We start from the raw sequence: 72,089 nt of genomic DNA, 5'->3' as shown, positions 1-72,089 counted from the left end.
CAGTTTACTATCATAGAGTTCAAATAGTAACTATTCACCACAACCGGTGCTTCTGACCCTTCTGGCATAAACTGTACTGACTTCTCAGAACAATCAAGCAAAACATGATTCTTGGATAACCAATCCAATCCCAAAATGAGATCAAGACCAGTCATAGGCAAACAAATCAAATCATGCACAAATTCACGCTGTTGCACTCGAAAAGGAACTTGTGGACATTCTATCCTAGTCACCATAGCTTCATGAGTAGCATTATATACTTTCAAATCATAACCTAGAACCACCATTCTCAATCCTAATTCATGGGCCTTTTCAAATGCAATAAATGAATGACTTGCTCCTGAATCAAATAAAGCATTTAAGATTTTACCAGCCATTTCACAATTACCTCTAATCAGTGTCTCAGATCTCTCAGCACCAATGGTAGAAGTGGTGTATACTCTCCCCGGCTGTTGCACCCTACCAGTCTCATACTTCTTCTTCTCAGGGCAATTACTGGCTATATGCCCGGGCTGTCCACAGGAATAGCACACTCCAAGTCCTAGTCTACACGGAACTCCAGGATGATACTTTCCGCACTTCTGACAATTCAGATCTTGCTGTGGCTGCTTCCCAAACCTTTTTCCTTGACTAGCATTGGTATTCGGCCTTCTGTAATTACCTTGACCCTGAGTCTGCTGTGAAACAAAACCTCCATGTTTGAAATTCCTACCTCTCGGAGCAAAGTTCCTCCCTGAAGGCCTCTGAAAAGGAATCCTCAAACTCCCTTTCTCTGCTGCCGCCTTCTTCACACAATCCTCAGCCACCCTACTCTTATTCACCAATTCAGAAAATACCCTGATCTCCATTGGGGCAACGAAGCTCAGAATATCGCTCCGAAGACCTCCCTCATATTTAATACACTTCCATTCAGCAAAATCTTCAGGCGCACCTTGACAGATACGAGAAAAGCGACATAACTCCTCAAATTTGCTGGTATACTCAGCAACAGTCATTTGTCCCTGCTTTAACTGCATTAATTCAAGTTCCTTGGCATTTCTAGCTGAATTAGGAAAGTATTTCTTATAGAACTCTGTCCGGAAAACCTCCCAAGGAATCGCAGCACCATCAGGCTGCAGGATACGTCGTGTTCCCTGCCACCAATACTGAGCTTCACCTTGCAACTGATAAGTCCCAAATTCAATCCATTGCTCTTCAGGAACCTGTTGTGCCTGTAACGCCCTTTCCATAGCCTGAATCCAATTATCTGCATCAGTTGGATTTGAGGTTCCCCTAAAAGTCGGAGGGCGAACTTTCAGAAATGTAGCAAGTGTCATAGGACCGTCTCCATCATTATTGTTCCCATGATTACCCTGATTTATCTGATTACCCAGTGCCTCAGCTGTTGCCTGCATAGTTGCAGCCATATTTCCCAAGGCAGCCATAAAGTCTACTGGATCAGTCCCTGTGGGTACAGGAGTAACGGTGCCTGTCCTACCTCTACCTCGCCCGCGACCGCGTCCGCGAGTCGACATCTGGTCCCTATACACACCAAACAAGTGATATTAAGTTGATCAGTCTCAATATCGCAGGTCTAATGCTTTAAGTTCCAAATGCATGCTCATAAACGTTTATGCCATATATATCAATCAGATATCCTAATAGCACATAAACACATATACAGAGAATGCACAGAAGCACAATCAGTCCGTCTTTCAGGCTCTATAGGAACGAACTGCTCTGATACCATTAATGTAACACCCTACCACACAAAGCTTTACGCTTAAGTCGTAAAACAAAGGTGATGTGGTATTACGACCTCTAAAATAAAATAAGTACATATAATAGCAGAAGAGTTATAATATGCTAGGAGCCTTGAAGGATAGGGAAAATAAAAATCGCGAGATAAAAGCGCAACGCTCAAGGAACGAGTTAACTTGCATGCTAAGAAAACTGTAACTGTCAAACATAAGATAACAGAAGTAGGAATAGAGTGCCAAAGATACAAAATATCAAGCTCCTAACTCAGCCTGCGAAGTCAAGACTGGCCGGAGAATATTTACACATATATATACATACATATCCAAAACCCAAAAGTACATATACACAATCCTGCCTCTCCATAAACCTCTAAGAGGATCAAAAAGAATAAGTCATGCGGAGAGAAAACTAAGTACATATATATACATCATAGCATAACAAAATATCCCAGTAACCACTCCGCTTCAAGAGTCCAGACGCCTAACGAGATGCCTCTCGACCTGCATCTGAAAATTAACAACATAGTATGGAATGAGAACCGGAGGTTCTCAGTATGGTAAAGGTGCCACACACATAATATATAAGGTCCTGGGAATGCCAGAGGCAATCCTAGAACGCCGACACTCAGATTGTAGAGCTTAAAGTATTAAACAGAAGCCATAAAAGGTGGTTTCCTAGAAATATTTAATCCTAACTTAACTTAACCTTAAATCTAAGTCCTATACTGCCATTCCTCCATACCTCCAATTCCATCATGCATTTTCACAGACAAATAAACAGATAAAGGCAAACACAAGAAAGTTACAACTACTGCAGGTAACAAATACACATTTAGCATGGCAAATACAGATAGGCACACCCAATTAGAGCACAAGCAAGTAATTCAAGTAATATGCATATGATGCATGCCTGTCCTATGGCTGATGAGGCTCATCTGTCGGTTATCCAGCCAACCCGACAAGTCTGAATTGTCCTTAGACTGTCCCCCGACGTGCATCCCCAAGAGTCTATGCATAGATTTTTCTCAAATAATCAATATTGCTCAATGGGGGTAACATTCCCAAGAATTTATGTAGTGCCCGGTCACACTTACGTCGTAGGGTCAACAGAGTATCGAGTTTTCAACCTGGTACACGTGGTGGCAAGCCACGGCACTTAATCCAGGGAATCTCGTATCTCAGATTATTCAAATTCATAAGCCATATAAATAATTCAATTATAATTCATCAACATCCACATCATTCCCAATTGCATCTCATTCATCATCATACATTAAACATATTCAATCCTTATCCTTCATTATATCACCTCCCATTCCATCCATCAATAGTTTCAATTCAAAACATAATTCATTCTTTTCTAAGAATCAAACTTCAAACTTAAAACATACTCACTATCTTAATAACTCAAAATCAAACCATATAACCTTTAAATCTAAATCTCTTTTAAATAATCATCTAAATAAAATCTCTAATTTTTTATAAAATTTCGGCAGCATCTCCTCTAAAACTCAGACTTTGCCACCCTTTTCGGGTCCAAACCTGCTTTCTTTTCAATTCAACATACCCTTCCTCATCATCATAACAATCACCACAATAAATCTACTTCAAATCAACAATTAAACTCATACAATATTCAAATCCAACAACCAAAATTCAACTAAGGATCATAGTTCACAAATCCTAGGCTTTTAACACAAAATACCTCATTATCACAACAACCTCCACAATAGTTATACCTCAAATCAATAATTCACCAAATCATTAGTTAATCAACAATAACATTCAACCATAATTCTCTCCAAATTAACATAACAACATTCACCATCCAAAATTAAAAACTAATTATCCAATAAACTTCAACCAAATATATTCATCGATAAATTACTAAACATTAAACATACACCTGCATTCCAACTTATCCAATGGTCATCTAGCCTAAGTTTTCACAGAACATTATATATTAAATGCAAGAAACCTAAACCATACCTTAGCCGATTTCCACGTAACGACCAAAGCTATTTATTCAAAACCAAAACAGCCCCTCAAAACTCAACTAATCCGCTTCCTCCAAGTTCCAGTATTCACAATTTCAAGCTCCAATTATTTATTTTCAACCTAATACACATTCATAATACTTATATACCCAATTTAATACTCAAAGCTCAAATTTAATGAAATTAAAATAGAATTATCGTATCCTCACCTTACCCAAGCTTCACATAAGCAAGAGTGAACGTTTCTCTCAAGCTAATTGGATCCTAAAACATCAGAAATCAAAGAAATTCAATATTCCCACTTAAAATTCGAAAATTGGGGGAAGATGAAGCTGAGAGTGAAATAGCAAGTTACCTATGAAATTGTTCCGGTAGAAATGTAGAGCTCGACGCGGTGAACGCGTGGTCGCAAACGGTGCGGCGATCGGAGCTCGAACGGAGGAATTACGGGATTTGGAACTTTGCCGTAAAGGTTCGGCGTTCCTTTCCTCTCCCTGGAGCTCAGCTGCGTCCTTGAGGAAATGAGGGAAAAAGAGCCCGTGGCTCTTTTTAATGGGCTGGTCCGGTTGGACTGATAGCCCGGTTCGGGTCCGGTTCAACCGGTTCGGTCCTTTCGGTCCATTCTTGGACCGTTTTCTTCAAAATTAGTGTCAAAATTCTCGTTTCGATGAGCTCTACCCTATTTTGATATAATATTCGCAGTTCTAATCCTCCTTATTAAAAAATAATTTATTAACTAATTATCTACTAATTTAACCGGGGTTTACAATGGAGCTAGGATTGAGGAATATATAAGAATATAAAAAATAAAAAATTATTGCATGATTGTTGAATAAAAAATAAACATATATATAAAACGAAATAATTATAACAAAAAAATAATCAATATATATGATTTAAATATTTTTAAGAACCGGTAACATGGAGTTTAACAAAATATAATTCATATATATATATATATATATAATTATTTATGTATATGTATATATATTAAGAAAAATTATCGTAATATATATATATAATTATTTAATAAAATTAATATATACGTATACATAATAAAAAAATTATTATAATTTTTAAAAATTACACATGAACTCTTTTTTTTTTTCAAATAAATTTATTCTAATTATATTACAATTAGCTCATGAATAATGCATGATTATATTAATTTAAAAAAATATCTTCATTATAATTATATCAAATAAATATTTAATGTATTATTAAACTGTTTATCAATCATCAATATTTTTAATCATTTTAATTATATTAATTGATATAATTCTAATTCTCATTCAAGTGCAATACTTTTATTAGGAGATAGTTAATGTACACATTAATAATGACCCATTTAATTTGATAATAATAATAATAATAATAATAATAATAATAATAATAATAATAATAAAGTCTACACGGTACATGCATTATATTTTAAAAAGGTAAAATATATTTTTAAAAAAATTAGGTATCAATAATCAATTGTAATTAATATCAATGTCAATAATTAATTTTTATAATTATTTTTGTACTACTAAAGGCTACATATAGTATTTTTTTTGTAGAATAAAAAAGGTTGTGATTCATAACATTTTCGTAAAGTTATATCGTACGGACACAAGATTAATTAGATAATAAATTGAATTTTAATTAATATGTTTTATTTTTTACTCATATTTTTTTATTAATTATTTTATTTTTTATATTTACAGTAAATATTGAAAGTAAAAAGAAAAAAATAATATTGAATGTTATCTATTTTATTTATTTAAAATCATAATTAAATTTGATATATATAATTATAGTAAGTATCTAGAATTAATAATAATATGATACTATAATTTTAAGTTGTATAATATAATAAAAAAATGTAGCAATTTATGTATGCTTCTTATATAGCAATAATATTATATATATTTATATATCTCATCTTTTAGCTCTTTCCTAAAATATTGGCATATAATTAATGTCGATAACATATATATTGAGTAAGTATCTCTATTGAATTAATTATAAAGGTTAATAAAATAAAATGGCACAAATTTTATCTAATTGTAACAAGTATCTCCATTGAAAATATTTGCTAATTCACTACTAGAAAACTAGTTATTACAGACGGATATTTCCGACAGATTTTATCCCACTGAAATATAGAGGGAATTTCAGAGGGATTTTTTGTCGAAAAACAAAAAAAATGGATTAGCATAAATTACAGACAAAAAAGAGAATCCGTCGATAATTCTGTTGGAAAAACACTCCCTTATTCTCAATATAAATCACTATCTTATTATGGCCAACAGGAGCTACCAAAAATGAAGTAAAAGCAACTAGGCAACCTATATAGATATAGAACTGAACTGAACCAATTCATTTGCCTTACCTAAGATTAGTAAAATATATACATTTGTGACTGCCTCTTCTTATAGAGGACAAGGAGTTTTCTTGTGATTCTGAATTATAAATACACGTGTGATGTTTTGTTCTTTCTTTGGATCCATGTTAACTTTGTTTAAGCAACTAACTTCAGGTGAAAATAAGAGAACAAAAAGCTAATGTATTACTTCTACTTTTACTACTAGTTACAATTGGGCCTCAAATTGATCTGCTAAGGACTTTACTATCAGTTGCAATAAATATACTCAAATAGCAATATAGTGAGTTTCTCATCCTCTTAGTTAGTTTGGTTCATTAAAGGTTATTCTTTGCATTTCACTTGTGTTTTCAGCTGCCTGAATGTTAAATATATTGGTTAGAATTTGAAGTTTTAGATCCGTTTGGTTTTTCTTTTATATTGATAAAATTGTTTAATTAAGTTAAAAATAATACATAAATAAAAAAGTTTTAGATCCATTTGGTTTCTCTTTAATTTTTTTTTATATATAGTTAGTAAAAGATATTTTAGTCAAATATATATTACTTTAATCTTGAAATATTATTTTATAAATATTCATAAAAATAATACTCTAACACACACACACACACACACTCACTCTCTCTCTCTCTCTCTCTCTCTCTCTCTCTCTCATTGCACAGTAGTTGATTATTAGAAGACTAATTTGTGTATTCGCTCAGAGATTTTTGGTCCAATCCCTTCAACTTTTTGCTTGGAGTTAAGGTTAGTGCAATTCTTGTGTTGTAAACTTCATTGATTTCTAGGGTATTGTATGATAAATGAAATATTACTTGTGTTGTGTTGTTGCTTGTATTGCATTGAAAATATTGATATGGTTAAATATTGATAGGATGTTGTATGATAGATGAAATGTTGCTTGTGTTGGATGATTTATAGGTACTAAAAATATCGAATTCGTAAGAAATGTCTTAGCACCATCGAGTGTGGATGTATAAAAGGTTGAACCCAACAAGAGGGGGTATTAAACCTGAGTTTTATGACAAGGTTGAGGAGTTTATAGAAACAATTAGTAAGTTAGATGTTGTGAAGTCGGAAGGAAAGTGTAGATGCCCATGCGTTAAGTGTAGATGCACAAACTATAAAGAGCTGAACATTATTAAGATGCATTTGTGGGAAAAGGGGTTTATGCCAAATTATTGTATTTGGACAGAACATGGAGAGATTGACGACATAGGGATTAATCAGACGGGATTCAATAATTATGGGGAATGTGGTTCAAGAAATGGTGCAAATGTGGAAGAATGTGATATGTATGACATTGCTGGGAAGACAACTCCAGAAGGTATCATGAAATGGTTTTCGATTCTGTTGGTCCAGAGGATCCTCATGTAGAGGCTAAAAACTTTTTTAATCTTCTTGAGGTAGCTCAAAAGCCTTTGTGGGAAGGTTGTGTGCACTCTCAACTATCGATAGCTGTTAGAATGCTATGCATTAAGGCCGAGAGAAACCAATCACAGGAGTCATTTAAGCAGTGGGCCACCTTAATTAGGGAAATTGCTCCTGAGGGTAGTGCCATACCTAGGAATTACTATGAGGCTAAGAAGTTAGTGCAAAAGCTTGGATTGAAGGCAATAAAAATAGATTGTTGCTCAAACAATTGCATGTTGTATCGAAAAGACGATGCTGCTCTAACTAGTTACAAGTTTTGTGAAGCACCTATATTCAAGCCTATTTCTGATGGTGGTTGTAAGTCTAAGAGAGTTCCTGTCAGACGGATGCACTACTTACCCTTAATCCCTAGACTTCGAAGGCTTTATGCGTTAATGAGTTCAGCTCCGCACATGACGTGGCATATAAAAAACCAACGTGATGATGGCGTGATGACCCATCCATCACATGGGGAGGCATGGAAAAGCTTTGACCGTATCCACTCTGATTTTGCTTTGGAGCCTAGAAACATTAGGTTAGGTCTTTGCTCTGATGGATTTATCCCAAATATCCAATTTAGCAAGCCTTGTTCTTGTTGGCCCGTAATTGTAATTCCATATAATCTACCTCCTGGAATGTGTATGAAAGATCCTTATTTGTTCTTGACTTGCTTAATACCTGGTCCTAATAACCCTAAAGCCAACATTGATGTATTTTTGGGACCCTTGATTGATGAATTAAATGAGTTGTAGAATCCTGGTGTTTTGACGTATGATATTGTAGAAAAGAAGAATTTCGTCTTAAAGGCAACATTAATGTGGACTATCAATGATTTTCCGGCTTATGGGATGTTGTCTGGGTGGATGACACAAGGAAGATTGTCATGTCTTATTTGCATGGAGGATACCAATCCTTTTACACTATCACATGGAAACAAGGCATTATGGTTTGATTGTCATCGGAGGTTTTTGCCGACAAACCACCCTTATAGGCGCAATAAGAATGACTTCAGGAAGAATAAAATAGAAAGTGAAGAGGCTCCTACCAGATTAAGTGGTTTGGAGATTTGGCAAAGGGTTAAAGGACTTGGAAAGATATCAAATAATGAAAAGTGGATCAAATTACGAGAGTATGGTATTACTCACAATTGGACTAAGCAAAGTGTGTTTTGGGAGTTACCTTATTGGAAGGATAACCTAGTTTGTCACTGTCTTGATGTAATGCACATAGAGAAGAATGTGCTTGATAACATAATGAATACTGTTATGGACACTGATAGAACTAAAGACAATAAAAAGGCTAGGTTAGATCTGGCTGAACTGTGCAAGCATCCAGATTTACATTTGCGGCATGTCGGTGATAATTGTTGGTCCAAACCTAAGGCAGCTTATACTTTAACTTCTGAACAACAACAAGACGTGTATAGGTAGGTGCAACAACTTAGATTTCCAGATGGTTATACATCTAACCTTGCTAGATGTGTATGTCTTTTCCAGGGGAGGTTTATTGGTATGAAGAGCCATGATTGTCACATTTTTATGCAGTGCTTGCTTCCAACTGCATTCAGAGAACTACCTACAAATATATGGAAGCCTCTTACCGAGTTAAGCCAGTTTTTCAAGGACTTGTGTTCAACCACTCTCAAGGTTCATGATTTAGAGGTTATGGAGCAGAATATTCCCATTATCCTTTGCAAGTTAGAAAGGATATTTCTCCCGGGATTCTTTAAAGTGATGGAGCATTTGCCAATTCATCTAGCATATGAGGCACGTGTGTGTGGACCTGTCCAATATAGGTGGATGTATTCGTTTGAACGGGTGATAGGAGCATTTAAGCGAACAGTGAAAAATAGAGCAAGGGTTGAAGGTTCAATTTGTGAGGCTTTCTTGGCAAAGGAGACTTCAAGTTTTGTTTCTTTCTACTTTGAACCACATATCTTATCGAGGCGAACCCGTGTGGGAAGAAATGATGACGGCGGAGACACACTTAAAGCCTCTTTATCAATATTTAATAGACCTGGTCGCAAGGTTGGTAAAGCTAAAAGATCATTGGTTAGATGAATGAGACAAGGCCGCAGCTCATTTGCATATTCTACTCAATGAAAGCAAAGTTAGCCCTTTCTATATGTAAGTGCCCAAATCTTTTATTAAATAGTTAATTACACTTGTTCTACTAACGAATCCCATAGCTTATAAACTCTAGTCCTACTTTCATAAAGGTTTTGGAAAGAAACTTGTCCTGGAGAAAGCGATGACCGATTTCTCCCTTGGTTTGCATCGTATGTAAGTGCATAAATTCATATCATTTATTGTAAAGGTTTTTAACTAAAGATTTGCACCACATATCACTTCTATTAAACAATTTGTTGCATGTTTCTAACTAGGTTCAAAATCAATGCAATGAAATTGTTGATCCTGGTTTGCAATCACTTTCTTGGGGTCCTTCAAACAAAGCAACAAGTTATCCAATTTATAAAGTAAATGGATATACATTTCATACCCTTGCAAGGTCAAAAGGAAAAAAACTGATAACACCGGTGTGTTTGTTAAAGGTGATATAGGCAACGGGGAAAGTGATTGGTTTGGAGTATTAGAAGATATACTCGAGCTTGAATACACTGGTAGTGACTCTAATCGAGTTGTTTTGCTCAAATGTCAATGGTATGATCCAAGTCGTCCAAATGGAACACGTATTCATAATGACTACAAAATAACTGAAGTCAACCATAGTAAAAGATATCGCCACTATGATCCTTTCATTGTCGCCCAAAAAAGCTAAACAAGTTTACTTCTTACCTTATCCTGGAAATTGCAAGTCTATGTGGCGTGTTGTTGTAAACACTAAACCAAGAGGTCGAATTGAAATCAATCATGTACATGTAGAGGAGGATGAGGAAGAGAATGATGTAGCTTATCAAGCGGATGAGAGCAATCCTTCTAGGATTTCTGACACTGAGCCTCCTATCAGTCTTAAGTCTCCATTTAGAGAGGACCGCATTGTCGAATTGTCCATCGGCTCTAGTTCTGGGGTTAATAAAAATGAAGATGATGATGTTGCAGACTTTGATGATGATATTGATTTTTAATAGGGTAATCATTTTTAGCTTGTATTGTTTTAGCTTATATTGTTCTTTACATATATTGTTCTTAATTTGTATGTCTTAGTTGTCATGTAACTTAATCGTTAACTTAGATATTATTGTTGAGAAGAAGATTAAGATATTTTAAAGAATGTGATGAAAAAAAGAAATGGCATACGTAAAAGCATAACTCTGTCCCACACTCATTAAGCTGACATCTCTAAAGCATCACTGGAATTTTTTTCTTGTCCCTTTTCTGAAATTTAGGAAGCTTCATATTCTTTCTTATTATTTTTAATCTCTTTCTTACAGTTTGGTTTGAAGATTGAATCTCTCTCTTTGTTGCAGTGGCAGTAGTGAAGGAAATTCATTGGGAAGGTAAAAGGGTAGCAGTGCACGAATGAGGTGAGCCCCTTCTCTCACTCTCTCACTTTCTCACTCTCTGTGTGCCCCGCGTGCTCTCTGCTGTTTCAACTCGAAATCTGCATCCTTTCTAGTACTACTCCTCCATGCAAACTGACCATTACTCAACTGTTCTGGATTTTCTTTTGTAAAAACAACCCTGAAACTTTCTTTCTTTTCTACCATAAATTCCGGGAGAGACTGAAACACACGCATCATCTTCATCCTCATCCTCATCCTATATGTTTTCACTAGTTATATGCTTCCTGATTATGATTAAAGTGCTAATAGACTAAAGATATGTGTTTACTACTATATTTTAATTTCAAATTAAAGTGCTAATGACTTAAAACTATTTTTTTAGTTTCCTAAATTGTCAATTCTTTATGAAATTATTAGTTGGTTACCTTTTCCTCCTGGTTCTCAGAAGATTACAGAGATCATCAAGAAACGATATGATAAACCGTACAAAGAGTTTGGAGATGTCCTTCTTCCGACAAAGAAGCTTTGGTTTAAGGAGTGGAAGGTAAAAGTGTTGGATTGAATAAAATTATTTTGGATTGAAATATAGTAGGTGATTAGTTGATAGTTGATTGTTATTTGGATTTATAGAACAAGTGAGAAACTATTTTAAATTTGGCTTAACATAGGCCCTAGTTTTCAATAGCAGCACCAATTTCTATTTGTAGCAATTTATAATGTTGTTCCTATTTTTGTTCTGTGTGTAATATAGTCAAAGTGAGAGAGTTATGTGCTCTTTGTTTTCTTTGTTCTTTCTTTTTTTAATCATAACTTGTCTTTAATCATAACTTGATTGAATATTGTTCATGTGATTTGAATCTTATAAGTAGCAACTTGATGAGTATGTGCAGAGCCACTTTCTTATTGATGATGATGATGATGAGTTTTTCTGGAGGGCTTTCAAGTATAGGACAAGTAAGCGATTTAGCCAAATGATGTCAGATATCCGTGAGGGTGTGGATACAACCCACGAATGGCTAATTCTTTCTTACAAAAAGGTGTTGGAAAGGTACTGGGAAACATATGAGAAATGGAAAAATATAAGAAAAAAAGCAAGAGAGAATCGAGCGTCACTCTTAGGTGGTTCTGTCCATTGCGGTGGTTCTATTCCATTGAGCTCAACTATAGAGAGGATGGTAACATAATTTAAGTGGCTTTAGATCTTATTTAATAGACATCTATTTATGTAAAATTTTTCTTATTTTGTGTTTTATGTGGAACAGAAGAAGCAGTTGGGCCGTACACCAACCCACGAGGAGGTCTTCAAAGAAACCCACACACTTAAAAGTGACAAGTCTAAATGGGTGGACAAGCGCTCTCAAGACACTCATGTGAGATATAGCACAAATACTCCTCCTATGTCAAAATTATTAACTAATTTCTAGCTGTCTGGTATTAACATTACTGTATTTAGTGGTCCTAACTATGTTCAACATTATTGTTATTATTCAGCTTTGTGCTTTGTGATTTTATAGTTGGTTTCTTTTCTTCCAAGTTTATGCAGCTTACATGCCTGGTAAACCAATTCATTATTAATTTATTACTCGATGAGGAATGCTACAACTCATTTATTATCAGGGAGGAATAAAATAGACCATAACCATAAGAGATGTCAGCCATGTGCTAATTAGAGGAGAAGCCTTTTTCTTTTCTTTTTTCCGTTATATGTAAATTAAGTTTTTTATAATCTGCATTTGCTGCACTGTGATATGCATGGCTATTTGTTTTAATAATAATAATATAATTGATATAATCATTGTACAACAGGAGAAGTTTATAAAAAAGTTGGCAGAAGTTCAGGCTCAACATGCCGAGGCTCAAGCACAGGGAATGGAGCTACAACCAATTGATGAAGACTTGATTTGGGAGGAAGTGTGTGGTGGGCAAAAGAAGAATCGAGTTTATGGAAAAGGGTCATTCTTTTCTAGCTTTATCAAGTCTGGAACCACTTCTGCCAATTTTGTATCTGAAAGAGCACCAAGAAATCAAAATTCTGTTCCTGATTTGCGAGAACAGATTCATAATCTCAATGAAGAGCTTTTTCAGTGTGTTACTCAACAAACAGATGAGCGTATTAGTAAGTTGTTAGATACACGCTTGGCTCCTTTGGAAAAGACTCAAAAGAAATTAGAAAAGTTGGAACGGGCAATTGGAAAGGCCAACAAGGAAAAGCTGAAACAGAAGAGATGGAATGAGGCTTATGTTAGCTATTATGAGAAGGTTAGAGCGTCAAGTAGTTCTAGTGCAGTTCCACTACCACCGCCACCGCCGCCGCCCTCAATGTCTTTGGATGAGGGCTATGATGATGATGAGGATGAAGATGATACTGAAGACTATAGCTGATAGTTTTAGTATGGTTGAACAATATACTAGGAATTATAGTTGATGATCAATACATTTTGTTTATGTTTTGAATTATATTGACTTGCTTGTTTATAGTACTTTTCTTTTAGTTTGATAATACGATGAATTTGTTTATTTTTTGAAATATTATAAATATTCGAATACAAATTAGATAAAAATTTGTATTAAATTTATATTTATTTTGTATGAAAATAAGTTTATTTCGTAATTAGAAAAATAAAAAAAAAAATTCTATTTTACCTTACTGACGAATTTACAGACGGGTTTTCTGTCTGTAATTAGAGTGTAAGATAATTTTCCAAAGTTCAAATTACAGATAGAAAATCTGTCAGAAAATTTGTCTGTAATTACAGACAAAAAATCTATCTAAAAATCTGTCTGTAATTACAGATGGAAAATCCGTCTGAAAGTGCGTCGCCTTTGGGAAATGGATAGAAAATTTACAAAGGGAAAATTCGTCGGTAACTGGTAAAAATCCGTCTGTAATTTTTCGACAAAAAAAATCCGTCGGTAACCAAAAATCCGTCTGTAATAAAGACTAAATCCGTCTGTATTAATCCATTTTCTAGTTGTGATTATTACCATGTATAATTATTGTATGTATGTGAATATATATATATATATATATATATATATATATATATATATATATATATAATTGTTACAATTATTTATCATATAAAAAATTCGTACCTCGGACATAGATCTTGTTCTGTTTATTATTTTTCATACCTAAGGGCTACTAATTACGATTCTATCAACAGTATTACTTATGGTAGATTATGTAATGAAAAAATTTGAAAAATAAAGGCAAGAATTATAAGGTTATGGAAAGTCCCATCCAAATTTGACAAGAACAAGACGACTTACATAGAAATGATTCTCATGGATGATAAGGTAAGTTGATTATTTTCTATGATTCTTTCAAGTGATGCTAGGTCCATTTTATAAATATTTTTTGTTCATATTTTAAGTTTATTTGATAAATACACCTTTGCACGAATCAAAGACAGTCCAATTTTATAGATTTATAAGTGCTAATAGCCTTTATATTTAATTTGTTTTTTTTTTTTAAAGGAAAAGAGCTCAACACGCTAAGGTGGAGCAATAGTATCAAACCAACTAGAAAATAGACTTCTCCCGAAGAATCCTACCCCAATTATCCAACATCCCCACGTCATCTCCGGCATAGCCATCAACAACCCTAAGGATGCGTACCTCTCCACTCGTCAACGCCTTTACCTATATTCTGAAAGATCCTCCTATTTCGCTCCATCCAAATGTGCCAGACAATCGCACAGAAGAATCTCAAGCGCTGCTTTTGGTCTTCCTTTCTTCTCGGCTCATCTGTCCAACTCAGAAAATGGTCCTTCACTCGCTCCGGGAATACCCAGGGTCGGCCAGACACAGATATCCATGCACTCCACACCTGCCAAGCAAAATCACAACCAAGAAACAGGTGATGGACGTACTCATCATCTTTATTACACAAGACACACCGCTTATCATCCTGGCTAATAATCCCCAGGCGGCTTAGCCGTTCCTTTGTATTCACCCTGACTATCAGGACAAACCAGACAAACAGCTCTACTCTTGGTGGGGCCAACCCTTTCCAGATGGTCTTCGTGAAATTGTAACTGGTAACATCCTCTGATAGCATTCCTTCTTGTAGCACCTGCACAAAGGAGTTAGTCGAAAAAATTCCAAGTCTATCATATCTCCACACGACTTTATCCTCCCTATCATTCGCTAACCTCACAGGTCTCAACACCTCATGTAGCTGACTCAGTAATTCTACCTCCCACTGAAAAAGCTCACGCCTCCACTGGAAGCTCTAAACCCACTCTAGCCCATCCCAAAACCCACAATCCCCAATAACCGACCCACATTGGTTTGAAACAGAGAAGAGCCTGGGAAATCGATCTTTCAAGGAACCACAATGCAACCAAACATCCTCCCAAAATCGAGTCCTTCGTCCGTCACCAACCTCCATAGCCAGACCTGTAATCATCTTATCCCTCATATTCTGTTCCTTGAATTCTATTTGGCAGTTATCCTTCCAAGGGCCTCCTCTAGTAGGGAGCACTTGCGTGGATAGTAACTCATTCGGCCTCAAGTTGTTACATGAACAGACCACCTTCTTCCACAAAGGGCACTCTTCCTTCGCAAAACGCCACCACCACTTAAACAATAGTGCGGTGTTCCGAATCATAGCATCTCCAACTCCCAGCCCACCGAATCTTTTAGGAGCTTGCACCAACTCCCATTTTACCAACGCCATTCCCTGTCCCCCGTCCTCCTTACTCCACAGAAATCTTCTTTGTAAGGAAATCAGCTTCTCTGCAACCGCCTTCGGCATCTTGTATAGGCTCAGATAATACACTGGTAAGCTATTCAAGACAGATTTTATAAGTACCAGCTTCCCCGCTTTGTTTAGCACCTTAGCTTTCCATAGGCTTAGTTTCTCCTCCACCTTATCAATGATAGGCTTCCAGGTCTTGACCAACTTCGAATTAGCTCCTAAGGAAACTCCAAGGTATTTAACAGGTAGAGTACCTTCCTTACAACCCCATAGTCCACACATACGCTGTACCCACTGCTCTTCACAATTGAGTGGAATCAAGCTGGACTTGTCGAAGTTGATATTGAGCCCTGACATTAGCTCAAACCAGCACAGCAGCCGCTTGTAATTCTGCATGGTCTCCTCATGTGGTGGGCAGAATAGGATAGTGTCGTCAGCAAATTGAAGGTGTGAGAGCTCCACTCTATCTCGACCAACCACCAAAGGGGAGATACGGCCATTTCTGACTGCCTCGCCAATCATTCTATGTAGTACATCCACCACCAGCACAAATAAGAACGGAGAAAGTGGGTCCCCTTGTCTCAAGCCCCTTTCCATCTTAAACGGTTTAGTTGGTGATCCATTAATCAACACTGACATTGAAGCTGTAGTCACACACTCCATGACCCAAGCCCTCCACCTGCGACCAAACCCCATCTTCTCCAGCACAATATCCACAAAGCTCCACTTGACTCTGTCATAAGCCTTCTGGAAATCAAGTTTGATTATGGCTGCCTTTCCCTTTCTCCTTCTAAGCCAGTGCACCGTTTCACATGCTATGAGGGCCCCATCATGAATTTTTCTACCTTGCACAAAAGCACTTTGAGTCTCCCCCACTAGCCCAGGCATTACTGCTCTCATCCTCCTAACCAGTACCTTTGAAATGACCTTATACACACACCCAACCATACTAATAGGCCTGAGGTCTTTCATCTCTTTCGCACCAGTGAACTTAGGGGCCAGCGCCACCCACGTAATATTGGAATCTGCGGGTAACCTGGCTGTCTGAAAAAACCCCATAACCGCTCCCGTGAATTCCGCTCCAATCTCCTCCCAGCACCGCTTAATGAAATTCATATTGAACCCATCACATCCTGGCGCCTTCGAGGACTCACAATCCCACACCGCCTGCCTAATTTCCTCAGGTGAAGGCAACACCTCCAAGGACCCCGATTCTTCCGCTTCTATCCTTTCCACCAGCCCATCTCTGAACCCCAGTAACGGAGAGCTCTCCTGATGATACAGATCTTTATAAAACTATCTGATAGCTACTTTAATTCTAGCTTGACTCCTTATCAGTCTGCCATTGACTACCAAATTATCAATCTGATTATTCCTCCTTCTAGACGACGCTATATTATGGAAATACCTTGTGTTTCTGTCCATCTCCTTGGCTTGCTGAGATTGAGACATTTGCTTCCAGTGAATTTCTTTCCTCACATACCATCGCTCACAGCAAGTAACTAGCACCTTTCTTCTAGCCTCCATAGTAGCATCATACACTCCAGCACTCACCATGTCATCAGCCTTTTTGATCTCTTCCTCAAACTTCAAGATCATATTGTTCATCTCACCAAAGTTGTTCTTATGCCAACTTCTCAACGGACCCGTGAGCGCCTTCAATTTATCCGTAAATTGTAACTCCCCTAAACCCCTCCATTCCTCCTTAACCATTCGAAGGAAGCCGTCATGTGTGAACCACGCGTCAAGACTCCGAAAAGGACTAGGACCTCCCTTCATCCTCCGCTCCTCCACAATGATAGGGCAGTGGTCTGACAAGCCTCTTGGTCCTCCTCGTATCCGAGTCTTAGGGAACTCTTCTAACCATTCCACACTGACCAATACTCTATCAAGTCAACTGCACGAACGACCTCGAAACCAAGTGAACTTACGATCTGTAAGTGGCAGGTCCACCAAGTGCATGTCCTGAATCCAATTCTTGAACTCTTCTGCGGATACAGGCAAACTAACAATACCTTTTCGTTCCTCTGCATGCACTATCTCATTAAAATCCCCCATAAAGCAGCAGGGAATCTGGCACAACCCAGCAATGTAGCTCAGCTCCTCCCACACCTGGCGCTTCTCTTCTCTACTATGTGCACCATAGATCAAGAAAAAAGCACAGTTGAAGCTATTCTTCAGCACAACACCTTCAACACATAACCATCTTTCCCCTTTATAGCAGTTATTCATCTTAAAAAATGTGCCATCCCAAATCATCAACAGTCCCCCTGATGCACCGTCCGATCCTACATATTCCCACCCTGTCCCAGCACATCCCCAAATCCTATTGACGTCGAATCCTAACATGCTCAGGTTAAATTTATTTTTCAAATCCCTCACCATTCTCATCTTCCCATCACCCCGCAACCCCTAACATTCCAAGAACAGAAAGTCATTTTGAACTATTTTTACACACCTGATTTTTAGTTTTTGGTCTGCAACACCGAAACTTCGCCTTTTGCTTTGCCAACTTTCTCTTTTGTGATATTTCTTCATTTTGAGCCTGAAGAATTGACATTATGTCATCTTCCTCATTGTATAGTAATGCCCCTGATTCCAAAGCCAGCTCTAGTGTTTTTTTATTTTTCAAAAGTTGCTCCTCCAAGCGCTGGTCATTCATCTGCATCCCATCCACATGATTACTGTTCAAGTCCATCATATCACCGGTTATCCTTCACTCCGTACCCCCCTGTGCAGCCCGATTCCTATGTGCGCCCCCTAGTCCAGCATCCCCATCAGCCATGCTTACCTCTCCTTCTTCCATAGCACCATGAATGTCTCCACCATCTTCACCGCTCCCCGTTCCCGATTTTGCTGCCGCGCTCTCCATATTTTTCGCCACAACGCCTGGAGGATTGCCTTCCTCCTCGCCAATACCTGCCCCCCAGCATGACTCGCGCTAGCTCTTCTGCCAGTGCGGGATCGGACTACTTCGTCGCAGACCAGCCGGCTTCTCCGATCTGGGCTTACCCGGTTCCTTTCGTTCCCCGCCCCACAGTTGGTGTCGCACTCCCCATCGAGACAGCGCACCTCGTTCTCGAGGGAACCTTGCTGCGCATTCAGGATTGGCTTGGCGGGTTGCAGATCTCTCTTCTCTCCTGCCTCCTGTCCTTGTTTCTAGCCCACACCTTAATACAACCTCCCTTTTTTCATTTTTGTTTTGCATGCTTTTTTGTCCGTTTCAGCCCATTGAGAAAGGAGGGAAATTCACAAGTAACTGTACGCTCAGACTCTCCATCATAACTGGAAGCATTTTCGCACTCATAATCCGGGATTTCTTGATTGGCACCGTCAATGATTTGATTTGTTGCTATTTTTGTGCAATTTTGATTTGCACTGCCATTAATCCATTCATTTAAAAAATCAACCAAAATTACCATCCTACCCTCATCATCTTCCCCTCCGTGGCTCACCACCATCAGCGAAGCTTCATCTTGCTCGGCTCCCTTTGATGAAAACAGTCGCTTTTCCTGTCCATTAACTCCCTCATTACTCCTACTTGCTATGTTCTGATGCAATATTTCATCAGTTATGACTCCACTGTCCATAAACCAATCCCTAGCCTTTTCGCCACCCATTCCATGCCCAACCTCCTTGACTAGAACGTCGTATCTCCCGGATCCAACAGCGACACAGATCCGCTCCTGGATCACTTCCATAGCGCACGTATCAACTAAGACACGGCCTGCAGTGAAAGCACTGCACAATTCTGTCTCTTTCGCACACCCGACTACTGTTCCCCAAAGACCTCCTATCAAATTAAAATTGTCAACTGACCATGCATGCAGCGGGAGGCCGTAGCATTCGAGCCACACCCTTCTGGAATCACTGCGCTCCGATTCATTCCACCTTCTTACCTTGTGAAAAATTTGCAAAAGATTATTCAACTTAAACCTATAAGTTTCGTCTGTATTCAGGGCAATATCAAAGGTCAAAATAGCTTTATGATCTCCCAGTTCCCGGACTTGAACAACAGAAGGTAGCTTCCTAGCTATTATACCCCTCAAGGAATTAAAATCAATTGGCTTCGTTGTAATCCCTACAAGGCTTCGCTATAGCCATTCAATATTATCTTGTACCACTGCAGCTTCCAGTATCTTAGTCTCGCCAATCTCATGCCCAGTCTTTATAGTTTCCTTCGTCCTTCCCTCTATCCCAGTGAGCAAGGATTCGTCATCGTATCTAGTCCCGTGTGATCGCTTTACCGATGGGCCTGGTGCATGATCTTCCCGTCTTTCCTTCTCCACTTTCGTTGGTTCCGAGGTTCTTCTGTACCTAGCCTCTCCTACAAAGAGGACATTGCTTCTCAGCCTCAGGCGATTCATTTCCGCTATAGCTTTCGATGCCCCTCCTTTCGTCGTGTATCGGATGAAGGCAAACATGTAGATCTCTCCGTTTTTCCATTTCCTGGACAGATATATATCGTTGATGCGCCCAGTCCAGTTGAATAACTGAAACAATTCTCTTTTTGATATGTCTTCCGGGAGATTATCCACAAAAATGGAGAAAGACTCCGATTCCAGCCGCCGATACTCTTCTCTGTTCCAAACCCTGGGGTCCTTACCCTGTTCCTTATTTAATTTGTTTTATAGTGTGATAATAGCCAATATATTTGTTGATGGATTTGACTATTACTATATTATTTATGATCACATTCAGTATATATGTCTGATTTATTGAAAAAAATAGATTATTAAAACCGATTAATAACTATTTTAGAGTTAATCTAATTAACACTAGATTAAAAAAAATCAAACAATGCATAATATATTACTTTTTTATTAATCAAATTATTATAATTTAAATTAATTCTAAAAAAATAATTTAAAATTATAATTTCAATCTTATCACGTGCCATGCACGGGTAATTATACTTCTTGTAATTAAAATCAAATTTTTACTTCCAAAATTAAAGAGTTCTCCAATCCCCTCCTCCCTCTTTCTTTGTCTATTTCTCTCATTCCTTCAACTACTCTATCTATTTTATATATCATTATCAATATCAATGACTAATTACTAATTTAACAATCAAAATGTGCAACATGACATTCTTTAATTGCATTAAAACTAAAATTGAAATATTGAAATTGAAATTGAAATATATCTATATTATGTATCATATATTACTATCTAATTTAATAATCAAATGTGTTATATGACACTCTCTTATTAAAATTGAGAGAAAATATTTTTTTTTAAAATTAATAAACTCCCTTCCTAAATTCTCTCATCTATCTCTTCATTTTTCTATTTTTCTCTACTATTTTTACTCTATAATAATTTATCTTTTATATTAGTAATTTGACAAATTAAAGATCCGATATTTTTTACAATTAAAATAAAATTTTTCCTGAAAGTTACTAAAACGCTTAATTTCTAAAAAGAAGAAATATATAGACTTCGTAATTAATACGTAATCAAGACAGCATGAGCTTGCAGTTGTGGCGATGATGTGTGCTTATAGTATTATTTTGAATCATTTGCGCTCAAGCTGGTTTTCCTGCTTAATTATAGATTATATGCTTGTGATGAAGGCATTAAGGTTGGCGTGATTGTTTATTGTTTCGGCAGCAACATAGATTGCTCAAGATGATACATGCTATGATATTATGCTCGTTTATCCTTTTTAATTAAATGCGTGATTTCATTTATTTCTAAATATGAAGTTGTTTGGGTCATTCTTATTTTTTAAATTTATAATTAATGTTGATTATTATTATATTATTTTTTTAAAATATTAATTATTAATTATTGTTGTTATAATTTGGCAGATTATGAGTTGGTCTCCAGTATTTTTTCTTGTTATAATATTGTTGTTATAATTTGTATTCTAATATCTATTTGATTTTTTGTGAATAAAATAACATATATAATTCATATAAAAAATATTATATACACACAAAAATGTAACTATTTTATATTATGTATAAATATATGTATTATTTAAATCATTTTTAATATTATTTTATGTTCTAACATATTTTATACGGGTGACTAATTTAGTGGCTAAATTTTTTTTTTACAGTAAAATCTGCCACTATATTTATATATATAATTTAATTTATTTTTAGTATGTATTTTATACTAGCAACTGAGTTTAATATATATGTAAATATGTAATATTTTTTTTTTATGTCTAAACAAAAAAAGAGCATAAAAGATATCCCCAAGTAGGAGAGCAAAACCTTTCTAAAATATATTTTTATTTTGGAATACTCTTGTAATTCTCACCAAGGTGAATCCATCCTGAGTAAGAAATATTACTAAGAGCTCCTTTTTTAGCGATGGCATCCACAGTTGCATTTGTTTCTCTATAGACTAAGCTCATTTGTACCTCCCATGGTCTAGTGATGAGCTCTTGAATTTACCTACCAAATCATCATCTTCTTCATTAAATGAAACTAATAGGCGCTGAACAGCAAGAAAGGCTTCTTTGGAATCAGTAGTCTCGCAAATCACATTCTTCACACCACACTCCCAAACCAACATAAGGCCTCTCCAAATTGTAAATATTTTACATCGGTGAACTTCCCAAATCGATAGAGATCCTGTAGAGCCACTGACCCAAATTCCTAAATAGTTCTTGATAACAACCAAATCTAGCTAATAACTGTCGCTCAAGAAAGACATTGGCATCACAGTTCACCTTGACCCAACCATCTGGCGGCTTCTGTAACATCCTACCCCCCACACACACAAGCGCTAAAACCACACATGCACACTCGAAAAGCGCTAAGACAGAAGGTTTATATAGAAAAACTAAAGAGACAAATATAAACTAGAGTTCCAAAAGATAGCTGCATAATCAAGCTCTAGACTCGACCTACGAAGTCAAGGCGAGCTAGAATATACATATACAAATACAACCTAACAAAATATATACAAATAGTAAGGTCTTGTTTCTCCAAAATAATTTTTTAAGAGAGATATATAACATAAGGTACAAAAGTGGAGAACTAACTACATAAACTAAAACAGAAAATAAGTCCCAAAAGATAAGTCTTCGCTTTCAAGAAAGCAAATCCAGCACACTCAGCGAGGCGCGTCACTTCCTGCATCTGAAAAGCAACAACATGTATGGAATGAGAACCAAAGGTTCTCGGTATGGTAAAGGTGCCCACATAGATAATATATAAGGTCTCGGAAATGTCAGAGACATTCTTAGAACTTCAACACTCAGATTTAAACTTAAAGAAGTATACTAAACCAGAAACTTGGGAATCTATTTGTGAATTCTAGTTCAAATCTAACTCTTCACCTCCTATCAACCCAAACCTCCTAATCACCGGTGGAACTACCCTCAGCGTTACCTCTGTCAGCATGAGGGATCTCTTAGTTGCAAAGACATACAAAGCATACAAATAATACACAATTAAAACAACAGGTACAACAGCTAAGTCATGTAGCATATAGACATATATAAACAATTAGGCAAACCAAAATATGCATACTCAAACAAAACATACAAATGCACATGATGCATATTTACTCTATGACCAATGATATCATCTGTCGGTTATCCAGCCAAACCTGAGATGTCCGATAGCGAACCCTGGACAATCCCAGCGACATGAAGCTCAAAGCATATGCATGTATATAAATAATCAACCATCCATCACCAAGCTGGGTCAAAAGAATCGTAAATCTCAACCTGGAACCAATGGAAACGAGTCACTATGTTTGTCTAGAGAGACTAAGATCAATTATAAATACCAACCTGAAGCAAGTGGGGATGACCACTGCATCTACCCAAGAAGCTCAAAATCATCCCAACCTGGAGTAAGTGGAGCGAACCACACCCTTGTATTTACTCGGAGAGCCTCAACTAACCAACTCGGAGCAAGTGGGGGCAAACCACAACCCTTACATCTACCCAGGACAAAGGAGGTGATCTTAATCTCTCACCATCTCGTTGGAGGCAATTTTATAATACCAGGAGGAACAAAGAAGGCGACCCTCACCTTCCACCATCTCACTGGGGTCACACTTTCGAGAAAGAATGCTCGAGATAAAACAATCATATTTATAATAAAATTATACCCAATATTATATTTATAATTAACATATACTTCCTCAAGCTTAACTTCACTAATACTCCAATATCTTCTCTTTAGTAAATTTCAAACACTACGCTAAACCACTCTAGTTAACCTACCCACAACACTCTGTGATCCCTAAGTCTCCGGCTCTAAATACAAAACAGAAGCTACCTCTTTTGTTTTACTAATGCACTCTTACTCATCCCAAAAGCCTAAACACTAGGTAATGAATCTCAAATGGTAATTTCAAAGGTTTGAAAAACTAGAAGAATGGTTTAAAACTTGAAAACAATATTTTCAGAAAATAGGGATTCTGCGTACACATACCATGTTCGCGTACGCGCCCCTTGTCCGTGTACGCGAGCCCTTGGGCAGGGAAACATTCCCGGGTCACGTAGCATTGCTTGCGTATGCGAGCCTGTCATTTGGCCCATTCTGCATACGCATGCCATGTCCGCATACATGGGACGTCTGGGAAGAGACCAGGGTCCACGTCACATGCATGTTCGTGTACGCATCTGCATCAGAAACTTCAAAAAAAGCTGTTAAGTCATAAAAATAAAATTTTCACACCCAACTTTGAACGCGCATAGCTTTTTCGTAAAAAAATTATTTTTAGTCCATTCTTTGAACGGTACAAACTATATGGACCCAATTTTCATTCAAAACAAGTTTTACAAAATTTGAAGATCCGGAAGCCAAGTTATGCTCCGCTGAAGTTGGTCAAAAATCAACTTTTACCAAATTTTTTCAAAACACTAGTTTCCAAAATCCTCAATCAAAATTAATTCAACTATAACCAGAATCAATGCCAGTTACCTCTCCAACCTTCTTCAATCACTTCACACCTAATTACTCAATTCAATTCACAATTCACCATTCATAATTATCACCAATTCTCCATCAACATCAACAACTATCATCATTTTATATTCATCAATCATACTCTAATACATACGACTCATTCTATCATCATACACCATTCACTCACCACAACATATCATTATACAAATTCAGTCAACAGTTTCCATCAACGATCACTAATCATTAATAATTCACATAGTTCAACTTATCCTAAAGTCAATTAGCTTAAGTTTTCACCTGACATTATACATTAACTATGAGAAACCAAAACCATACCTTGGTTGATTTCTCCCTAAGCTTAAAATGCCACAATTCAAACTTCCAAGACTCCAAATCAGTTCCAACGAGCTCTAGCCACCAAAGCTTGAACCCAATCACTCCAGCCACAAATATTGAATACAATTGTACTAATATAATACATCTAGAGTCATAACGATTTTAAAATAAGTTTGAGGTAATATTTCATTAGGAGTATATTATAATACATCTATAGCTTAAATTCAGTTATGTCTAAATGGATCACATGCCTACTTGCTATTTATTTTACTTGCTGTATATGTATATTATTTGTGTTTTACTTGTTTGCATTACTTGTGTGTTCTGTTGGGCTTGAGGAGGCTCGGTAGTCGGTGGCAATGGGATCGCATGGAGGGTAGGTTGGTGAAGGCTGTGGGACAGTGGTGACTAATATTAGTTAGAAATCTCCTAAGTTAGACTACCCTGTTTATGGTTTAATTTCTATAATTATGTTAGCTTGAATCTTATGCATGCAAAATTCTATGATTGCCTTTGGCTTCACGGAACCTTATATCTTATCTATTGGGTATTGTTACCATACTAAGAATCCCCAATTCTCATACATGTTGTTATTGTTTTTCAGATGCAGGTCGCAACCCGTCTCGATGAGTTTGCGGACGTGGTGACAGAGCGAAGGATGATTCAACTTTGTTTTGTACTTTATTTTATTATTAGTTCTCTCATTTTTGTTATTGTATTTTTTTGCCTTAGAGGTTTAAACTTTGAGAGACATGATGTATCTGTTTTAGCTTTAAAAAATGTATCTGTTTTAGCTTTAAAAATTCTGTTGTATCTTTTGTTAACTAGTCGGTCTAAACTCCACAGGCTTTTACTAGTTCTCTTTTGTATACCATATATATATATACACCTTGTTTATCTATCTAGCTACTACCTTGTGTCTTGGAGCTTTATGCAAGGTTATATATATTATGTTCTATTCTTGTCGTGCCAACGCGTTTTAGTTATTGTGTGTGAACACTTCATGTTTTGTATTTTCATTTTATGCATCTTTGAACTTTTATTTCTTCATCGGGCTTCTAGGCTGCGTTTATTTTTGTAGACAGGATAGGACATGACACTGAGACAGAGACACTAAAAATTACTTTTTATGTATTGTGTTTGGATACAATAGACAAGACACTAATGTAATGTCTAGTATTATATTTGGATAAATATAAACAAGACTAAAATATAATGTAAAATTTCTAAAATAGATCTATCTAATAAAATGGATAGGATTTTCACAAGATAATAAAAAGGGATAATAGGAGAATAATGAAAGATACTATAGACAAAAAAAAAATTTCATTAAAAATCCTAAGTCCACCTTTCTATTCCCGTGTCCATCAGTGTCCTTCGTTTAGAAGTGGACACAAAAATAAAAAAAAAAGTGTCCCAAAGATATTGTGTCCTGTCTATGTCTCTCTATCCAAATACGTTTTACAAATGTATTGTTCATGTCTCTTTATTCTGTCCACAGAAACAAATGCAGTCCTAGTTATATTAATTTTTGGATATATATATAAGTTTTAGAACTGTCGTGACGCTTTATCACCCTTTATTTTACGGTTAGAGGTAACGGTTAGTGTGATAGGATGTTACACTTTTTAACATGTCTAAAATTTCATTGCTAAAATTTGTCAAAAAAACCTGATGAGCTTAAAAATTGACAAGTGGACACTGAAATGTTATGATACAGTATTGAAAATAAAAATATAAATTTTAGAGAGATTAAAAAAACAAACGACGTTAACTTTCCTTGCATGTTCTTTTTTTTATGCTTTCTAATTCTAATACTAACATCGTATTAAAAGAATATGTATGAAATATTCAATATTATTTTCATATTATTAAATTTTCTTAATTTCGTATATTAGAAAACATTTTAAATTATTCATTTATTTATGAGTAATATTTCAACTGGTGTTTAATAAATTTTTGTTCTAAAAAAAGTAGTTTTTAACCAAAATTTTTTTTGACAAAATTGGTTTTTATTTTTTATAATATTAGACAAATTTTGGCTTTTTATTTAAATAAAAATTCTTTAGTTTATAATTCTGTTAAAAAAATTATTTTTATGCATATTATTTGTTAATTTTGTAGATAATCCTATTTTGCTAACATATTACAAAATTAAGGGGAAAAAAGTATTATGCCATATGGAAAACAAGATTTTTTAGCATTTTAAATTAATAATAGTTGAGTGGAATATGAGTGTCTTATTTTAATGTTTAATAATTATTTAAAACATTAATTTAATATGACCAATAGTTAAGTGATTGCATCTTATTTTTAATTTTTAAGGTGACAAATCGTTTATTTGATTTATGATGTAATTAGTAGTAATTTAACCTTTTGGTAAGAGCTAATTAGTTTTATTGTTGATTTATACATTATTTACAAATAATATCATCACAAAACTATTGATTTTTTTATCATTAAATCTGTAATAAATTAATCAACATAGAAAATTAATCAACATATTACAAAATCTCTTGTATTCTAGTAGAAAAATTGAATATTCTATTAATATTAACTTAATTAAATATTCAAATTTTTTTACCAAAATTAATTAGTTGAAACAAAAATGCATAAAAATAAAAATATCATATGTTATCAGTTTCATAACAAATTATCTGTTCTGAAAAGGGTGGGATGAGCTAGTCCGTTAAAGACAAATAAATAGCTGTTCTATGCTATTTTCTTTGAAAAAATCAGAGAAAGTGAGAAAAACAAATGGACAACAAGGTTGCAAGATTGCAACAAAAAAAAAAAAAGAGAAGATGGTGTGGGTTAAGCTTAAGGTGTTGTTTTGTACTTCTGGCTGAAAATGCCTTTCAAACAAGAATCGATACTTTTATAGCAGAAAACGAAGAGATTGTTGAAATAGTAGCGACTACCCGGAAAGAAATGTCGCCGCCACCACAACCGAGGACAAGAAAAACCCCACACGGCCGTAGTGCCCCAATATCCTGCTGTAAGTAGTTTCTGCATGCTCTATTTTTCTGTGGTTCCTTAGGTTGTGTTGCTACCTTCCTAACTCTTCATATCACTATATGTCTAAGTCCTTATCTTCCTCTCACATGCAATGCACATTCAACTTTTAAGTCTAAATTTTCACAATGCTCATACTTTTAGGGCAACTTACACTAGGATAGCACAATAAATCATTTCTTACATATTTCGACTTACTAAATACAGTTCATTTTGAACTCGCCCTCTTCATTGTCACCACCACAACCGAGGACAAGGGAAACCCCACACGGCCATCGTGCCCCAATATCCTGTTGTGAGTAGTCTCTATATGCTCTACTTTTCTGTGGTTCCTTAGGTTGTTCTGCTACTTTCCTAACTCTTCATATCATTATATGTCTAAGTCCTTATCTTCCTCTCGCATGCAACACATTCAGATTTCTAAGTCTAAATTTTCACAATGCTCCTACCTTTAGGGCAACTTACACTAGGAATAAACCATTTCTTACATATTTCGACTTACTAAATGCAGTTCATTTTTGTTACGGATCCGGCCCACGGATCCTACACCCAGAACGGTCCCCGAACTCGGTTACCAGGGTCCGACACCCTTCGCCCTTCCAGAAGGTCCGAAACCAGCCCACTAGAGCTCCTAACCAACTTTCGAATTCAAACGTCTCTCTTATCTTAGCCAAATAAGATAAGATAAGATAAGATAATTCAAACGTCTCCCTTATCTTAGCCAAATAAGATAAGATAAGATATTCACCATCATCTATAAATAGAGGACCCAGGTCCCTCCAGGTATTCATTCATTCCTCACACCTTCTACCTCTTAGATCCATTCTGACTTGAGCGTCGGAGTGTCTTTGCAGGTACCACCCCCATTGCTCCAGGCAAGTGATCCGGCATCTGCCTCAACCCGCAAGTTCTCGATCCATCTCTCAACCCGTACCAGAAACATCTTGTACAATTTTGAATTCGCCCTCTTCATTGCCGCCACCACAACCGAGGATAAGAAAAATCCCACACGGCCACTATGCTCCAATATTCTCTGTGAGTAGTCTCTACATGCTCTACTTTCCTGTGGTTCTTTAGGTTGTGATGCTATCTTCCTAACTCTTCATATCACTATATGTCTAAGTCCTTATCTTCCTCTCACATGCAACACATTTAGATTTTTAAGTCTAAATTTTCACAATGCTCCTACCTTCATGGCAACTTACACTAGAATAGAACAATAAATTATTTCTTACGTATTTCGACTTACTAAATACAATTGATTTTGAACTCGCCTTCTTCATCATCATTTTGTTATTGTACATATAGTCAACAACAATGGGCACATCTTTTAGGCTTTAACACAGTTCCATCAAATCAAGCTGCAAATTCGACATTTGCCATCAACAATAGCATGGAGGATTGGCTCCTCAAAGTTTGTTACGATGCGACAATTCCGATGCCTATTTTCTACCGGAATGAAACCTTCTTAACCCAGAATGACGGATCCTTCTACGGCTTTCAAGTTGTGCTCCCAGGCCATCCATTTGGAATCCATCTACATGCAAAAGGAAGATACTCCTTAGTCGAGCGAGATGCAAGACAAGACCCAACCTATTGCATGCTTGATACCGTCCTTCACATGACACATCAGAAAATTAGGAACTACAACTACCTCCGTGCAACAATAATTCTGCAAGAGGCTAACAATGATTGTATTGCCTGGATTACTGAATTGGAAAAAAAGTGCGAATACCTTGAGGCTTTCTATAATCCCACTAATCAATACGTTTCTTCATCTTAGGTCCATCTTACCCATAAAACTTCTTTTATCATGTTTTTCCTTCATTTCAATCGTATTATGTTTCTATTTATCAATAAATTTTTTTTACTAGCTACTTTAATCTCTTAACGGAAATCAATGTTTTTGTTTTTGTATGAATAACGCATATCAATAACAACTAAAGCGTACTATCGTCTTCTATACTTCGTTCTCTTATAAATTTGCTTGTGTTGCATAATACATAAGTTTTTCATATATGTTTTTTAAATACTTATAGTCTATATTTTGTATCTTGATTAACCTATTCCCAAATAATAAAAAATCAATAATTTTGTGACAATATTTTTTTGCAAATAATGAATAAACGACTAATAAAATTTATTAACTCTCACAAAAATCAAATTACTATTAATTTCCTCATAAATCAAATAAATCAAAGACAATTATGAATATAAAAGCTCAAAAATATATAACATGTCACCGATCACACTAAGTTAAATTTTTAATTAATTATTACGCAGCAAAATAAATCATTCATGTTCTACTCAACCATTGTTAATTTAAAATTTTAAAATTTTACTCTTCATAAAATATAATACTATTTTTTATTTATTTTTACAAAATGTGTTTGTAAAATTAAATTGTTTGCAAACTTAACAAATAATACTTATCAGAGTACATTATATTTCTTAAACATAATAAATAAATAAATAATTTTTTATTAAAATAAAAATGTCCAAATTTATCTATTATTCTAAAAACATTAAAAACCACTTTGTCAAACTCCTTTTTTTTGGAACAAAAAATTTATTAAAAAAAGTATTGAAGTATTACTCATAAAATGGACAAATTAAAGTCTTGAAATTAATATTTTCTATCATAAAAAAATTTTATATTAATCAAATTTTATACATATTTACTAAAACATTCTATTATTATTATTATTATTATTATTATTATTATTATTATTATTATTATTATTATTATTATTATTATTATTATTATTATTATTATTACACAATTATATAAATTGAGAGCAGTCCATTATTCCATATACGCCTCGGTGTTTAGAACCCATCAGCCCAAATATCATAAACAAAAACCTATGACCCACACTTCAGATGGCTTCAACTACCAGCTCACACCAAGACAAACATTACTTGGCTACACAAAACGACAAGAGTTAATAGAATTGTAATGGACAATTTTAAAATGAGAAGAGAGAGAAGTGGGCAACAGCTTGCTGAAAGGTAGACGAAAAAAGAGCTCAACTCTGACAGTGGTATTAATTGCATTGTACAAGGGTTGGTCGGTAAACAATGGGCTTTGGATTCGTCATGTGAACAAAGTCAACAAACTATAAAAAAAAGAGTTAGGAATAGAGGTCGCAATATGTACCTTATCCGCAGATATCCAACCCGATCTTATTCGGTCGGGTAGGGTTGCTAACTCGATCTGTAATGGGTAAGGTAGGGTGTGGGTAGATTTTCGTGCGGGTCGGGTAGGATATGGGTTGAGCCTCAACCCTACCCGACTAACCCGCACTCTATATATGTATATGTTATATACTTATATAAAAATATATTTTAAGTGGATGTTGAACCAAAGATCTCTCACTAAATGCAAAAGATCCTTAGTCATTAAAAGAAGATTATTAATTGATAACTTAATAAACTTTTTTTTTACATAAAAGTCACTTGTATTTTAAATTATCATCAAGTTATATAATAATGTTGCATCTTTTTTTGTAACATGCGGATAGGGTCGAGTACCCACGGGTTAAGAGCGGGTAGGGTTAGGGTTGACTCCAAACCCTACCCTACTCTACCCAGCCACCCCTAGTTAGGAAGCCAATGGACTATTTGTACAATTGTGTATCATGGGCTATTGAGTTACAAAATGAACATCTCACATATTAGCTTAAACTGATTTTGGGGTTCACCAAGGATCGAACTCGTGACCTTTCGAATCTAGAGCTCTAATACCATGTCATGATACCACTCATCCCAAAAGTTTCAGCTAATGAAAAAAGGTAACACTAATGATTATATATGGTTATATCTCTAATACTTCATAAACCTCCATTATACACATTGTACAAATATTCTATTGGCTCCTCGTACTTTCTCTAAAAAAAATAAATAATGTTATATAATATTAATTAAGAATTCAAGATCAACTGTTTTTCGTCATGGGAACAAAGTCAACAAAATATAAAAAAAAATAAATAATGCTCTATAATATTAATTAAGATCAAGACCCTGTTTTTCATTCTGTGAACAAACTATAAAAAAAATAATGCTATATAATATTAATTAAGATCAAGATCCTGTTTTTCCGCTTTCGTCATGTGAACAAACTGTAAAAAAAATAAATAATGCTATATAATATTCATTAAAATCAAGACTCTGTTTTTCGTCATGTGAACAAAGTCAACAAACTATAAAAAAATAAATAATGCTATATAATATTAATTAAGATCAAGACCTTGTTTTTCGTTAAAAAAATGCTATATAATTTCAATGACCTGTGATACTTTTTATGAAAATTAAAGATCTTAATTCTTTCAAGTGATTGAAAGAAGTCTCTATTGTCTTTGTCTTTTCACTTCACTTCTCTTTCTTTTTCTTTTTCTTTTCTTTTCTTTCTGGTCTTGCATGCAACACATTACTATTTTCACGTCTTTTTTATAAACCCAATTCTCACGAAAAAAAAAAAAAAAAAAAAAAACACAAAAAAGCTTCTTTGAATTGACCAGTCAGGGCTTCTAATTTCTGTTATGGTTGTTTGCTGTCTTTGTTCTGGTTAAGGACTAATCGCAACATGATACATCATGTTTGAAGTGGAGGTTTGTCTCTCATTTCATTATCTACTTTCTTCAGATTCTTGTATCTTTATTGGGTTTATATATCATGTTAAGCCATATTTTAAAGATTATAAAATAAAAAAGTTTTAATTAAAAATATAAAAAATTAAAATGTAATAAGAGAAAAAATAAAATGTTTTAATACAATTAATTAATAGGACACTTATTCGATCTCTCTCTCAAAATTATATCATCATTATGGGTAAATTTACATAAAAAAAAAAAAGAAACAGAAGAACTATGATTAGAAATAAAAATGTTAAAACTTTAAAGAATAAAAATAAAACGGATATTATAAATCAGGGGAGTATTTTTATATTTCATCATTTATACATTTTCAATTTCTCATTGAGTTCTACATCATGTGTAGCATGAAGATGTAGCAAAATTAAAGGATACCAAGGATGAAATAAAAGCATGTCGATCCCCTTTGTACCTGACTTTTTGCAAGAACGTGCATTCGATGCAGTATCTACTTTCTTAACAACGCAACTAGGCTACGTGTGGGATTACGAGAAAAGATTTGACAATGTAAGCAAAGCTGTAGAGGCTCTCAAGAATGATAGAGATGGGGTGCGTGATAAAGCCGAAGAAGATGAAGGACGGTATGGGAGAGCTATATATGATAATGTTGTAGAATGGTTGGCTCGTGTGGATGCAATTGTTGCTAAATATGAAAAATTTAAAGAAGAACATGATAAAAATGAAGGATATGCACTTGCTTTTCCATTTCAAAATCTAGACATAAGATATCATCGCAGCAAAAAAGCAGAAGATATCAAAGAAAGGGTTGAAGAATTGCAAAATGAGAAGCATGATAGTATATCTCGTTGGCAGGGCCCGCCTTCTTCAATGGGTTATGCGCTTCCTTCTGTTGAATATGAAGAGCTTGATTCAAGAAAACAAAATATGGAAGATGTTAAAAAAGCCTTGGAAGATTCGAGTGCTACAATGGTTGGTGTTCACGGCCTAGCTGGTATGGGAAAGACTACTTTGGTCATAAAAGCTATTAACACACTTCAAAATCGAGAACCTAAGTTATTTGATATGGTCATTATGGCAAATGTGGGCAAAAATCCAGACATCAGAAAAATTCAAGGACAGATTGCTGACATGCTCGGAATAACATTGCAAGAGGAGAGTGAGTGTCTATCTATCTATCTATATTTTATACCTATAATAAATGCAAACAACTATATTTTCAAAACTGCTCAAACAAAAAAAAGAGACAGTGAATTTTCGGTGGTTGTTTGAGTAGCATTTTTATGAAAAAGTCTAGGATAAGTAATTTTATTAAATTTTGACTAATATATAATTAAAAAAAAATGAGTAATTTTACATTGTTGGATAAAATCTCACACCATTAAAAATATTATTAATGGCTATAAATCACAAAAGTTGCTTCCCCTAACCTTCCTCGCATTTTATTTGTAATGTTCTTTGCTCTTTGGTGGTTTACCTCTACTTCCATTAATTAATAAACGTTTTTTAGACTTTTTTTTTATTTTTTTCTAATTCACTTAAATAATATACTATTTAAAATATTATTATACCAGTCATCAATAATACACATATATAGAGAGAGATCGATCAAATACTACTAGTTTCGTAAAAATATTGGAGTAAGTATTTGGGACAAATCTACAAACATAATATCTAGAATATTGTTAAACTTGATAATTCTTGCACAATCAAACTGCATGGAAAAAAATTATTCATTAAATTAATCATTTAGTTATATAAAATGTGTGTTAAAATATAAAAATATATTAAAAATAATTTAAATAAAATATTTATTTATACACAAATATATAGTAACTAACTTAATACTATTTTTTGTATGTATATAGTAGTATTTTTGTTAGATTAATATTATAGTCATTACTCATAAAAGTATTTTTATGTATGAAAAATATTGATATATTAACACATATTACATTAAATAATTTAGTGAAATATATCATATTATTTAATAATTTTTAAATATTATCTTAACATAAAAAATATTTTTATATAAATATTTATCTCCTTAATCTTTATCTTCGATGGCTATGCCTTAAGAGAAAAGTGGCCCTAAATAGGTCTGATGGCATTGTTGGGGTTGATTTTTCTTTTTTTTTTCTTTTTTAAAAAATAGTTTTCTGTTGTATTTGTGTTTTATATCTATGATACTTTTATAACGTAGGTGAGTATGCAAGAGCTATTCGCATAAGAGAGAAATTGAAGAAAGAAAAAGACACTCTTATAATCCTTGATGATATGTATACAAAAGTGGACTTGGATATGTTGGGAATTCCATCACAGGGTGAAGATGACAAAAAGAATCTCGTTCTCAAACAAGGAATAAGATCTTCTAATCCCTCTGGAGCAGCTTTAACTAAGGCAGAGACAGAAAATTTTGTTGGTGATAAACAAAATTTGGCAGAGACAAAAAATTTTGTTGGTGATAGACAAAATTTGACAAGATTAAAGTCAGGAATAGATGGTAACAAATTATAATGCACAAATATTTTAATTTTTATTTCCATACGCATATCATATATATATTTATATTAGATAATACCTTAAATTTCTTAAATTTATAAGCAACTTTTTATTATCATATTTATATATTATACATATACTGTTTTGCATTGTATTCAATACTAATATCCATATTTTTGTAGCTAACAAGACGAAAACAGAGAAACAAATTAAAGACACCTCTAGTGGTTCTAGTAAAGCAGGGAAAGCATCACAAGAGAATAAAAAAGGATGCAAGGTTTTGCTAATTTCTGAGGCAAAACGAGTATTGAACCAGATGGATGTGAATGCAAGTTCAATTATCTCTCTAGATGTCATAAATCCTAACGACGCCAAAATATTGTTCAAAAATAAGGTTAGAATCTATTATTTATAAATACATTATTTTTAGCCAACTATTCGTTATTTATATATATCTACATTAAATATTGGATTAAAAAATTTTAATATCGAGCTAAAATATATTTTATGGATATTGGTATTTTTGTGTTTTTCTCAAGATATGGAGATCATTTAACAAAATAAGAAATTGCTGGGTTTGATATCTATTTATGAGATTTTTTTTTTTTGAAAAAAAAATGTTAAGTACAATTTTATGTTTTTAAAATTTCTACTCTTAAAAAAGAGAATTATTGGGTTCGATTTTAGTATTATAAACTTTTAAGATATTTTAATTTTTTGAAATAAAAATTGATGGATCTGATTTGATCAATTAAAAAATAAATTTGAATCTTCTAAATTTTAGATTTTCATTTTAGAGGATAAAATTAGATTTCTTACTATTAAATATTTTTTTTATATATTTTTTTTGTTTCACCTATGAAATAAACAGTGATAGATCATATTTTATTTTCTAAAGTAAAATTCAAACTTCAAAAAATTCAAATCTTTAAAAAATTCCTGGATGCAATTTGAGTCGTATTGAAATTGCTGCAAGAGATTTGTTCTTTCTCCTCTCAGTATGCCAATACAAGCGTATTACACCTCTGTCTCTCACACATGCGTATTTTGCCCAAACCTAAAGATTATTTTTGTGCAATATTGTGACACAAATTTTACAGTATGTTTAGCTACCTTTTCGTTACCATATTGTTTTACCTTGAGAATCAATTTTAATGGAACAAATTTAATGAATATATATATATATATATATATATATATATATATATATATATATACGACTACGCTACGTGTACATTAAAATTAGTCACCAAAGTGAGCCACCATTATAAATTATATATTGGAATACAAATACATATTAAAAATATATTATACCACACATGTATTTATACACAAATATATTAATGAGTAATTTTAGTAGCTGATTTTGGTGTACAAATAACATTATATATATATACTAACTAAGGTTTTGAAAATCGAACTAATCATCGATATTTATTAGTTTATTAGTTTAACCGGTTTAACTGTAATTCAACTAAAATAACGGTTTTATAATAAAATAATAAATAAATATAATATAAATAATTATACTAAGTGTACATTAAAATTTGTTACAAGAGTAAAATATATATTAAAAATGAGTTAAATTATATATATATATATATATATATATATATATATATATATATATATATATATATATATATGGTGGTTGATTTTGGTGTATAAATAATATTTTTATAATACAAAATAATCGAATTATAACAAAATAATATATAAAATAATAAATAAACATAAAAAAACATTAATACAAATAATTAAATTATATTCTTATTATATTAATTAATATTTTAAATTATAATCTTTAAAATTAAAATTTTATATTAGTGTTATATTATAATTATAATTATTTGACTAAAATTTTTTGACAATTTATAAAATTTTAATTCAAATTAAAATTATTAAACACTTGAGATTGTGTTACTTTAGTTAACTTAGATTAGGTTGCACCTGAACTTCATCATGAGTAATCCTAGCTAATCATCATAAGAAGGGTAAAAAAATTGTAGAATTTGACTCAAATAGAACCCTAATTATCACTCATAACTTCCTATGAATCCCTTATAATCCAATCAGTAGGTAAGGGTATTAATATCCTAAGCCATAATAAAGTGATAAAACAAAGTAACAAGCTCCAGTGCTCCTTTTTGCACATCCATTGTCCCTCAATCTCAAAATCATTGTCATCACGCCTGACTATTCTGGATTCACCGTACATCTTTGATCCGCTGCTTTCTCTATCGTTCTGCTGGCATTTTCTTCTTCATTTTTCACTTTTCCCTTCTTTTAATGCGTTATTGCGTTTATGATTTTCTACATTTCTCTATGTTCTTTTTTTCTCTGGAGGAAGTCCCAAGTGTTGTTCGCGGAAGAGAATATATCAATGAAATGGTGTTAGGTAGTTGAATTAAGCTCTGTGTGTATTTTGAAGGTGAGAGGGTTGAGTACATTTTTTTAGGGTGAGAGTTTTTTTTTTGTTTTTTTGAAAACTGGTTGGGTTTTGGTTCGATCCGATCAACTGATTTTTATCCAGTTCAATGGTTCAAGAACGGTTTCTGTCTAGGCAATTTTAGATTGTAAATCAAACCGTATAAGTTAGCAGTTCTTGATTGGACAGTTTTACTGTTCGGTCTGATTTGACTGTCTGGTCCGATCCGGTTCGATTTTTAGAACGTTGATACTAATAGTTAGGGAGGAAGATTAGAGAGAATTTGGGGGTTGCACAAGATGTAGATTTTTTTGAGATGAAGGGTAGAGAAGTAAAGGTGCTGAAGGTGAAAATTCTCTTAGATGTAACAAAACCATTGAAGAGATCGCTGAAAATTGTAGAACCAAACAGAAAAGTAATTGAATTGTTGGTCAAGTATGAAAAAATCGGTAATTTTTGTCATTACTGCGGACATTTGGGACATGAGAAAAGAACATGCAGCTCCTTTGTAGAAGATGAGGATGAGAATGAATGTTTGGAGGAGGGATGGGGGACATGGTTGAAGACTGAGAAGTTTGGGAGATGGTATGTATCAGATAAAGAGAATACCAATCTTATTAAGCCCAAAATAAAGGAGTCTCTGAAGAAGGGTTCTCAAAAGCCAATTCTAGTTAGCTTGTTAAGGAGTTTGAAAAAATTATAATGCAGGAGAATAAAAAATATAAGGCGGGAGAGGAACATAGTTTAGTGTACAAAATGCAACATGAAAAAACCTAAAGAAAATCAACTACAACTAACCACAAAGCAAGTTGGGGTAGTAAGGAACAACGCGAATACTCCGCAGAAATTGAAGATGTGGTTAAAATTACATTTAATGAGCAGAGTAGCAAGAGGACAGTGGGAAAAGTAGTGCCGAGCACAAATAATCTCTTCTGTTTTGGCCAGTCAAATGAACTAGAGTAAAAAAAAAGAAGAATCATATAAGAAATTAGCTAGGATGCATGGATGAAAGGAGAGGGATGTGAGTTGAGAGAAGAGGATAACTATGGAGGTAGTAGAAGAATTTGGGACCAAGAAACAGTGATGCAGTGAGGAGGATATAATGATGAGGGAGGGCACCAACCCAGAATTGGCACCCCAAGGTCCATGAAGATGATGACGTGAAACTGTCGGGGTTTGGAAAAATCCCTGATAGTTCACAATATACAAGAGATTAGTAAATCTCATTCTCTCAAAATATTATTTCTATGCGAAACTATCAACAATACTTCGTTCGTTATGAGACAATGTAAGAAGGTGGGGTTCGATAATGTCCATTGTGTAAATTCGTAGGGATTGGCTAGTGGTTTATCTTTGGCATGGAAAACTAATACACTAGTAACAGTGGACAAACATGAGGATTTTTACATTCAATTCAGTTGGACAGATCCGAATAGGACTCAAACTTGTACTGTTTTTACAGTTCACCTACCTAGTAAGGAAAGAATGCGAGAAGCTCAATTTGAAAAGTTGTTGAATTTAATTAAAGATGCAGGGCAGTACTATATAGTGGTTAGAGATTTCAATGCCATTTTAGCCTATCATGAGAAACAAGTAGGGAGGATGAAATTAACCACATCTATAGAGAGTTTTAACAATCTTCTTAATGTAGGCAGGTTAGTGAATTTGGGTTATGAAAGGAGAAAATTTACATGGAACAATAGACAGTTTGGTGGATGCTTTATTAGAGAAAGAATTGGCAGATGTTTGGTTACAGGTGAGTGGAAGTTAAACTTCCCAAATGCAAGTGTTTTGCACTTGTCAGATCAAAGATCCGACCACTTTCCACTGTTGGTTAACTTTGATTTGAATAACAGTAGGCCAAAGAGAAGGTTTAGGTTTTAGGAATGATAGTGTGAGAATGTGGAGGCTATAAGGTTAGTTAGGGAGACGTGGAAGGAAATAGTTGTTAATTCACCAATGTTTTATTCTATTCAGTAAGTTAAAGAAAGTGAGACATAAATTCATGGATTGGCAGGTTCATAGCAATTGCCACTCCCAATGGCAGATCCTAGAACTTGAAGGAAAAATTGAAGCTAAAAAAGAGAAGACTGGTATGGCTGATGGGGTTTTCTTACGGTCTTTAGAGGAGGAGTTATCCGAAGCATACATTAATAAGGAAATATATTGGAAAGAAAAAGGCAGAATCCAGTGGTTGAGATGAGGTGATCAAAATACGAAGCTCTTCTATGCCAAAGCTCAAGCGAGTACTCGAAAAAATAGGTTAGGGCACCTAAAGGATGAAACAGGAGAAGCTCACTTCACGTCCGAGGGTATAGCAGGACAGGCACAGATTTATTTGGAAAACTTGTGTGCTTCTAAAATACCTGAGGCTGCAACTGAAGCACTAAAGACTTTGGAGAGGAAAATCACTAACCATATTAATCGAATTCTCACACGTCTGATTGTAGACAAAGAAATTGAAAGGGTAGTATACTCTATTAATGCTTTTTCAACGTCTGGAGAGGATGGTTTCACCACAAAATTTTTCAATTTTTCTTGGAGGATATCAGGGAGGATACATGTAAAGCAATAAAAAGCTTCTTTGTAAGGGATAAGATACTTAAGGCTTTGAATCACACACATATTTGCTTGATTTCAAAGATACCAGGGGCAGATGCAATGAGCCATATGAGACCAATTAGCCTAAGTACAGTTTTTTATAAAACTATTTCCAAAGTTCTTGTACATAGAAAGCAATTCATCATCGATAAGATTATCAATGAAAACCAGAGTGCTTTTATAAAAGGGAGACACATTAGTGATAATGTTCTAATAACACATGAGTTTATGCATTATTTGAAGTATAGAAGGTATGGGGGATGGGACTTAGCTTTGAAACTAGACATGAGTAAGGCATACAATAGGGTGAAATGGAATTTTCTATGAGAGATGATGCAAATAATGGGTTTTTGCAATAGAAGGATTGACTAGGTTAAGGAATGCATCACTACTGTTTCCTACTCTGTTACTGTGGATGGTCAACCACGTGGATTTTTTAGGCCATCAAGAGGTCTCCGATAAGGAGATCCTCTTTCTCCCTATCTATTTCTCATATGTGCATAGGGGCTCTCTCATCTGCTCCACAGAGGAGAACAAAAAAATTAAGTTGTTGGGCTAAAAATTAATAGTAGATTCCCTTCCATCAGTCATTTGTTATTTTTGCAGACGACTCAATTTTATTTTTCAGAGCAGATGCACTATCATGTCAAAATCTATTGAGAATTCTACAGACTTACAATGACATAACGGCCAAGAAGTGAACCTCAACAAGTCTTCTATTTTCTTCAGCCGAAATACACCTCCCGAATAGAGAGACGAGCTTTTCTACACTGCTGCAGGTCCCACACATTGGCATGCAAAACAAATATATGGAAATTCCTGTATTTATGCACCGGTCAAAGAAAGAAACATTTAGTTACATTAAAGACGAAGTCTCTAAAAAGTTGCTACACTGGAAGAGAACGATGCTTTTAGCAGTGATAAAAAAGTACTAATTAAATTAGTTGGCTTAGCAATCCCATATATACACTTGGTTGCTTTAAACTACTAGAAACATTGATTGAAGAAATTCAAAGGCAGATGATGAAATTTTGGTGGGGGCAAAAACAAGAGAAAACATATTGTATTGGATAAATGGGATACTCTCAGCAGAAGTAAAAGTGAGGAAGGCCTTGGTTTCAAGGACCTGAAGGCTTTCAATCTAGCGATACTAGAAAAACAGGAGTGGAGGCTAACTACAAACACAGACTCTCTAGTTTACAAAGTGCTTAAGAGCCAATATTTTTCCTATTCATACTTCCTTAAAGCTGGCACTGGTACCAACTCATCTTGGATTTGGAGAAGATTATTGGAGGGTCAGAAGGTTCTGGAGAAGGGAATTTTTTGGTAGATAGGTACAGGGTCCCATATACAAATTTGGGAAGAGAATTGGATAGCAAACCACCCATCAACACTAGAGTCTATGAGTCAAAATGCAGTACAAAATGTGGTGTGGATTAAACAACTAATGACTGAACAAGAAACCTGAAATGCAAAACTCATTACAAATACTTTTAACACAAACACAGCCCAACCCATCTTGAATACACCAATCAGAGAAGGAAGAGACAGAATCATATGGAGTAAAGAGAAGAAGGGTACTTATTTGGTGAGCTCAGGTGACAAAATTAGGTACTAATTCTTCCATCCTCTAGTGAAAACATTGCTAGAGTACTTTAGAAAAAAATATTGTGGAGCTCAGTCTGGAAAATGAAATGCCCACCCAAAGTGATGAAAATTTTTGTAGGAAGGCCTTGTATAGAGGAATACTCGTAAGAAAAAAGCTTTATTCTCGGATCAGAGACGTTTCACCGAAGTGCCCAAGATGCAACCGTGAGGAATCGATGAGTCATTATCTGCTAAGCTGCGGCCACTCTCGGCAAGTGTGGAATCTAAGGGGAAAAAGCTCTATTAGCTAAAGAATTCACAGCTACTAGAGGAAGACACTAGAACTTTTACTCTGTTTTATATTATGATAATTGTTTCTTTGAGTATTTTCGACATTTTTAATTGGTTGTCCACGAAGGACCACTCGGTATTCTTTTTTATTAAATGAGTAAGTACTATCTTTGGGAAAAAAGAACACAGTTTATATACGCTTATATAGACTTAAGTAACTAAAAAGAAATCAACCAATACAAAAAAAAGTTCAATACCCAGTCACAATTTTTTTGAAATTACTTTTATCTTTTTTTTTAATACCACAATTTCACCAATCACCACAAAAATATTATCTCAACTACCAATCACTATTGTTGCTGTGCCTGCCATAACTGCCACTGTCGATCACCTCCAGCCAGGGACCACCGCAGACCATCTCTGTCGCTACAGGCCACCTCTATCGCCGACAACCACCTCCTTCATCTACCCACTATTGGTCATCCTAAATTCTAAATCTTAAATCCTAAATCTAAAACCTTAAACCCTAAATTCTAAACCCTCTCTAAATTCAAATATTAAACCCTAAACTTTAAACTCCAAACCCTAAATTCTAACTTTAAACACTAAATTCTAAACATAAATTTTGAATACTAAATCTTAAATTTGTTGGTTTGAATTTTGGATTTTTTATTATTTCTAGTTTTAGATGTTTTGCCTTCTATTTATTGTGAATTGTTGGCTAAAAATTATTGTTTCTCTCTACTTTTTTTTAACAAGTTAGATACTATTTTTTAGATATCATAGCAATAACCTAATTTAAATAGGTTATGCTAGGTAACCTGAAGGTCGTGGAAGGCTTAGAGAAGGGGGTTGAATCTATGCCTTCCATTTAAGTTGCTGTTATGACCCTTTTTAAACAAACTTTCAATTCTGATTCTGTTTGTACTCAGCAGCAGAAATTTATGAGACAATTTATTTTTGTCTCATGAATATCAGAAAACAGAACACAGCAGAGAAGAGAAAAGCTAACACCAGCATGTATCCTGGTTCGGTTGCCTTGTGCTATGCAACCTACGTCCAGTCTCCTCCACAACAATGGAGGAATTTTCACTATAGTTAAAAGTATTACATACACCAATTTCACATTCAAGTTCTACCCTAACTTGATATTGGCTATGCTAATACCTAACTTTTCACTCTTAGTGCTAACCCAATTAAGAAAGGGATACCTCACAGGTACAAGATACAAGACATAAATATACCTAAAGAAATCTGAAATAACTCTAGGCTTTTTTTTTTACTCAGCCTTTTTCCACTCATGGCTTTTACTTGAGCTTTCTCACAATGCCTTTTCTCACAAGAAATTACAGAAAGATAAACATAGAAAAGTACATCACAATCTGTAAAACATGAAGGAGATTGACTTCATTAACAGCCTCTTTGCTATGTGAAAAACCAGATTAGCAAATCTCAGATTCAGTTCTTCATACTGGCAGAATGCATAGGAAGCACTGTCCAGTTAGATGAACTTCTTCAAAGACCTTTTCTCAGAACATACACCTCAAGAACACTGGTTTTCTCTCCTTGCCTCTGAATGAACAAAAAATCTTCTTTTATCTCCTTGCATATTGCTTGGTTGCTCTCCTCTGAGTCCACTCCTCGAGCTGTGTGCTACACCAACCTATCCTTTCACTTTCTTCCATTTACCTCCAAAAATGGAATGCTAGAATAGACCCCTTTTTGCTTGACCGAAAGCCTTAGATCATCATAAACAAATGTTTCCAATGGTAAAATCCTATCTCAGCCATTGAAAACCAACTTGGTCCCCAAGACACACTTTTGACCATAGATTCACAACAGTGTAGATCAGAGAACACTTTTTCCATTTATCCAAAAATGGTAAAGCAGAAGATTTGAGATGAAGTGAAGAAAGTAAGTTGCATGCAAATGGAAATAAATCACCTTTTAATTTCTGACTTAGTTTAATATGGATTGATGTGGGTGATTAGACATTTGCTTTCTGAATAAGCTTTCTCTTTCTTTCTTCTCTATTGAAATGAGTAGGAAGGACGAAGCTCTCTTTCTTGTGTCTTGTTGCTGACCGAAGCAATAAGAGAGAGTGAAGACTTCAATCTTGTATGAGAAGCTTGGTGGGATCAACTTGGAGTGATGGATACGGGCTTGGATCGGGTTTGAAACAAGTTCAGCCCGTTGGTTCCTTGCTTTGTTTTCTTTGGGCTTTTATTGGTTTGTAGCTCGCCAGCTTTGTTTTTGTTATCATTCAATTTTGGGCTACAGCTGAATATTGAATTTTTGGCCTGCATCACTTTAACCAAAATAATTAAAACTAATTAGTTAATTTGCCCAATAAATTATGTTTGTCATCATTAATTAATTTAGTTAATTTCTTAACTCAACAATCTCCCCCTTGATGACAAACATAATTGAAACAATGCTCAAATAGAAATGAATTTGATTTAGGTTAAGGAACTTCCCTTTGAATAATGTTACTTGCTTTTGGGTTGCTCCCCCTTTCTTTTTCAAGAAATGCTCCCCCTAGATTTGTGCTCTTCTCTTCCTTCCTGTTTGCATGTACTCATAGGAAACACAATAATAGACTATATACACTATGTTAACTGTGGATGAAGCAGTCAGCAAGGTTTTCAAACAATTTAACTTCTCATGGACCTGAATCAAGGGATTGTGCAAACAACCAATATATATCTCAAAACTGAACAAAATATATCAGCAATGATACCAGATATCTAGCCCAAAATTGCTCAAGAACTTAGCAATACAAAGCATCACGACTAGCAATGGCAAAGCAGAGCAATAAATCATGTAAAGCAAATTCACATTCTCATGCCAAACAAAACACAGCAGCAGCAAAATTTCAAAATCACAGCAAAATTTCAAAATTTCAAATTCTTCGTTATGCACTACTCCCCCTTTTGTCATTAAGGGTGGAACAAACAGACACAGTAAAACAGCAATGATCAATACAAGTTTTGGTGTCCAAAACTTAGTAAGACATAGCAGCTTATCATGTAAGGCAGATTCATAACTGAAATTCACTTTCAGAAATCATATGACAGCACATTCAAAATTCACATGACAACAACTTATTTAAAATTATCATAGTAGCAGCAATCAAGATTCACAATAAAAATTCAGCAGCAATCAAAATTCACAATCATGCTACTCATACTCATACAGCCACTCTATCTCTAGATTTTCTGAGGAAGTTTTCATGCTTGGTGGCTAGTTTTCTTTACTCCTTACTCCTAGCAAACAAATGGTTTGACTGAGAAACAAATTCCTGCACCACATCCTTAAAAAAACTTCATATAGAACAGTTTTGTATCTAGTGAAGGCCGAAGTTCCCGTGGAGGATGGAGGAGGAGATTCCTCAGGAATGAAATCACGATCATCATTATCAAGAACCGGCCTTTCAGAACGAGTGGGTCTCTTGTTGTTTCACTGAACCACCTTCCTTTAGATAAGAGTGTCTATTCTCATATGACTCTTTAGACAAAACAACACCAAAGTGTTCAAAAATGCAAGTTAAGAATATGCCATAAGGAAGAGCTTTATCTTTCTCACTTATAACAAAATTAAACATGTATCTTACCATCAAATAAGAAAAAGATTTCTATTTTAGTGAGAAGGGCATACAAAACAAGAGTGTTAGTATAAGAGACCCTTTGATATGAACCACTTTGAGAAAGAATGATGTGGTTGACAATTCGGTGCAATTGAGCATGTTCATATCCTAGGGCTTTGTGAGTGGGTGTAATGCCATTAATCAGGGAAACATGTTCACAAACATGAGTCAAAGCATCATTGAAAGAAATACCAACTCCTTCATCCCACTTACCCGAAGTAAATGCACAAGCCCCAATATCAATGTATTTCAATGAATCACTGATTGTTTCATAATTTAACACAATGTGTCGCCCCTTGACATAAGAAAGAACACTGTCCTCATGGTAAATCATATTAGCATAAAACTCTTTGACCAAAGGTGGGTGCATTGGCTTTTTGATGTTAAAAAGATGATTCCAGTCCAAAAATTCCAATGTTTCAATCAAAAGAAAAATCTTTCTTTTTCAGATTTGGTAAATCAACCAAAAAGACTTGACATCACAAAGAAAAGTGATTTAATCTTATTAAAAAATTAAAACAGAAAGTAATTTTAAATATGAAAACTTTTTACTAAAGGACAAAAAGAACAAATTAAAATAAAATGAAACACATGTATGATGTAGCACTCATTTAAGCCCAGAGTTGGTTCATTTTAAGGAAACATGTATGGACCACACAGAATCTGAATATTTAAGATAGGCCCAGATGATTCAGCACGTGCAATAAGGCTAGAGAATGCAGTTTAAAGAGAAGGTTCTTCATTTGCCCAGAATTTTCTCATACCTGTTTATAAGACAAAAAGCTCAAGAAAACACATTAGCAATTTTCAAACAATGAATCATAGTTTAAAATTCCTAGGCTAGTCCTAAGCATGCCGAATCTGTCCTCAGCAAGTGGTTTTGTGAAAATATCTGCTAATTGCTCCTCCAATTTAACAAATTTAATGCTAATATCCCCCTTTTGGACACGTTCTCTTATTGAGTGAAATTTCACTTCAATATGTTTAGTCCTAGAGTGCAAAACTGGATTTTTAGAAATATTAATGGCACTCATGTTATCACACAGCAAGGGAATATTTTCAGCATTTAATTTGTAATCGGCAAACTGTGTTTTTAACCACATAAGCTGAGAACAGCAAGAAGAAGCAGCTATATACTCAGCCTCTGCAGTGGATAAAGCCACTGTTGGCTACTTCTTACTTGACCAAACATTCAAGGACCTTCCAAGGAAGCAGCATAAGCCCGAAGTGCTCCTTCTATCAACTCTATCACCAGCAAAATCTGCATCACAATAATCAACTGCAGAAAAATCATCAATCTTAGGATACCAAAGATCAAAGTTAGATGTGCCATGAACATATCTAATGATCCTCTTAACTGCAGAAAGATGTGACTCTTTAGGTTTGGATTGGAACCTTGAACACAATCCAACACTTTGCACAATATCGGATCTAGAGGAAGTTAAGTACATAAGAGAACCAATCATTCCTCTATACCTAGTCTCATCTACATCTTTCTCAGTTTCTCCCTTATCTAATTTTGAATTAGGGTACATGGGAGTCCCCATGGGTTTGGCATTTTTCATACCAAATTTCTTAACCAATTCCTTGGCATACTTCTCTTGATGAATGAAAATACCATTTTCAGTTTGTTTAGTTTGTAGCCCAAGGAAAAAATTAAGTTCACCCATCATACTCATGTCAAATTCACTTGTCATGAGTTTTCCAAATTTAGAACAAAGGGATTCATTGGCTGATCCAAAAATAATGTCATCAACATATATTTGGACTAGAATAAAAGAATCATTAGAATTCTTGATGAATAGAGTTGTGTCTGTGGTGCCTCTTTGAAAACTATTTTTCAAAAGAAAAGAGCTAAGTCTCTCATACCAAGCTCTAGGAGCTTGTCTTAAACCATAGAGAGCTTTAGATAGTTCGAAAACATGATTAGAATGCTCTTTATTTTCAAAATCAGGTGGTTGCTCCACATACACTTCTCTATCTATCACACCATTCAAAAATGCACATTTCACATCCATTTGATATAATTTAAAACCATAAAATGCAGCATAAGCTAAGAGAAGTCTTATTGCTTCCATTCGGGCAACAGAGGCAAAGGATTCATCAAAGTCTATTCTTTCTTCTTGGTCATATCCTTGTGCCACCAGCCTTCCCTTGTTTCTTGAATGCTTCCATCTTCTCCTAACTTGTTCCGAAATATCCACTTGGTGCCGGTCACTTTCTTTCCACTTGGCCTTGGAACCAAAGTCCACACTTGATTCTTCTCAAACTCAAGAAGCTCATCCTCCATTGCTTTAACCCAAGAAGGGTCACTAAGGGCTTCTTTGACATTTTGAGGCTCCATTTGTGAGAGAAGGGCAATGTTTGTTCCTTCATTTTCTTTTCTTGTTGAGGACCGAGTTCTAACTCCATGAGAGACATCTCCAATGACAAATTCCTCAGGATAATTCTTCAAGAATCTCCATTCACGATGTCTGGTGGACTTGGAGGCAGTTTCAGTCACCAAAGGATTCTGGGTGCTGCTGGCTTCAGGATTTCCTTCAGATTCATGAGACAAAATGGAATTGTCTCTTGAATTTTCAGCTACTGTAGTTTCTGGTTCAGTTTGAACAGAATTTCCATTTTCTTGATTTTGCACAGTTTCATCATCCTTTTGAGCTTGATTTTCTGCATCACAATCTTCCAAAATACTTTGCACCAAGTTAGTATCACAAAATGTAACATGTATGGATTCCTCAATAATCCTAGCATCATGATGATAAACTCTATATGCTTTACTAGTTGTGGAATATCCTACAAACAAACACTCATACGCCTTTGGATCAAATTTACCCAAATTATCCTTGTTATTTAAAACAAAACATTTGCATCCAAAGATGTGCAAGTAGTCTAAGTTTGGTGGGTAACCTTTCCAAAGTTCATAAGGAGTTTTCTTAAAAAATTTTCTTATGATTGTTCTATTCAAAATGTGACAAGCTGTGTTAACCGCTTCAGCCCAAAGGAATTTTGGAACATTACTCTCACAAAGCATAGCTCTTGTCATTTTTTGTATGCTTCTATTTCTTCTTTCTACCACACCATTTTGTTGTGGTGCTCTTGGACAAGAGAAGTTGTGAGATATTCCAAATTCCTCACAAAAGGATTCAAATAAATTGTTTTCAAATTCAGTTCCATGATCACTTCTTATAGAAGAGATTTTTAAATCCTTTTCATTTTGAATTTTCTTGAAAAAAGGTTCAAAGACCGAAAAGGCTTCATTTTTGTGTGCAAGAAATAAAACCCAACCAAACCTAGTATAGTCATCCATAATCACTAAACTATAATGTTTACCACCTAGGCTTTGAGTTCTTGTTGGACCAAATAAATCAATGTGTAGCAATTCAAGTGGTCTTTTAGTGGAGATGTCTTCCTTTGGTTTAAAGGAACTTTTAGTTTTTTTTCTCATTTGGAAAGCATCACAATTGATGTCTTTGTCAAATTTTATCAATGGAAGACCTCTTACAAATTCTTTCTTCACAAGTTTGTTTATTTGAAACATACTTGCATGGCCCAATCTCTTGTGCCATAACCACTTTTCAGATTCTTTAGAATGAAAACAAGCTACGTTTTGATCCTTTAGTTCATCAAGAGTAAGTCCATACACATTATTAAAACGCTTGGCAACAAAAAGTACTTCATTTGTTTTCTCATTAACAAAACAGTATTCAAGTCTTTTGAAAGTCACTAAATATCTTAAATCACACAGCTGACTTATACTCAAAAGATTGTGCTTCAAACCACATACCAAAAGTACATCATCAATGAAAGTAGATTGTTCATTACCTACTTTTCCAACAGCAATAATTTTACCTTTACCATCATCTCCAAAGGTCACAAAATCTCCATCATACTTGTTTAGTTTGATGAAGTAAGTTGACCTTCCAGTCATGTGCCTTGAGCATCCACTATCCATGTACCACATGTCCTTTTTGTTCTTGGATGCTAGGCAAATCTGCATGAAGAGTTTCAAGTAGCCTTAGGTATCCAAATTAATTTTGATCCTTTGAAGTTAATCCATCTTGGTTGCCCAAGTGCATTGAAATCACAAACAACATTATAAATTTGGTTTCCCACAACTCTCTTTTCAATGAAACATTGTGCATATGAGTGACCAAATTTTTTACAATTAACACAATGATTTTCTGATGTGTGTCGCTGAAATTGAGGTGAGTTATTTTGCTTGAAATGATTAAAGGATTGAAATTTTCTGGTTTTTAGAAGAGATGCATTTCTTTTGACAAACTGATTTTTATTAAAATTATTCCTCTTTGCAAAAATATTTTCACCAGAATTTTTTTGAACATTTGGACTTTTCGAATATGAGGTTTTGTTGTAAAATGGTGGTTTCTTGAAAGCAACCTCATTTTTCGAAATGTATCCCAAACCTGGGCTGTTTGGACTCGGTTCGGTTCTTGGTGAAGGCTCAGTTTCACTTGTGTATACTTCATCAAATTTTTCTTCAAATGTTGGAACATATCCAATACCAGATTTGTTTGGTATGGATTTGGTATTTGATGAAGAAGCCACAAACTTTATAGAGGAAACATTGGAAACTGCATCTTCCTTGGCTATGTAACATAAACCAGATTTTTCAAATAATGGTCTTTGGCTTGCAAGCAATTTGTCCAAGTTACTAGAACTTTGAGCAAATTTTGCTAAGTCACCATTCAGTCTTTTAATCATGTCATTTAATCTTTTATTTTTAGCAATTAACTCATGAGAAGGATCCACAATGTGCTTTCCTTTTAACTTTTCAAGTTCAGATTTTAGAAATGTGTTTTCTTCAATAATGTCCAATGCACATTCTGTTTGCTTCACTTTTTCTTTTAAAAAATTATTTTCACCTCTTAACACATCTTTTTCAGATCTGCACTCATTGTATTTGTTAAGCAGTTTTGAGGTGTTCAAGGTGAGATCATCAATAATAGCATGTAAATCTTCCATAGACAAATCAAAGTAATTTACCTCATCAAAATTATTGTTTCCAGCCATGAAACAGTCTTTGTCTTCACCTTCAGATTCTTCTTCCTCATTGGAGTCGTTCTCGAGATCCTCCCAAGCTGCCATGAGCACTCTCTTCCTTTCCTTCTTTCCTTTGTCATCCTTTTTGAGCTTTGGACAGTTTAGCTTGAAGTGTCCAGCCTCCTTGCAATGATGACACGTAACTTTGCTCAAGTCCATCTTGTGTTCCTTTGAGATTGAACCCTTGTATTTGCCCTTGTTCTTCATCATCCTTCTAAATCTCCTAGCAAAAAACATAAGCTCATCATCTGAAATACCATCATTAGACTCACTCTCTTTTGGTTCTATTTTTGACTTGAGGGCTATTCTCTTTTTCTTTGAGTCTGTGTTTATGTGTGTGGTTTCATAGGCAAGAAGTTTTTCTCTCAGCTCATCATAGGTTATGGGGCTTAGGTTGTTGCTCTCGGTTAGGACAGTGGCAGTGGTTTTCCATTCTTTTGTGAGGCTTCTAAGGAGTTTTCTCACCAAGATTTGTTCTGCATAGTTTGTACCCATAGCATCAAGGTTGTTGATTATGATTGAGAATCTCTCAAACGCTTCATCAATGCTTTCTCCATCCTTCATGTTAAACATCTCGTACTCTTTTCGCAGCATATCAATCCTCGTTTCTTTGACTTGTTTAGTACCTTCGTGTGTAACCTGGAGTTTTTTCCAGATTTCTTTGGCTGTCTTGCATCTAGACACCTTTCGGTACTCTTCAAAACTGATAGCACAGTGAAGAAGGTTGATGGCTTTGGCATTCAGCTCCATCTTCTTCTTGTCGTCTTCATTCCACTCAGCTTCTTCTTTTGGAGTCACCACTCCATCAGCACTTGTTTTTGTTGGGATCTTGGGACCGCTCACAATAATCTTCCATATGTTGTAGTCAATGGATTGGATGAAGATCCTTATCCTTTCTTTCCAGTAGGCATAGTTCTTCCCGTTGAAGAAAAGTGGCCAGTTGTTTGACTAGCCTTCAGTGAGGGTGTAGGCAACTGTGGTTGTGCCCAAGTTGTTTGCCATTGGATCTTTACTCCAAGCGGTTAAGCTTGATTCTTGAGACCTTAGCTCCTGATACCAATTGAAGGTTGTGGTAGGCTTAGAGAAGGGGGTTTGAATCTATGCCTTCCTTTTAAGTTGCTGTTATGACCCTTTTTAAACAAACTTTCAATTCTGATTCTGTTTGTACTCAGCAGCAGAAATTTATGAGACAATTTATTTTTGTCTCATGAATATTAGAAAATAGAACACAGTAGAGAAGAGAAAAGCTAACACCAGCATGTATCCTGTTCGGTTGCCTTGTGCTATGCAACCTACGTCCAGTCTCCTCCACAACAATGGAGGAATTTTTACTATAGTTAAAAGTATTACATACACCAATTTCACACTCAAGTTCTACCCTAACTTGATATTGGCTATGCTAATACCTAACTCTTCACTCTTAGTGCTAACCCAACTAAGAAAGGGATACCTCACAGGTACAAGATACAAGACATAAACATACCTAAAGAAATCTGAAATAACTCTAGCCTTTTCTCTCAAGTGTTTCACTCAACCTTTTTCCACTCATGGCTTTTACTTGAGCTTTCTCACAATGCCTTTTCTCACAAGAAATTACAGAAAGATAAACATAGAAAAGTACATCACAATCTGTAAAACATGAAGGAGATTGACTTCATTAACAACCTCTTTGCTATGTGAAAAACCAGATTAGCAAATCTCAGATTCAGTTCTTCATACTGGCGGAATGCATAGGAAGCACTGTCCAGTTAGATGAACTTCTTCAAAGACCTTTTCTCAGAACATACACCTCAAGAACACTGGTTTTCTCTCCTTGCCTCTGAATGAACAAAAAATCTTCTTTTATCTCCTTGCATGTTGCTTGGTTGCTCTCCTCTGAGTCCACTCCTCGAGCTGTGTGCTACACCAACCTATCCTTTCACTTTCTTCCATTTACCTCCAAAAATGGAATGCTGGAATAGATCCCTTTTTGCTTGACCGAAAGCCTTAGATCATCATAAACAAATGTTTCCAATGGTAAAATCCTATTTCAGCCATTGAAAACTAACTTGGTCCCCAAGACATACTTTTGACCATAGATTCACAGCAATGTAGATCAGAGAACACTTTTTCCATTTATCCAAAAATGGTAAAGCAGAAGATTTGAGATGAAGTGAAGAAAGTAAGTTGCATGCAAATGGAAATAAATCACCTTTTAATTTCTGACTTAGTTTAATATGGATTGATGTGGGTGATTAGACATTTGCTTTCTGAATAAGCTTTCTCTTTCTTTCTTCTCTGTTGAAATGAGTAGGAAGGACGAAGCTCTCTTTCTTGTGTCTTGTTGCTGACCGAAGCAATAAGAGAGAGTGAAGACTTCAATCTTGTATGAGAAGTTTAGTGAGATCAACTTGGAGTGATGGATACGGGCTTGGATCGGGTTTGAAACAAGTTCAGCCCGTTGGTTCCTTGCTTTGTTTTCTTTGGGCTTTTATTGGTTTGTAGCCCGCCAGCTTTGTTTTTGTTATTATTCAATTTTGGACTGCAGCTGAATATTGAATTTTTGGTCTGCATCACTTTAACCAAAATAATTAAAACTAATTAGTTAATTTGCCCAATAAATTCATGTTTGTCATTATTAATTAATTTAGTTAATTTCTTAACTCAACATAACCAATAACTTTTTTCAACAACATGAACAACCACCAATCAAATCAAAACACACTACACCTCCAAATTACTCATCTAAATCTTAATATTAGAATAACCATCCGCACACCTAATGAAATGAACATCTGATATATTCATTGTTCACATTATTTAGTATTTTCACTGTCTACCTATACTTTTCCAATTTAAATTGCATTTTGTATGTTGCACAGTAGCCTACACATATACACTTTGTTTGCTCCTTTGATTTCAAATATTTTCAGCCCCTATTTGCATGGTAATTAGACCGCATATTTTATTTGTAGTATATGTATTATCAAAATCCAATATATTGTTACTTTAAACTTGTTAAAGTACTAGACAATTTTCTTTTCTCATAAAATTGTTGTGATTATATATCATATGATATTGTATTCAATACTTATATTCTTTTTGTGCAAAATAGGTAGGAATAACAGATGAGAAAAATTCTGATCTTGAACGGCTAGCCATTGACATTGCCAAGAAGTGTCACGGGTTGCCCATGTCAATAGTTACAACTGCAAAGGCATTGAAAAATCAAAGCCGCTCAGTTTGGGAGGAGACCCTTAACACACTTGAAAGACAAAAGCTTGCAGGAACACCTGAGTATTCTACAAAGTTGAGTTATGAGCTTCTAGCAAATGAGGAGCTCAAGCTTATCTTCTTGCTTTGTGCTTGTATGGGTCAAGATGCATTGGTCTCAGACTTAGTGAGACTATGCATTGGTTTGGGTTTTCTTGAAGGTGTCTATACAGCAAAGGAAGCCAGAGATCAAGTGCAAATGTTGCTTATCCATTTAAAAGAGTCAGGTTTGTTGTCTGACAGTTACTCAAATGATCGTTTCACTATGCAAAATCTTGTTCGCAATGCAGCTTTGTTGATAGCATCAGAGAATAATGTGTTCGTGCTGGCAAAAAGAAAGCTAGATGAATGGCCTGATGATGATAAACTTGAAAGGTACACTTCTGTTTTCTTACATCATTGTGATGTCAACACTGAGGAGTTTCCTAAAAGTTTAAAATGTCCTAAACTAAAAGTCTTTCATTTTCACAATAATCATCAACATTTCGAAATACCAAATGACTTCTTCCGAGAAATGAAAGAACTTAGAGTGTTGGTTCTGCTTGGCATTGATCTCTCCAAAATGTCTTCATCAATGAAATGCCTAACAAAACTCCGAAAGCTTTGTTTGGAGCAATGCATTAATCTAGATGAGGAATTATGCAACAGTATTGGCACGTTCATGAAGAATCTAAGAATTCTAAGCTTTTCTGGATCTGATATTAAAAGCTTGCCTACTAAATTGAAGGGTTTGTCAAAGCTGCAAATTCTTGACTTAAGTAATTGCTCCCAACTAAAATCAATTCAAGCTGGTGTAATATCTAGCTTGACTAATTTGGAGGAGTTGTACATGAGAAACACTTTGGTTGAATGGAGGGTGGATAACAGAGAGGAAAGTGAAAACAAAAATGCTAGTCTTTCGGAGTTGGGACATCTAAATCAAATAACAAATGTTGACTTACAAATCCCAAGTGTTGCCCATTTGCCAGAAAACTTGTTCTTTGATAAGCTGCATAGCTATAAAATTGTAATTGGCTCGTCAAGTACACATTTGGAGCCAGATTTCAAGATTCCGGAGAAATATCAACTGTTGAGGTATTTGGCGATACTGGAGAAAAAGATTGGCATTCATTCTCAGAAAGGGATCAAAATGTTGTTTGAAAGAGTTGAGAATTTGTTGCTGGAAGAACTCAACGGTGTCCAAGATATCTTTTATGCACTGAATTTGAAAGGGTTTCCATGTCTTAAGACTTTGTCTATTGTGAGTACTTGTAGCATTCGATATTTGATCAACCCACAGGAGAGGAAGCATCCCGAGAATGCTTTTCCGAAACTGGAGACATTGCACCTCTACAAGCTCGATAACATGGAGCAACTATGCTCTCGTGTGTCATTTTCATCCTCCTCATTTTGTAAACTAAAAGTTGTCAAGATTAAGCTTTTGGGTTTATTAAAGAATGTCTTTGTAATGTCTATGGTCAAGCATTTGGTTGCTCTTCAAACAATTGAAATTTTAGAATGTAACTCTCTAAAGGAGATTGTCTTTGCGGAAGATACACAAGATTCTAACACGTCGAAGCCTCTTAAGTTTCAAGAATTACGCACTTTGACATTAAAATCATTACCTGAGTTTCATGGATTCTGTTCCATTTCATCTACAGCGCAACAAAAAGTATTGTTCGATGAGCAGGTCAGTTCAGAACTATAGAACAAATTTATTTTTCTTTTACATTTTAAATTTTAGTTAGTCAACATTTACACATGATGGTTTTTTTTCTCATTTGACATAAATTAATAGTTATTATTATTTGTGCTTCTTCATAGGTTGAATTCTCAAAATTAGAGAGATTGGAGTTGTCCTCTATCCAAATCCACCAAATATGGAATGGCAAAAATCCTCCTTTTGGAAAATTGGTACACTTGGAAGTGAATGGTTGTGGTAATTTAAAAAGTTTGTTAACATTGTCTATGGCTATAAATATGAAGACTCTCCAAAGCCTATCTGTCAGCGAGTGTGACAAAATGAGGCTTATTCTTCTCAAAGAGAACAGCAATGGTACTGAAAGTGAAAAGAAGGTATGTACGTAATTTGGCCATTCCATATATTTTTATTTCATAACAACAAATGAATAAGATTCATATATCATTATTACAACAAAATTGTGCATTCTTGACTGTTGTTAGTGTAGAAGAAACAATTATTTTAGAGTAGTAGTATTTATTTTTTGACAAATAATAATTGTTTAAGAAAGTATTTAAATATATTTTGGACTACTAATAATTATTTTAAAAAAGGCATTTGGTATTTTTAATGTTCAATAATTGTATATGTATGGAAAAGTATGAAAACAATGTGAATACTAAACAATGTGAACAATGGATATGTATATATATTCAAAAGTACTTTTCACGCGGACATATTAATTGTTAAAGTAAAAGTTTTTTTTGACAATATTATTATTATTATTATTATTATTATTATTATTATTATTGATGGTAAAAATCAAGTGAATACTTTTTTTTTTAGAATTTTAGCCGTCAAGACTACTAAATACCTTTTTATAATTAGTGATCTCCAAAAATACATTTGAATATTCTTTTTGACACAATTATTAATTGGCAACAATATCTTTTTTTTACAATTTGTAACCGTAAATAATATTCTATCAAAATAATAAATTTTAATAACGGTCAAAGTTTCTATCTTTCTCATAGTGAATTAAAGATAAGATGAAAATTTTATTCACTATTAACTCTTATTTTATAGAGTCACTCTTACTATTAATGAAAATTATATGACACATAGAATATTGATGCTTGCCAATCAATTCAAGTTGTTTTTAAAAACTTTTCTTGAAGTCTATTCTACTTTGAATTTTTTTTTTTTTTTTTTTTTTTGAGTTGGAATGTTTACTTTGACATCTTCAAGGAGCAAGTAATAGGGGTGTAAGAAAACGCATCCATTTTTGATAAGGTTAATCGCCACTAGAGAGTCAAACTCATCAAGAACAAGGTTTTGGATCTCATTTGCCACAACAATCTTAAATCCTTGGATAATCCCCATATCTCAAGCTTTTCAGCATAAATTATGGAGTAATTCTCAATATTATAGGAGAAGACTTTGATGAATCTTTTAGGTTGGTCCCGAAAAATACTTTCACATGATGTATTATTGTTACTGCCATAGCATGATACATCAACATTCAACTTAATATAATTCTCTTGTGGAGATATTCACTTAATGAGTGATTCTGACTTTGAATTAGTCTTGAGATGAGGAATACTCAGCTTCATACAATTAAGAATCTCATTGATCCTAGCTTTTATAATAGTAATGGTGGATGCTAGGGGTGAGTACGGGTAGCAGGTACCCGATTACCCGTTCGAATTTGAATCGAACTAATTAAATTGGTTCTGAAATTAACGGGTAATCGGGTTCAATTCGAACCAAATCGATGACTTTTGTTAGTAATTGGTTCGGGTATCGGTTTTGGAGGTGCGGAATCCGAACCAATCCGCGAACTCGATCATATATTAATTAAATAAAAAAATAAAAAAATATATGGCTTTTCCATTAGACAATGATTATTCATTGTTAATATGTTTGGATTTTAATGAGTTTAGTTTTTAATGTATTTGGTGTTTAATATGTTTGGATTATTTCTATTGATGTTACATGTTTATTGTACTTGTTGAATTTTTAAGATAAAAATTTGGTTTTTTCTTTTATGAATTTCAAAGTTATCGGGTACCCAATTACCCGAACCGAACCAATCCGTTCTTAATCAGTTTGGTTTGGTTCGGGTACATGTACAAAAAAATACAAATCCGAATAAAACCGAACCAATTATATTTTGATCAGTTTAGTTCTAATTTTACCATAAACCCAAACCAAATCGACCCGTACTCACCCCTAGTGGATGCTAGGGCAGTGCTTTTACCTTCAAAGACCAGTTTATTACGAAAGTGCTAGAGACAAGTCAAAACTCCAAACAAATAGGATCATTGATCCTTAGCAGAGAAATAGCTAATAAAACAATTCTTAAGGTTGTGAGTGAAGAAATTAGTATTCTTACTTGAAAGGATCAATGCTTGCCAAATCACAGTTGTACAGGGACAATCCCTAAGAATATGGAGAGTTGTCTCCTTATCCTAGCCGCATTTTGGATATTTTGTTAAGGTGGTCATATGTCTTCTACGTCTTTCTATATTAAAAAGGATGGCATTCTGACTTGCTAGCCACATAAATGATCTAATCCTTTTTTGGGTCCTTCTAATTCCAAACCAGCTCAGGGCAGTAAAAGCTTCTTCTAGCAAGTTGTACGCAATCTTCAAAGTGAAACTACCATCAGAAGAATGATCATACCATTCCTACCTGAGTTATTCCAGGGAGACGGAGGGAGATGCACAAAATTTGGTCAACCAACTCAGCTAGCAATAACCAGCTTCTTAGACTATCTCCATCCCATTCATGTGAAATGGATAAAAAATAATTTAGAGATACATTCAAATCACTAGAGTTTAGAGGTGGATGGCATGCTTTTTCAACTTTCCAACTTTAGGAACCCACTTATTTTTCAAAAAGTTGATCTTTTCGCCATTGCCGATACGCCACATGGAGTTCCTTTCCATATCATTGCAAGCTGCAGAAACTCCTTTCCAAATATTAGACTCATTCATTTTCTTTCTGACGTCTGGGATAATGTTATTTTTACATCTGTACTTGGCTCTCAGAACTCTAACCCACAAGTTATCTTTCTTTTCTACTAGTCCCAACCGATCTTCATCATAAAAGCTCGATTAAGAGAACCAGCATGTTGAATTTCCCAAGCCACCAGCCACCTTCGGTCTTAACACCTTTTTCCATTAGGAGATGCATTTTCTTTTACTACTCTGAAGTATCTTGTATAAAGTTTTTGCATTTTTGATCAATAATATTACAAGTAGATATCGGCAAAGAAGCAGTTTGCATAGTATAACTAAGAATAGTAGAAATGATAGATCTCATTAGAGTAGTTCTTCCTGTTAAGGACAAAGAGGAGGCTTTCTAATTGTTGAGCCTTGAGTTTATGGTGTCAATGATCCCCTAATAAGTATCCTTGTTAACCTTGAAAGAGGAACCCTAAAATATTCTCCAAATTTTTCGTTTCAGCGAACTGAAAGGCTTTACTAATCTTGGTACGAATATTATGATGACACACATTATTAGAAAAATAGATTCTGGTCTTTTCATTATTGACTCGTTGCCTAGAACTAGCACAAAAAGCTTTTAACACCTTGCTTATCACCTCATCTTGTTCCATACTAACCTCGGAGAAAAGGATAAGGTCATCGGCAAAGCAAAAGTGAGAGAGGTTAGGACCACCACTGCTTAAGCGAATCGGTTTCCAAAGGTTGTGTTCAATAGCCATATTAATAAGTTGAGATAGCCGCTCTATGCATAGCACAAAAATATAGGGAGAGATAGGGTCTCATTGACAAATGCCTCTAGAGAGAGAAAATTCATCCAAAGTTTTTCCATTCCACAAGATCCTCATCCTTGCAGTAGTGGTACCAGTATAGACTAGATGGATACAGTGTTAGGGAAGGCTAATATCCTCGAAAGTGTCTTTGATAAAACTCCATTTCAGTTTATCATACGCTTTTCAAGATCAATCTTGATCGACATCCATTCTTTTTTTCCTTTCTTACTTCTCATTGAGTGAATGACCTCTTAGGATATATTTTTTTTTGTGACTCTTGGGATATGATAATATTATCCACACTATGATGGCCTGGAACAAAGCTGCACTGATTAGGCACTATTAACTTTTCGATCACCTTCCTTAGTCTTTTAGACAAGATTTTCGTAATAATCTTGTAAGAAATTTTTAAGAGACTAATCGGCCGCATTTCCTTTAAGGAGGCAACTGGTTCTATTTTCGAGATAAGAGTAATAAGAATTTCATTGATCTCTTCTACTTTTTGGGGAGTCACAAAAATACTTTTAATCAAATTGCAGAGGTCAGCCTCTTCTCTTTCCTACTTACTTTGATAGAAATCTGCTTGGATACCATTTTTACTTGGGGCTTTAAGGACCCTCATGCTAAACAACGATTCTCTGATTTTCTCAATAGAAGTGTTGGCATTGAAGACAACAAGCTTAGAATGACTAAGTGAAGAAAACACATCTTTGGGGATAAAAGGAACATCTGGCAAATATTCTTGGCAACAATTTAGGGTTTGTTTGGATGAGTTTCTAAGAAAAGATCTTTTTTTGAGTTATTTTTTTTTAAAAGATTTTATGAAAAAGTAAAAGTAATTTTATGTTTGGATATCTCATGTAAAAAGATCTTTTTATCTATATTTGGGGATAATAATATAAAAGTACTTTTTTGTTTATTTATTACATGAAAAACATCTTTTCTTAAGAAAAAAAGATCTTTTAAAAAAAATGTAAATTACAGCTTCTCAAAAAAGATCTTTTTTTTTTCTAGTGCTTTTACTTTTACTACTAGAAATTTACCAAACACGCTAAGAAATAAAAAAAAAATCTTTTTTATTAAAAAAAATCTTTTTTTATCAAAATAATAGTGCCCAAACAAGCACTAATATATTAATTTCAATACATATTCTAACAAATCTTCTAAAATGGATAGAAATAGCATAATCTATCTTTAGCATGGTCCCAATAGCAAATCTCACCCGCCATAAGAAACATTTGTTATAATGTTCAATAGAAAGATTCGAAATACAAACCCAAGCCGCAAATCTTCCTCTAGAATGGATCCTCCTCCTCCTCTTTATACTACCGGTCTTTCGGATTAGGAGAGTCCTCCGTAGCCATGTTTAGGTTCACATCACTCCTTTGGTTCTTGATTTAAGGGATTGACAAAAGTGAATTATTATACGATACTTTTTGTGCTGTGGGAGATTCAACTATCTCCTCTTCTGTAATCTCCATGCCATCACCGTTATCATTGATATCAATGATCTCTTGTGCTTTAACCTTCTTTAATTTGTGCTACGTTCCACTTGATCTATCTATATTAGTGGACATATTCAATTCAATTCAATATGTTAGATTTTTGTGTACTCTGTGCTTTTCATTTTGAGAATAAAATAGAAATTTGAGACCAATGAAGCTCTTTTATTTAAAAGTGAAGAAGTGAGTAATTATTAAACTACTCTTTCACCTTAGCCCATGACAACAATAAAAAAGTCTCGTGGCCCACAAATTCAGTTCAACAGAATACATAAATTCAATTACAATTTTAGTCTTTATAATATTATCTTATCTTATCTTTATGTTATCTTCTTATCTTATCTTTACTTTTATCTTTCGTAGACAATACACTATATATATTTAGTTTTATCTTCATAATTCAATCGACAATTCAATTCAATCAATCAAGAAATACAAAGTATAGTATTCTTTCTCTCTTCTTTTTTTATTCTTTCACAATTTTATCAGTAATTAAAATGAAAAAGTAAGAATTTACTCACTTTTAAATTAATATTTTACATGTTATAATTTTTAAAAATATTATTTATACACTAAAATTAATCACTAATGTATTTTTGTATAAATATATGTATGATTTAATTTATTTTCAATGTATACTTGTATTTTAATATATATTTTATATTGATGACTGATTTTGGCGGCTAATTTTAATATACACATAGCATAGTTGTATAAATTTAATTATAATTAATCTTAGTTTTATCATTTTACAATTCTTTTTATGTTAGAAGATTTTTTGCATTTGAGACACTCATATATATTTTATGGAGTAAGAAATTTTTTAAAAATAAATTTAAAAATTTAAAAATTAGTTAATAATATATGAAGTTATATTAAACTTTTAAATTTTAAAAAGAACAAGCTAATTTTAAAAAACTCCATCTTAGGTGTTTTCAAAATACCTCAATTTTTTAAAAACTATAAATACAAACACATGATCTTTTCTATTTATCAAATACAAAATAAAAAATTTATGTTTTTAAAAAAACACCATTACTTCTTCAAAAAAACTTTATCAAGTCTAAATTAAATTAAAGCCCAACATTGCAATATTATGATTTTGATGAGTTACTGTTACTAGTTTTGTTCGTGATGCCAACTTGCAAATAGCAATGCAAGCATTTCTTAACCCAAATCACATTTGGGGATCTCTCTTTGTTGGTTTAATTTTGTGACATGTGACTTAATTTGAGTTTTTTGCTACTGCATTATGAACCACACAACAGGTTACCATCTTTCCAAATTTGAAGAGTATTAAAGTGAAAAGCATGAAGAGTTTGAGTGGGATATGTGATAATGAATTTGAGCTCCCAAAAGACTCTTTTGAAAAGTTGGAGAGCCTAGCCATTGATGAGTGTCATAAACTGGTCCATGTTTTCACTTCTAATGTGGTGGGAATATTTCAGCATGTAAGCAACTTAAGCGTTACCAATTGTAAGTCAATGAAAGCTATATTTGACCCAGCAGCTTGGGAAAATAAGCGAACTTCTAAGGATGCAACATCCAAGTTGCAAGATGTTCATTTTGAATCACTTCCAAAATTAGAGCATATGTTCAACATGAAGAAAAAACAGCTTCAAGAGATACTTAAGTTAAACAATTTGCATAAGATATGGGTTCAAGATTGTAAAAGGTTGGAAAACATATTTTCTACTCCTGTGGCCAAAACACTTGAAAATAATCTTGAAGAGCTTGTGGTCTCGGATTGCTCTCAATTGAGGGAAATTGTTGCCAAGAAAGAAGAAGATGCCAGCAGTCTTACTAAATTTAACTTTTTGAAACTGGCAACCATCAAATTTTTGAGACTACCAAAATTCAGGAGTTTCTATCCAGGAGCTTATGGAATAGAATTTTCAGCACTGAACAACTTGTCTATTGAACAATGTGACAACTTGGAACCATTCAGAGAAGAAGAAATCATAGATGAACAAACAAAGCCTGCCCTCTTTCCTGAAATGGTAATAACAATACCTTCAAACTCTTATTTCTATTGTTATTTCATAATAGCAGAAGAAAAATAAATTAGAATAAAATAAAATTGATTAGATTTAATGGGTGTGGTTGTAAATTAAACTCTTTTACATTATCATCAATTAAAATGGCGTAGAATACGTGCATGAATTTGTATTTTGATATATTTAACTTTATGCATGCTAAATTAATTTTTCTGTGATGATTTATTCCATGTAGGTAATGAACAATTTGAAGTCAATTCAAATTGAGTCAAGACATGCAACGTCATCGACTAACTGTGATTATCGAAGGGACAATCTTGAAGAGCTTCACTTATCTAGACTGAATGATACTAAAATTCTGTATTCTTTCCTTTATAGCAATCCTAATATGAAGAATCTATGCTTGAATGATGCTTCTTTTAAAGAATTGGTGCCTCTTGAAAGGCTTGCTAAGATTGAAAGCTTAGGTGTTGTCCCACAGCTGAAAAGCTTGAAGTTAACAGATCTACCAGATCTTGAGATGATTGGCTTCGAAAGAGACCCAATTCTTCAAAGGATAGAGACATTGGTTTTTCAAAATTGCCCGAGTTTGAAAACCATAGCACCTTCTAATGTATTTTTCTCTCACTTGACAAAGCTTGAAGTGGTTGACTGTAAAACATTAAAATATTTAATGTCACCATCAACTGCTAGAAGTTTGGGTCAACTCAACACCATGAAGGTAAATAATTGTGAATCTCTTGCGGAAATTGTATCAGAGGAAGGACAAGAAGACAATAAAAACAATGATGACATCATTTTCAAACAATTGACGACAATTGAACTTGCGTCTCTCAAGCGCCTCGAAAGCTTTTGCAGGTCCAAGAGTTGTGCGTTTCAGTTTCCATCATTAGAGAAATTTGTGGTAAGTGCTTGTCCCGAATTGAAAAGTTTCTCCCAACAAGAACACATGAAACCGCCGCCCAAGTTGGGAAAAGTATATGTTGTCCATGAAAAAGAGAAGGTGGAAGCGTACTGGACAAACAATTTACAAGAAACAATACGAGATATATTCAACAAAAAGGTATTGTCTAAATTTCATTCTTTTCTTTCTTGGTGGTTATGTTCTCAAATAAATTATTTGACTCGAATAAGATTGTGTCTGAATTAAAGGGAAAGAATAATATAGGAAATATAATTGTAAATTTAAAATAATGACAGATATTTTTCAAAGGCATGGAGAAATTAAGTGTTTCTGATCATCCTCATCTACAACAACTATGGACATGCAAAGAAGCAGGCCTTCAACAAGAATTGTTTAACAATTTGGGAACTTTGAAGCTGAGTGGTTGTGCGTTCAAGCCATACGCAATTCCATCAAATATTCTTTTATGTTTCAAGAACCTAACAGAATTGGAAGTGGATAGATGCTACTACATAACAGGAATTTTTGAAATGAATGATACTGAGATCAAGGAAACATCGTTCCAACTGAAGAAGCTAACTTTGAAATGGCTTCCATATGTGACACATGTGTGGAACCCGGAAAAACAAGGAATTCTCAGCTTCAAAAGTCTACAAATAGTGACTGTCAATGGCTGTGAGGATTTGAGAACTCTATTTCCTATAGCCTTGGCCAGAGATCTCAACAAGCTTGAGGAACTTGATGTTACAAGTTGTGATGAGTTACCCAACATTGTTGAAGCAGAAGAAGGTGGAACTGTTGATGAACATCTTGTGTTTCCTTGTTTAACCACATTGGCATTGTGTTATTTGCGAAATTTTACTGGCTTTTGCTCTCAGAAGTTCACTCTGGAATGCCCCGAGTTAAATTGCTTAAAGGTATATGATTGCAACGATCAACTGGAGCTATTTCAGAGTCAACCAGAGGAAAACCAAAACAGCACTTCAACTGCTAAGCAACTACTTTTCACCAATATAAAGGTAAATAATTTATATTGTTATTTGTATTTGTTATAATATCTTCTAAGGCTAAAGTAATTCGTTATAACAACTTGTGAGTTTCATTATTCTAATGATTAACTTTCATTTTATATTTATACTCTCGACGTTACTTGCACTTTCAAAAATAAATAGTAATTTGAGATACACACTTTTGAATTTGAAAAGAGTATTGGATAAATACTCATTTTTTATATATTTTCTGATGTGAAAAAACATTATTGTATGTTTTTCACTTTCTTTTTCGTTTTTTTTTTCTGTTTTCTAATGAAGAAGTCTGCAAATTAAATTTGTTTTAAATGATTGTTTAGATTATTTGATTAAAAAGATATTAATATTTGTTTGAGTAATACACGAAAAGTTAGTTTTAGTAAACCTAAACCCTATATGATAATTATTTTGTAAATTATAACTTCTAAAATAATTGATACTTGTTAGTGAATTCGCTAACAATTTTACAATTTTAAAATAATTAATTGTTACTTTTTATAATCCTAAGTTTCAAAAAGTTATTTATACTTATCAATCGTTTCTGTCATAGGATATTTCCAAGATGGAAAATATGACCCTGAATTGGAGACACACTCAAGCTTTAAGTACATGGTTGTCAAAATTGAATAACGAAAATCTTGAGAGTTTGAATGAACTTTACCTTCTTGATGATGATGATGGGAAAAGGAACTCTAATGTGACAGTTGAATTATTTGAGAAGACAACCAACTTGGAAAATGTGACAGTTGAATTATTTCATTTATTTGAGAAGTCACCCAACTTGGAAAGACTGACAGTAAGCTATTATTACCGTGATGAAACCCTCAAAAATATATTGCCCTGCCATGATAATGCTAATAATAAGGAGATTCTTGGAAACTTGAAAGAATTGAACCTATCCTACTTAAATGAGTTGAAATCCATCGGTGGGGTAGAATACTTGTCAAAGCAGCTGCGTCTATTACATGTTTGTGATTGTCCAAAATTGACAACAATAGTGCTACAATCTTGCTCCTTTCTGAAAGAACTGCACATAGAATCATGTAATGCAATGCTGCGTCTATTCACATCTTCAACAGCGAAAATGCTACTACACCTTGAGGAGTTGCAAGTTGAGAAGTGTTATTCATTGAAAGAAATCGTGGGGGAAGAACAGCAGAGTGAGACGACGGAACACGTTATTGAATTTAAGCAGCTACGGAGGATAATCCTTCGATCTTTGAGAAACCTGAAATGCTTTTATTCAGGGAATGTCACTTTGATGCTACCCTCTCTCGTTCAACTGCACATAGTGGATTGCTCCAAGATGAAAGTTTTCTCTCACGAAAATGTGAGCGCTTCTAAAGAGATTCAAGTTTCTTGCAACTACTCAAGTTTCTTCCACCATGATCTTAATGCCGCTGTAGTATTGCAGTCTCTAAGTAATAATAAGGTAATAAATAAAGACCCTTCTCCAAATAAAATTTTACTTTGTGCCACTTTGAAATATTTTCCTTAGAAAGTTAAACACTTGGTTATATTTAACTAATTGATGAATAATGTATTTTGCTGTGATTTCAACTCAGAGGGATAGTATGGAAAAAACAAAAAGAAATTAAATAAGAGAAACCATAAAATGGATTAATCAGATAGATTTATAGTAACAAGATACTTGGTGATAATAAAATAAATAGTAAGGCTCATTTTTAAACACTCATAAAGTAAAAGTATAGCATTGTACTCTTTTTTAATTAAATAAATTTTAACTTTTTTATTTATTATTATCTATATCAGTGATTTAAATTCTGAGTTTAAAATTTAAGATTCAGGATTCACAATTCAAAAAGTATTGTACTTTTATTTTATTTATTTGGAATGCATTAAAATTCACCAATAATAATTTAGTTTAAATTTGTGTATTGCATTGAAAAAATCATGTATTGTTAATAATCACTTGTTAATTGTTATTCTCTAATTGATAATAACAACGTTAAATATGCTAAGAGTGGTACAAAATTCACCAGTTAAGAAATTGATCATATATCCTTTTATTATATATTGATATAAATTTTAGAAATGAAATAATGAAAATTGGCAGTATATTTTTTTTTTGTTAGCATTGTTTTATGGTCACGCCAAAAGAGATATAATTAATTAAAATAATTTTGACAAAATGATCAATGTGGGTAAATATAAAATTCCAAATATCTATTTATAAAATGTTTAATTTGAATACAGTGGTAAGTGACAAACAAATAATTAGAAAATACATTATGTTAACCATATCTAAATCTTTATAGACAAGTGATACATAGATTTTTTATACCAATTTCAAACTATCGACAAAGAAATTTATATGTTGTTCGTTAAATTTGAGAAGACGTTTAGTCGCCTTTCCAATAAAAAACTCAGAATCTATTTATTATTTTTTTTGTAATTAATTATATTCACTATTATTGTTATTATTTCTGATAAGAAATTTGAAATGTTACTTTAAAGTTTTAATTAATCTTTTTATTCTATCTATTTTTCTGACATAACAAAACTCAGGAATCTCTTGATCTTGGCGATCACCCAAAGCTAAAAGATTTATGGCTTGATAAAATGCATATCCTAGATGAGTCCTACTTTCCTGGTTTCAATTTAGAAAGTCTAGCGGTGGAAGGGTGTGGTGAATTCTTTACAACCGCAATACTACCTTCTCATTTACTTCCCTTCCTCAGTACATTACGAGTGTTGAAGGTGCGCAGATGCAATTCTGTTGAGGCCATATTTGAAGTCAAAGAGAATGTTTGGAATAAGGATCCTGAAGGAAAGCTCAGTCTTCCAGATTTAATGCAGGTTATTGTTGATGAATGTGCAAGTATAAAATCGGTGTTTCCAGAATCAGTTGACAAGGGTAACATACAATGGTTAGAAGTGAAAAATTGTGCAGAGTTAGTTGAAATTGTTGCCGGAGATCATGTAGCCAAACAGGTTAGCATCTTCTCCACGCTATCTTCTCTGAAGCTGTGGAATTTGCCAAATTTGGAGTGTCCATTACTACTATCGCATTTGCTACCTTCCCTTCATAAATTACAAGAGTTGGTGGTTGGAAAATGTGGTTCTTTGGAGACTATATTTGATGTGAAAGATGCACCAACAAATGAAGAAGATACAAATATGATTACTGTTATTCCTTTGAAGAAATTGACTTTGAAGAAACTTCCAACTTTAAACCATGTTTGGAAAGGAAAGCTCAGTCTTCCAAAATTGGAGGAGGTTATTGTTGATGAATGTGCAAGCTTAAGATCCTTGTTCCTAGAATCAGTTAACATACAGAGGTTAGAAGTGAAAAATTGTGCGAAGTTGATTGAAATTGTCACAAGAGATGAACTAGTTAAAGAAGAAGATGCAGATAAACAGGTTAGTATCTTCTCCAAGCTGTCTTGCCTGAAGCTGTGGAATTTGCCAAATCTGAGTTACATTTATCATGGAATGGAAGACTCTGAATTTTCATTATCAAATGCATTACTACCATGGCATATGCTACATTCCCTTCATAAATTGGAAGAGTTGGTGGTTGGGACTTGTGGTTCCTTTGAGACAATATTTGATGTGAAAGATACAGACATAATTTCTGTTGAGGCCATATTTAAAGTCAAAGATACACAAATAGATATTCCTTTAAAGAAATTGACTTTGGAGGATCTGCCAACTCTAAGTCATATTTGGAATAAGAATCCTAAAAGAAGTAGTCTCAGCTTTCCATGTCTGGAGGAAGTGGTTGTGAATAGATGTGAAAGCCTCACAAGCTTGTTGCCAGCATCATTACCCATGTCTAACATGATAAAGATAGATGTGAAAAACTGTGAGGAATTGGTTGAAATTGTTATAAAAAATGAAGCAGACAATGAAGAAACAAATAAGGAGCTTGCTATGTTCCCTAACCTAATCATATTGACTCTGCACAATTTGCCAAATCTTACATACATTTGTACTGGAATGGAAATTCTAAATTTGCCCGAGTTAAGAGAATTTGATATTTCTCATTGTAAATTTGTAACAGATTCCACTGCAAAGGTACGAAAGCTCCTGCCTTAAAAATATTTATAACTTTCTAATCTTGTTAGCTTTATATATGATATGCTTATTTCTCCGTAGAATATGTACTTTTGAAGAAACTGCATTTTATTTATCACAATAAGCAGCTCATTCTTATTTTGTTTGTTAATAACTTAATATATCTGTCGCGCACCAATCCATGTCTTTAAATCATTCATAATGAGCCAAAGATGTGTTGTCCTTCTTGTTAACTTTGAATCCCATGGAGCAGGTTGTTAACCCTCAGTTAGAGAGAGTATCAATAGACATGGAAGGTGTGATGATGCTTGACAAAGGAATGCTTCATTTGGATCCCGAAAACATACAATATCTGAGATTGCAGGGCTTTAATGATATTGATGACTCAGATGCCGCATCTGCCTTTAATTTCTTCCCAAAGAAGGTGCCACTTCCCAATATTCAAATGCTTGGGGTGGCCGACAGTGCTTTCAAAGAGATATTCCCCTTACAAAAGCCTGAGATTATTCATTCACAGCTGCTTGTTCGAGAATTGGAGTTGAGGAATCTGCACAAGCTTGAATCCATTGGGTTACAGCACACCTGGGTGGCCTCCTCTAATCTCACATGGCTCAAAGTTGAAGGTTGTGCATCTTTGAAGTATTTGTTCACTTCTTCAACCACCAAATGTCTTGTTCAACTTGAAGAGTTGCACATATCCAACTGTGAAGCACTCGAAAGTTTAATGGTGGATTATCAACCACATGATGATGATCATGATGTCATCATATTCAAAAAGCTTGAGAAACTGTCTCTTAGCCAAATACCAAAACTTGAGAACTTTTACACTGGAAAGTCAACTTTGAATTTCCCATCTTTGGAAGAAGTCGAGGTTACTGAATGCAACAGATTGGAGTACATGTTCACATTCTCAACTGCCAAAAGCTTGAAAAATTTGAATGAGATGAAGATCTCCAAATGTGAGTCATTGGAAACAATAGTTTTGGCAACACAAGAGGCAAACAAACAACATGAAGATCTCACATTCTCATACCTCAAATATCTGACTCTTAGTGAATTGCCAAAACTTGAAAGTTTTTTCACCGGAAACTCATCAACTTTGAATTTCCCTAGGTATGGGTTTGAAGTTTGCATCAGTCAATGCGAGAGCATGAAAACTTTTTCACACGGTCACGTGGAAGTACGTAAATTATGGAAGGTGGAGATAGATGGAGTTCATTGCTCAAAAAAGAATCGTCTAAACGCTACAGTTAGTCAACAATTTGAGAATCGATCGAATAAAGCAGCATTGATGAGTTAATTAGTACAATCATAATTTAACATGTAAGTTATTCTCTATCTGCTCAATTTGCATCTTCTCTGACTTTTCATGTTATACACTCCACCAAAACAATGGAGGAAGTTTCTGTTTTGAAATGTCATTTAATTTGCTTCCTCCATATTCGGTTATATAATATTTTTGAGAATTTAAAAAAGAACAGTACAGTTAATTTGTTTTGAGTTAACTAGCCCTTGTATACAAATTCTTGCAGGAAATTTGTTGTTTGCTGAAAGAAGCTTATTTTCAATGCATGCATTTGTTACCAGTTAGCCTTGCAAAACTAGCAGTCTAATCAAGGAGTAATGGACGAATAAATAAGGATGGTTAGTAAGATTTTTTTATTTTAAAAAATAAATAAAGTTGGAAAGGGTTATGGTTTCATTGTTTATGGATACAATCTCATGATTATGACAAATTGATAACTAAAATTATTAGGCCAAGTAACCAATTAGCTAGAAAAAAACACAAGTTAATTTGACGCAGTTACATATTTCTTTTTGCTACGGGAAAGTCTTACTATAATAAGTTTGGGTAACAATCATTCAACTCAAATCATAAAGAATGTTGCTTTTTTCAATCTTATAACTTTTTTAACTTTAGTCAATATTATCTAACACAATTTTTTGTGAAATTTATTTTCTAGATTCTATGGGACACCAAATGCAGGAGGAGGATATAAGTAGATCCCATCAAAACAACAAATATTCATTTCTGTTTGAGTGTGGTGTGTTGTGCATGATATAAATAAATCCCCTGTATTATTATGCAGGAAGAAGTGTATGATTCCTTTTTAACTTTTAAGTGACAAAGCTGTAAGCTAAGTGTGTTTTATGAATAAATTATATTTTGGATTTTTATACAAGATATAAGGTGTGTGTGGTTAAGTTATTGAGAGCATTACTGTACTTTTATGTATGAAAGAACAAAGTAGATTGTAATAATTTTACAATATTGAAGGAGTGCGTGGTTTGTGTTCTAATAAGAACCGAGTTAAAAATGGCATGTAGATATATTTCTTATTTCTACATAACACCATTTTAATGCATAACTTTGACCTTATGTTACTATAAAAATTGTTGTGTATGCCTTTACCTGTAAAAAGCATATGGCTATAGTAACTATGACATGTATATTTTCTTTTTAAAAAATTGTGATTGTTGAATAAGATCATATGAGTTACAAATATACTGCCACCAATATACTGCTAGCAAATAATAGAGATGAGTATATCGGTAAGATTAATTGGATATAATTATTAAAAAAATGCTAATTGTCTATTAATTTTTTGTCTTTAATCAGTTTTTTAATTCAAATAATATTACTTAATTAAATTTTAATTAAAATATATTTTTATTTTGTAGATAAACATATTAGTAATTAAAATTAATTTAAATTTTAAATACTAATTTTTTTTTAATTTCTTACCCACTTCATAAAATAGCTTTTTTATCATTTTTTCTCTCCTACGTACTTCTCTCTCTTACGTTCTTCTCTCGCTCTCTCTCAAGTTCTTTATAAAAAATTCAATTCAAGAGTACTACTCTTTTACAGATAAATTTACTACTTTATATTTAATATTTTATTATTATTATACTTCTTTTCAAATTTTTAAATTTTATTCTAAATCCGAAAAAATTTCGTAATAACTATCTAATATCATCCAATTGATTGATTATTGATTATTTATTAGTTATATTTTTTATTTTTAATATTTTCACATTTTGAAGTACGAAAATAAAAGTATATGTGAGTGACTTAATCACCTAGTCCTCTAAATATTTAGTTTGCGAATTTGATTATAAATGATTCAGAAAAAAACAAATTAATGACTATGCAAAAGAAAAAAAAGATGTTGCCAAAATAAAAATTAATTTTTTAATGGTTAGAAGAGATAGAGTACTATCTTTATCTTTATTTGTAGAGAGGCTGTGAGAGGTGAAAATGGGAGGCAGAGGGGCT

General features: G+C 34.0%; 3 protein-coding genes and 1 pseudogene across 3 annotated transcripts in view; 3 read left to right on the top strand and 1 right to left on the bottom strand.

The window, feature by feature from the left end:
* LOC148573040 (uncharacterized) overlaps positions 1 to 3,787 on the bottom strand; it is a 9,386-nt gene extending 5,599 nt beyond the window's left edge. The window contains exons 1-2 of the mRNA XM_088505503.1: positions 3,729 to 3,787; positions 389 to 1,521 (exon numbers count right to left, since the gene is read on the bottom strand). Coding sequence (XP_088361629.1) covers positions 389 to 1,514 — 1,126 coding nt within the window. The 5' untranslated portion in view covers positions 1,515 to 1,521; positions 3,729 to 3,787. The remainder of the gene's footprint in view (positions 1 to 388; positions 1,522 to 3,728) is intronic.
* Positions 3,788 to 6,466: 2,679 nt separating this feature from the next.
* LOC110269171 (uncharacterized) lies at positions 6,467 to 13,359 on the top strand. Its single transcript, XM_088505642.1, has 6 exons — positions 6,467 to 6,481; positions 6,781 to 6,848; positions 11,395 to 11,521; positions 11,868 to 12,152; positions 12,240 to 12,347; positions 12,784 to 13,359. Exons 1-6 carry the CDS (start codon positions 6,467 to 6,469, stop codon positions 13,357 to 13,359), a joined length of 1,179 nt encoding a protein of 392 aa, XP_088361768.1.
* Positions 7,050 to 8,714, top strand: LOC148573039 (uncharacterized; annotated as a pseudogene).
* Positions 13,360 to 32,443: 19,084 nt separating the features above from the next.
* On the top strand, positions 32,444 to 71,017 carry LOC107624972 (uncharacterized). The gene is made up of 14 exons (XM_088503569.1): positions 32,444 to 32,528; positions 32,917 to 33,687; positions 34,732 to 35,031; positions 35,213 to 35,424; positions 53,739 to 55,565; positions 55,700 to 55,951; positions 62,108 to 62,839; positions 63,072 to 63,899; positions 64,037 to 64,759; positions 65,319 to 66,200; positions 67,298 to 68,809; positions 69,063 to 70,132; positions 70,342 to 70,453; positions 70,774 to 71,017. The coding sequence occupies exons 2-12, from the start codon at positions 32,964 to 32,966 to the stop codon at positions 70,107 to 70,109; spliced, it is 9,039 nt and encodes a 3,012-aa protein (XP_088359695.1). The 5' UTR covers positions 32,444 to 32,528; positions 32,917 to 32,963; the 3' UTR covers positions 70,110 to 70,132; positions 70,342 to 70,453; positions 70,774 to 71,017.
* Positions 71,018 to 72,089: the final 1,072 nt, after the last annotated feature.

The sequence above is a fragment of the Arachis ipaensis genome, chromosome B2 (assembly GCF_059453495.1).
Source record: "Arachis ipaensis isolate K30076 ecotype BB chromosome B2, ASM5945349v1, whole genome shotgun sequence".
NCBI lineage: Eukaryota > Viridiplantae > Streptophyta > Magnoliopsida > Fabales > Fabaceae > Arachis > Arachis ipaensis.
The sequence above is the reverse complement of the archived record's forward strand: the minus strand, read 5'-3'. Positions and strand labels throughout refer to the sequence as shown.

Bases quoted from the DNA above. Each gene is read 5' to 3' on its own strand.
- LOC110269171 (XM_088505642.1), top strand. The intron at 12,153-12,239 runs GTAACATAATTT...TATGTGGAACAG, and splicing joins GCTCAACTATAGAGAGGATG to AAGAAGCAGTTGGGCCGTAC. The intron at 12,348-12,783 runs GTGAGATATAGC...ATTGTACAACAG, and splicing joins AGCGCTCTCAAGACACTCAT to GAGAAGTTTATAAAAAAGTT.
- LOC107624972 (XM_088503569.1), top strand. From the start codon at position 32,964: ATGTCGATCCCCTTTGTACCTGACTTTTTGCAAGAACGTGCATTCGAT. The intron at 55,952-62,107 runs GTATGTACGTAA...ACCACACAACAG, and splicing joins GTACTGAAAGTGAAAAGAAG to GTTACCATCTTTCCAAATTT. The intron at 68,810-69,062 runs GTACGAAAGCTC...CCCATGGAGCAG, and splicing joins TAACAGATTCCACTGCAAAG to GTTGTTAACCCTCAGTTAGA.